At 39.5% G+C, this 72,089-nt stretch overlaps 2 long non-coding RNA genes across 2 annotated transcripts, besides 3 other annotated features; one reads left to right on the top strand and one right to left on the bottom strand.

The window, feature by feature from the left end:
• Positions 26,272-26,771: an enhancer, noted in NCBI's record as "OCT4-NANOG-H3K4me1 hESC enhancer chr3:5751477-5751976 (GRCh37/hg19 assembly coordinates)". NCBI's record gives its function as "activates a minimal SCP1, AML or CMV promoter by ChIP-STARR-seq in primed H9 embryonic stem cells {active_cell/tissue: H9 hESC(primed)}" and the evidence as "EXISTENCE:reporter gene assay evidence [ECO:0000049][PMID:30033119]".
• Positions 28,540-28,599: an enhancer, noted in NCBI's record as "active region_19388". NCBI's record gives its function as "activates an Ori minimal core promoter by ATAC-STARR-seq in GM12878 lymphoblastoid cells {active_cell/tissue: GM12878}" and the evidence as "EXISTENCE:reporter gene assay evidence [ECO:0000049][PMID:35858748]".
• Positions 36,052-52,264, bottom strand: LOC105376939 (uncharacterized). Its single transcript, XR_940571.3, has 3 exons — positions 52,169-52,264; positions 48,380-48,487; positions 36,052-40,183 (listed from the first exon to the last, which is right to left on the bottom strand). It is a non-coding gene; the product is annotated as an uncharacterized LOC105376939 (long non-coding RNA).
• Positions 36,717-37,916: an enhancer, noted in NCBI's record as "CDK7 strongly-dependent group 2 enhancer chr3:5740332-5741531 (GRCh37/hg19 assembly coordinates)". NCBI's record gives its function as "activates an origin of replication core promoter dependent on BRD2, BRD4, P300/CBP, MED14 and CDK7 cofactors, with strong dependence on CDK7, by STARR-seq in HCT116 cells {active_cell/tissue: HCT116}" and the evidence as "EXISTENCE:reporter gene assay evidence [ECO:0000049][PMID:35650434]".
• Positions 37,196-45,507, top strand: LOC105376938 (uncharacterized). The gene is made up of 2 exons (XR_940570.3): positions 37,196-37,571; positions 42,748-45,507. It is a non-coding gene; the product is annotated as an uncharacterized LOC105376938 (long non-coding RNA).
• Positions 52,265-72,089: the final 19,825 nt, after the last annotated feature.

The following is a 72,089-nucleotide window of genomic DNA, read 5'->3' as shown; positions in this document are numbered from 1 at the left end:
TTGAATGAAATAATTAAAGAAATAAAAATACTAACTAGGACATCACATCATAAAGGAAAGAAGAGAAAAGAAAAATTGTTTAAGATATCAACAAAAGCAAAATCAAAAGAAACCAATTAAAATAAGCCCTCAATTTTCACCATCATCTGTACTTTGCAAACTAATCCCCCTGATTCATATTTGTCTAAAACCTTATGTATTCACAATTCACCAGGAAACAGAAAAGGAATTCCATTCAGCTTAGGAATATGGTCACTTCAATAACTTAAAGAAAAACAGTATCAGGTTAAAAAATATATACCTGCCATTTGCATGAATATATTAGTCCCACTTGGTCTCCCAGTTGCTTTTTCCAAGTTTCTAAAATATTAATTTTATAAATATCCTCTTCATCGGGATGGAATTTTTGTTTTTGAGCATATAACATCACCACTAAAATCTCCTGGGGAACTAAGCAATGTATTTGCCAGGAAAACCATCATTTTAATAACCCAACATGAGGGACGTTCTGCAAAAAATACACACCCGGCAGGCGTAGGAACTTGACAAGTGTCTTCTATTTCCTAGATGGAATCGAATCAAATAATATTCTTAAATTCACCCATGATTGGAGGGGAGGGGTACAGAGGCAGGGCAACGGAAGTATTATCTTGTAAACAAGTGATAACTAGTAACATTGAATTGGCCTTGGTTTACTGTAAACACTTTAATTCGAGTTGTCTCTGCCAAGTAACCACACTCTCATAACCACTGGAGGAATAATCAACCTTCAGATTAACACTCCTGTTTAGAAATGAACGAGTAAAACTCATACAGAAATGGGAACACAACTGGAATGACCTCCCAAAGGGTAGCAGAGTTTAGCCAAGCCTCCTAATGTTGCTTGTCTATAGCACCATGCTGTCTGACAAAAACACAGGGACGGGGTCGGTCTCCGTGAAAGTTGTGCAAATGGATTCCTGGGCCCTCCTTCCCCTGCCTTGCCCACCCACCCAGGCTGACCTCATATTGTCCTCTACAAACCCGTTCAGTGCAGTCTCTGGGCCTTTGTTCATAGTGGTCCCTCCTCAAAAATGTCATTCATTGCTCCTAGGCTTATCCCTGAGCAGTTTCCCTTCCCCAGGAAACTTTTCTCAGTGAGACTAGGCCAGTGCTTCTTAGTCTATGGTGATTAACCAGTTATTTGTTTCTTTATTATTTTAATCTTCAATTCATCACAGATCAATAATTTTGTGAAACTCAATTAAGATTAACTACTAGAAAAATTATATTTAAGAAGGCACATAAATACGTGTCCAATTTTTTAAATTGTATCAACAGACATAAATTACTCTGTTCAATGGTTATAAATGTTTCTCCATGCTTCCTATCCACTTTTGTGCAGATTAGCATGACACAGTTTATAGACCAATACAAGCTCATCAACCACATTTTGAGTGGCTCTGTTCTAGGTAATGCTGATATTGTCTTCCTCTCTCCTCTATTAACTATAAACATTTTGGCAACTTCTCACTCAGTTATTAGATCTCCTGAATATGTCATATAATACTAGGTAGGGTGAAACTCTTAAACAAAGACTGTCTCACTAAAGTTTTAGTCAAAGGATTTGTTATCTGGCCTAACTTCAGTAATCCAAAACAAAATAAAACAAAACATTTTCTTCCCCCAGTGTATTAACCAGACACAGAAATATATAATTCCAGTCCAGATAAAGGGTAATTATTTACCCTCTGATTCAGTGAATGTTCTCTCTACTACTACCCAAGGCAAGTTCTGAAAACACAAGTTCCACAAGAGGCTGAACTAAAAGAAGGCTTATGAATATTTGATGATATCTTTGTCACACCAGATATCAGTATATTAAGTATCCTGAGAATGCATACAATAAGACAGTTTAACTTATATAGGTCTGGGGATTTTTACACATTTTTTGAAAACAGCTTTTTAGCATTGATAAGTTATATTTTAAGCATAGTACAAATAGCATCCTTTGGGATGTGACAGTCTCATGAAATGCCAGTTTTCTGAGCAGTCACTGTTTGCAGAGTACTAGGTACTAGGAACATGCAAAGATGAGTGAAACATATTCTCTGTGTTCAAGGAGATAATGATATCTATCTTAGGGTTCTCCATAGAAACAGAACCAACAGGTTGTGTAGATAAACAGACAGATTTGTTTTAAGAACCTGGCTCACGTGATCATGCAGCCTTGCACGTTTCAGTCTGCAGGAACGGCTAGCAGGCTGGAGAGCTGAGAAAAGCCAACGTTGCAGCTCAAGTCTGAGTATCATCTGCTGCAACATTCCATCCTACTTAGGGAATTTCAGTCTTCTGTTCTATTCAGGCCTTCAACTGATTAGATGAGGCCCACCCACATTACAGAAGGCAATCTGCTTTACTCCATCAATTTAAATGTTAGTCTCATCTAAAAACAGCCTCATAGAAACATTCAGAATAATGTTTGGTCAAATATCTGGGCACTATATCTTAGCCAAGCTGACAAATAAAACTAGTCATCATAATATCCTAATTAGAGCCACAAACCATGTATACAAAAGACAATAATGCAAAGGAGAAAGGATTAAGAGCCAAAGAATGGAATGAAGTTCCTCACAGCTTCCTCCCATTGCTTTTAGGGTATAGACCAAATTCTTGACATGACCTTCAAGGCTTTGCATAATTTTGGGCCCAGTTCCCTGTCTAGCCATGTCTAGCTTCACTCTATCTCTGGCTTTCTGAATTACAGCCACCTGTCTTTCTTCCAATGCCTCAATCATTCCATATCCTCTCCAGTCACTAAGCTTAAATCGGGCCCCCTCTATCTGGAACACTTCCTCATGCCCCACCACCTCTCTATAGCCTTTTAACTTTGACCTGCTACTTATCCTATGCTCTCAGCTGAAACTTTACCTCCTCAGGGAATCCTCTCTGACCTTGAGCCCAAGACCCTAGTCAGTCCCAGGGTCCTTTACTTTCTCATTAAACTGTGATCCTTTTCTTCATTGCACTAATACCGCTGTATAATGATAGACTCCTGACTGTGATTAGTTGATAATCGCCCGTCTCCCTCCACTAGATTGCAAGTCCCGGAAGAACTAAGACTCTCAGGTTTTGCCCACCATGGCAACCTCTGTGCCTCACTCACCGTTTTGTTCCCAGAACAGCAGGCACCTAATAAATACGTGTTGATTGACTGACTGACTGAATGAATGAATGAACTTCAGAAACAAAACATAAAACGTCCCATAGATTTGCACAGTTGTTCAGGATGAAAGAAAGGGAAGAGAGAAAGCTAGAATAAAATGGGATTTATATATTAAAATTATAAGTGGCAGTTCTTTCTCATTTATCAGTAACCATTTACCACTAAAGGAAGACACAGAAGAGTTCTAAAGGTAAATTAGCTGTGTGCCTATACAGTCGTAGAATAAATCTCCTAGAACAACTTCCTTCCCAGCCCTCTCCCCTTTCCCAAACCAGTATTAGGTCATAAAGTCCTTCAAAATCCTTTGGCTTGGGTTTACTTATATTTTTAATTACTTCTTTGGCATTTTGCTAGCACTTTAAAAAATACGAATGCTAGTTAATTTTTGAGATTAAATATATAAATCTGAGAGGTAACTGTGTAATAACACATCAACCAAATAAAATACATAATACGATTTAATAATATTAATAGCACACTAAAAATATCAGCTATTGCGCATGTATGTCAAAAGAAGACAAGGATAATAACACTCAGAAGTACTGTACAATAATAACATACCCAGAGGAACAGCAAATGAGGCATCTTTAAATAAACTACTTTGAGAACAAGGGCCTGTTGTTGCAAATTACAGTATCAAGAATGCAGTGAAAGGAACTGAATGCTCTAAAGGTTTGTAAATTGAAGCAAAAATGAGAACTTTAAGTATCGCTCATTATCCTGGTTTAACAGAGATTTGGAAAGTCAGTCACAATTACCAAGCTAAGTTGCAAAAAAAATTCAGTAGAATAAGCTTCCAAAAGAAAGGTATTGCTGATGGGGAAAAAAATTCATCAAAGGCATCCAGAAATTTTTTTAAGCCTAGATGATGGCAGGATTACAGAAAATTTTATCTTCCCTTCCGGGTCTTTCTACATTATAATTTTTCTAAATTTAAAAAAATGTGGAAAAGCAATAAAGAAGCAATTTAAGTAAAGAGAAAATACAACATATCTTTAAAGTTGTGGGGTTTCTAAGTAAATAGACAGAAAACATTTTTCTATTCACTTTCATTTCTTGATTTGCTTACTTGACACTTTTTGAGGGTCTACCACTCTCTGGACATTGTCCTAGGTCTTATAAATACAAAGATGCCAGAGTTTCCGCCTGTTATCTTTCCTCCCAGGCAGATTATAGATACTGACAATAAATAAGGGAATAAGCCCTGTGATTTTATCCTCATGTCATTGCCCAGAAATTTAACCAGTCACAACCTTTACTAAACAAACACTGTACATATTTAGTAAGTATTTATTTGCTGAGTATTAACTCTGTGTCAAGCATTGTACTAGACATCTGGAATACAGCAATGACCAAGATAGGGACAGTCCTTTTTTAGGAAATCATTTGACATGAGCTACAGATTAAATATAGAAACCAATCACATTTTTTAAAGTTGCATTCATTTCTCAAAGCAATACTTTTATGACTCTGTTGAATGTTTCTTGATGACCCTGACTAGACCTAGTTCAATCTCCGAACGAGAGTATCAGTGAGGATTCCATTTGCCTGGATGCAACAAAAAGCCTAATGACTGTGGCTTATCCATTTGCAGCTTATTTTTCTCACAGAAAAAGGAATCAAGAAGCAGTGCATTCAGAACTGGTAAAATAGCTCCTTGGTGACACCAGAGACTCAGGCTCCTTCTTCCCCATTTTGCCATGCACTTGGTATCTTCCATAATGGTACTTCTGTAAGAGGAGATGGTGTCCAACAATATATTTTATTAACAAAGTTAGAAATAGGAGTCACATACTAGTTAATGTTAACCTATAAGAAACAAAAAAAATCTGAAGGCTTAAATAATACAGATGCCAAAAAATGAAAACATGACTTTAGCCAAGGTTTGAGGAAAATTAGCAAGATAGTCCACATGATTTAAGTGGTGTCTAAAGAAACCAAAATGGATGAATGAGCTGTTCATGTGTCAGTAGGTGCCACAGGCACAAATAACCAATAAGGACAATTTAGACCAAATATTACAAAGCAGTAATAATGATGAACATGACTGGGTACACCCACTAGATGACAGCACTGAGCCAAGTACATTATCTGCATTCTCTCCATGTATTCTCACCACAGTTTTAGCCGTGAGGGCCCCAGCATCAATTGAGGGTACTGTCAAATGGGCCTTCACAAAGCACTATTTACAAAAGTGGCAGCGAGGTTAAAGGGAATGAACAAGGAATAGTGTGTTTCAGTAAATTAACCACAGACAACCATCACTATCCCTAAGCAGAAGGCACCAAGGGCTGAGTAGAATTTCAAGAAGACAGAGACAGGAGGTCTGGCTGTAAGACAGCACTAACCAGCAGTAGGCTTTCTGAGAGGGACACAGCCAACTGTAGTGACCCCACAGAGGATGAGCAGGAAACACCTAACTCCTTATTTCATTCTCCTTTCACACTTTGAGCTCCTGCTGGGATTCCTTCTGGGGTGAACCCCACCGGAAAGCAAAGGACAAAAGGCATTGCAAAATGGCCAAGGGAAGAAAATGCTACTGGAGACAAACCAAAGATCTCCCACACAAACCCTAAGAGGGAGGCATTTTTGTTGTTCTTGGTTTATAGATGTAGAAAATCAAAGAAACTCAAAGAAGCTCAAAGATGTTAGCTAACTCACCAAAAGACCACATTTGAAACCAGTTCTGACTCCCAAGGCCCATCACTCAACTATCAAACCATACCATTTCTCAAGATAGACTTTAATCTCCAAACTGGGTAATATGACTATATTTCTATCCCTATTCTCTGATGTTTAAGAGGAAAGATAGATGGATGGTCTACTTTTATATTCTTAATCACAGGATTATAGTCTGCATTGGAAAACTGCCCCTAAAATCATCCTATCCCTTAAACTATAGACCAGTGATCCTGAAGTCTGGTACCCAGACCAGTAGCATCAGCTGCACTATGCACAGACTCATCCTCACTCCCAAACCTACTGAATCAGAAACTCTAGGCCAAGGGCCCAGCCTACTTATATTAACAAGCCCCAAGCCAAGGGCTTGTTTCTACTGATTCACAAACTCTGGGTCTGAGGCCGAGGATCCTCCACGTGATTCTGATGCATGCACCAGTTTAAGAACCACTGCAATATATATTTTCTGTATAAAAGAAAAAGTCGTAAACACCTTGAGAATCACTTCTCTCAACCTTTACAGCATTAGCAGCTGCTTCCAGTAGGGCTGCTCATCTTAACACATCCCAGTGTGGTGCATTCACTGGCAGATGGAGAGGACGTTGTGATAGGCATCCAAGCCAGTGGAGGGCGCATGCTCCTGAAGGCTTGCTACTGTCCTGTTTCTCAGTTAACCTGAAGCAGCCCGAGTCATGAGAGAATCAGTTGATGAAGAGAGAAAAAGTAGGGAGTGTGTCCTAAGCAGCAGTAATCTCCCTCCCATTGAGTTTTGTGTTTTGTCATAGTCTGTAGCAATTGCCCCCTACTCCTCTAAGGATGGACTGGACTATACCACTTCGCACGCATATCGTCCAGAGTGGAGTCATCATTTTTAGGTTCCATCTGCCGTGTAGCTGTAATCTCACTGATGGACTTCTGTGGGTTGAATAATCACTTCAGCACTATGCTGCTTCTGCTGTTCTCCATGAACGGTGAAGGTGGTTAAAATGCAAGTCCCCAAACCTCACCTTCAAAACTAATTTTGTATGCCACTAGTAGAGCTCAGTGATCTGTATATTTAACAAGCTCCCTAATTGATTCTAGTGCCTCTGTTCTAAAGACCATACTGGATAATACTGAGTGGTTACAGATACACGTTCTGGCCAAGTACAGTGGCATGTGCCTGTAACCCCAACTACTCAGAAGGCTGAGGTGGGAAGATCACTTGAGCACAGTTCAGGACCAGCACAGGTAACATAGTGAGAACCTGTCTTAAAAAAAAAAAAAATGTAGGCTCTGGGGTTGAACAAAGCTATTCCAACCTCACCTCTTACAACATCTGTCCCTTGAGTAAGTTACTCACCTCTATGCACTTCTGACTCTTTCTTTGTAAACTAAGGATAATTTAAAGTACCTAGATCATAGATTTGTTGATAAAATTTAAAGACAATAATCCATGCAAAGCACTTACGAGTGCCAAGCACATAGTAATCACTCATGAAGTGCCAAGTCTTAGCCACTCTTACTTCTGTGATGAGAATGACAACCATCATTGTCATCTAAATCAACTACATTTATTGAAAAAGAAGAAAGAAGACAAGTCTGGCTTCTTTCTTCTGATCATATCCTTCTGATGTGTCTGAATTTTCACTTAGGCTGGCTCTTTGTAATATGTTTCTTAGAAAATGAAAATTGAATTTAAACAGGTAGCTGCCCCCCCCCCCCCATTACAAAGGCGGGGGAGATAATGAAATGGCTTACTAGGGGACTTCAGGGGAAATTAGACAATCAGCCTAAGTTTCAGTTCACTGCCAAATCGAGGTGCGGGTAGCAACGATGGAGGTGGAAAGAGAATAGGCACAGCCAATCCTCCAGGGTGTCTGTGGAGCTGTGGAGAGTGATAATGGCAGCGAACAAGCTTTATCAAAGTGTGAAGGACAAAGTAAATGTAAGAGATTACTCTCAAACTCCTTACATTTGAAAGAAACTCTTCAGAAAATAAAAGGTTTCAACATTTTGAATGACACACCACATCCCTCAATTATCTACCCCTTCCCAAAAACTAAAGTGAAGAATATAGAAGGAATTTTATTTCAAAAGGGATGGTGTTGAGAAGAGATGTATGGATGTATGGGATAATTTTTTGAGATCTTTAAGTATTTTAACTCATTTCTTTATATGCTATTAAACCAAAAGACCATTCTTCTTTCTTCCAGCAGACCAAAGTGTACATCTACCACCTCCTCCTCACCAAAAGCTCAAGTAATATTTTCTAAAATATAGTTAATAGCACAAGAGGACAATCACAGTGTAAATCTCGCACCTCGGAGAGAAAGCAGTGCCATATACATCTGCTGCTAGCACACATGTGACTCCCTTCTGAAACTGCCTTTGCGAAATTATAACTGAGGAAATCATGACAGAGAAAAAAATCAGACCTAACCGACTCCATCTTGCTTCTAACCTTTAAGCCGTCCTTGTCCATTCCTGGGCATAGGCCGAACTAACTTTGGGAAGGAATTCAGTTCATGTTTTGACTCTGAAACAAATTTGATAACAGCCCTTTCCCGAACAGACCCCCTTCTTGCATGGGGACCAGTCTGCCTTTGCAGGACTAACAAATCAGCTACAAGATTAGAAATTACAGTTGAGGGGTATGCAGCCTCAGGCTCCAAGAGTCTGAACCTCCCCAGATTGCTTCTGGGGATAACATCACTACCGTAAAACCTAAGATCAGGGCTTAAGATATTTTCCAGACCCTGCACTGGATGGATCAGCTGGCCCCACCCAGAAATGGCGCAACCAGTTCTGCCATCCCATCCAGGAACAGAAGACAGCAAAACAACCTCACTTCAACCCCTATGATTCCATCTCCAACCTGACTAATCAGCACTCCCCACTTCCCAAGCCCCTACCCGCCAAATTATCTTTAAAAACTCTCATCTCCAAATGCTCGGGGAGACTGATTTGAGTAGTAATAAAACTCCAGTCTCCCACACAGCCAGCTCTGCTCTCTGCTTAAATTATTCTTTCTCCATTGCACTTCCCCTGTCTTGATAAATCAGTTCTGTCTGGGCAACAGGTAAGGTGAACCCACTGGGTGGTTACACTTTGACTTTATTTCCTTGTTTGTGAGGAAGAGAAAATTTCTCTTCCTGTGTCAGCTGATTACTGGAGTTCCCTTTGTCTCTGATTCCACATAAATATCTGAGACTATTTCCCAAAAAATCGGTCCCGATAAATTCAAACCCTTGTGCTGCAAAGTCATTTGGTGGTCACCACTGATCTCACCGTTAATGAGACACTCTATGCACAGAGCCAAAGAGGCAAGTTTTTAACGTTTATTTCAGCACTGTGGCTTCCTTTAACAGGGAAGAACGGAGGGATAAAAACTGGATATTACAGACTCAGCTCAAGCATCTGCCCGACCTCCCTGATGGAAAGCCATCAGCAGCTTTAGGTATCAATAATCCCATCTGCATGGAACATCTCTGAAATAGGAGGACTTGGTTTCTCTAGAACTCCTCCTCTCTGAAGAATCCTTCACGCCCTTATAATCTCTCTTATTCTATTGTCATTTTTTCTTTTTGTTTATCCTTTCATGGCCCTCCCATCTGAACTGTGAGAAGCATGAGTGCAGGAAGCATATAAAACACCTTATCATTAGCCATAGTGCTTTGGACCTTGCTATGTGTATAACAGACCCGTAAATAAGTTGAACTGTGTGAAACAGTTGACGCTCAATGATTTTTGACCTTTAAAAGTAGCAATTACGTATGGTTCAACCTAACACACGCTGTTTCCTCTGCCTGGAAGGCTCTAATCCATGATTCTTTGCCAATTAACTCCCACTCTTGCTTCAGAAGTCAGTTTAATTCACCATTTCCGAGACCAGCTTTCCCTGATGAGGTCAACTCCCTCTATGACAGGCTCATATGGTACCAACCACTGCTCCTTCACAGCTGTGATCATAGTTGTAATTTCCTCTTTTTATGTATACTTATTTTAATATTTCTTCTTCTCACAAGATGAGAAACTCCCTGTAATCAGAGACTGTGCTTTTTGCACTGCTCATCTAGCACAATGTCTGGCACTTAGTAGGTATCAGTAAATACATCTGGAATAATAAAATGGGTTTCACTAACTCACACGCACCTGGTATAACCAGAGTATTTTCTTGCTATGGTAGAGAAAAAGCTATTCAATATTCCACCTTTTCTCCGTATTTAGGCAGCTTACTGGAAGTGAGAATCCCATAAAAGTTTAAACAGACCCATTGACTCACTTAATGATCTATGTGATATTTTGATCTCATATTTGCAATTATTTAGCTTCCATTAATAAGTTCTGTTTCTATTTTCAGCACTGGGATTCACTTCCTTCTGAGCTTGGGCAGATTTAAGAAGTTTTTAACTTCAAATGGCTTTGAACATTCATGAATAAGATATAGTGTATAAGATTTTCCCCTTTGAATTTTTTTTTTTTTTTTTTTTTTTTTTTTTTTTTTTTTTTTGCTGAACTTCTGATTCACCCATAGGTCTGGTAAGTTGCCATGATTCTTTTAGCTAAATCTTGCCAGATGTTTTGGTCCTAACGTCTAGATCCCTGTGTTATAGCCCTGTATCCCTCATCTTTTTTTCTTCTTATCTATAGCAAGATAAGAAGTGGGTGCCTGTTTTTCAACTGAACCCCGGTTTGCATACCAGCACATCCTACCAGAACCCTCTGTCCAAAGTTAAAGATAAGATGCCACATGGAGTCATTCAATATATTTAGTAACATTTAAAAGAAATGAAAGATGGAAACTCACAAATATTGAATTGTAGATCTTAGCACAGTTAGCTGGATTCAGAGAGAATGAACTTAAAGGCTAACATGTACCTTTTTAAACCTTTGGTAGTTCTTCAGGCTTTCAGATAATAATATACTTATGTCATTAAGCAGTTGGGAAGACTACATAAGAAACTGTGTGTGTAGCACAATACTTGGAAATATAATAAACACAGACTAGATAGTAACTATTGTTACTCCTATTAATAAAAAGAGACTGTGACTATATAAATTATGCTTTCTTCTCAAATAGCAGAACAAAAAGTAGACTGTTTTCTCTCCAAAGCTTTTACTTTATTGTCTCTTTCATGGCATACAGTTTAATGCACGTGACTAGACTTGGTCAATTACAAAGCAAGTGGTCATTAAAAACACTGGTAGCTAAAATTTTTACTGTTCACCAAAATCAAATAACTATTTTGTTTCTAATTGCCTTCCTGTATTTTTCCTTTTAATCGCATCCTAATTCTCAGCTGTGAGTAACCTGTAGACTGAGGCTTTTGGCAAGCATCATCACCATTAGCAAGCACACCCCTAAGCTCTGGGATCTCCAACTTACCTTTACATCTACTGCTTGGCGCCCATTTGTGTACGGGCTGATGCTTCTTTCCAAGCAGTCACCAAAACTACTCCTTGATATAAAAACTGGTCCACTGCATATGAGAATCACTGACCAATATATTAGCTTTGGCACCATTAATTCTTAAACCATGCAGCAGTTGCTCCCTAAGTATTTGTCCAGGCAGTAATCCTCCTGATCATATACCCCTTCTGCAAAGGGCTCATACCATCTTTATTTGTTATGAGTTTAATTTATTGGTTTTTTTCTGTATCATATGCACATTACTGCACTTTGTATCATATAAAACTTCTTTTTGAGAGAGTTACTAAGTTTAAAGTGACTTAATTTCCTTTTCATTTCTCTGCAGTATTTTTTATGCCTTTTCTTTTTCTATGTGTATAGGTTTCTCCCCTTTGATTTTTTTTTTAAAGAGGCCATCCATTCAACAAGGCTTAAACATCAAAGTGTACAAAAGGTATGCAATGAAGAATCTCCCTCTCAATCCAGGTAATCACTGTTGTTTATGTCTTGTCATTCCAGAGATTTTTATTCATAAACTGACCAGCACAAATATGCATTCTTTCCATTTTTACACAAATAGTAGCAACTATACCTGCTGTCCTGCACGTTGCTTTTTTTTCCACTTAAATAAATTTTAATATCTTTTCACATCAACGTATACTGAGCTTGCTTCTATGTGTGTGTGGGTGTGTGGATTTTTGCTTTTTAACAATTGGATATTCTTTTATGGTAGAAATATACCATAATTCATTTAGTCAATGCCCTGTGATAGATATCCAGGCTAAACCTAATCCTTTACTATTACAATGATGCAATTATTTTACATAGGCCATATCATGTGTATTCGAGTGTAATCATAGGATAAATTTTTAGAGGTAGACTTGCTGGGTCAAAGGGTACACATACACATTTCAAATTTTGACATATACTACAAGCCCTTCACAGGGTTGTACAAGTGAGTGCTTCTTTCTCAGTAACTCACAACAAAATATATGTACCTTTTGGATTTCGTCAATATGATAGGTGAAGAATTAGATCTCAGCATGGTTTTATTCACACTGTTCTTATTGCAAGCGAGGTTTAACATCTTTTCAAAGGTTTAAGAGCAATTTTTATTTCCTTTTCTGTCATTTGTATATTTATACATTTTGGCCATTTAAAAAAATTGATATGTAACTCTTTCCATTATTAATTTCTAAGCCCTCTTTATATATTGGTAACATTGGCTCTGTGTCTATGATATGTGTTGAAAATATTCTAAATATGTTTTTCATTATTTTGCTTATTTTCTTCTGGGAATAGTGGGGCAAACAGAAGTTTATTTTTATCTCTTTATTTTTCATTTCACTTATTTTGTCGCTTTTTTATGACTTCTGAATTTTGAGTTCACATTAGGAAGGCCATCCTCATCCTGAGGTTTAAACACATTCTCCCACGTTTTTTATAGAAATTTGACAGTTTCCATTTTCATTCGTTTTACCACTTAAAACTTTTATCCATTGGAATTTTTCATAGTGTATGAAGTATGGACCCACATTTATTTTTTTTCTAGATGTCAACTCAGTTGTCCTAAGATCACTTATTAAATGGTCAGACTGGGCCGTGTATGGTGGCTTATGCCTGTAATCCCAGCACTTTGGGAGGCCCAGGCGGGCAGATCACCTGAGGTCAGGAGTTCAAGATCAGCCTGACCAACATGGTGAAACCTCGTCTCTACTAAAAATACAAAATTAGCCAGACGTGGTGGCACGTGCCTGTAATCCCAGCTACTAGGGAGGCTGAGGCAGGAGAATCGCTTGAACCCGGGAGGCAGAGGTTGCGGTGAGCCAAGATCATGCCATTGCACTCCAGCCTGGGCAAGAAGAGTAAAACTCCATCTCTAAATAAATAAATAGTCAGGCTTCCCCCCGTGGTTTGAAAAGCCACTTTTCTCAAACACTAATTTTGTGTTTAAATGCTTCTGTTCTTCGACTTTAAACTCTAGTCCATTGATATGTCAGCTCATGTGCCAGTATCACACTCTTAACGAAACTTTGTTGTACACTCTGATGTATAATAACACTTTTTATTTTGTAATATAAACTTTACAATACCTTGTCCAATTCAGAAAGAGAGAAACTCACCTATTGGTATTTTAACTGAAATCATGCCTAATTTAGTAGTCACTGAGAGAAGTTTGAGATCATTACCACATTCTTTCTACTCAAGGGTATAGTATGTATTCAATTTGTTCATGCTTTCTTCGAAAAGATCTTGTGTATTTCTTGTTAATTCCTTTGTATTTTATCTTCTGTGTTGCAATTAAGGAGAGTCTTCTTTGCAATATATTTTCTAACTGGCTTGTGTGAATATATGACAATTATTGATTTATATATACACTTTTTAATCCCAACAACTTGTTGAATTATTCTTAGAGTTGACTCTCTTGTATTTTCCAGGGATACAATTATTTCATCTGAAAATAAAGATATTTTATATGCTCCTAACACATTTTTTATATCTCTAACCTTGTTCTTGACCGGATTACATTAGCTAGCACTTCTAATGCAACATGAAGTACAGCACTGCAGTGATGGTACCTAATGCTGCCTGTTCCTGACTTCATGTGGGAAACCTTTCAGTGTTTCTCCAGTAGGGACCATGCTGGTTTATAATGTTTTATCAACTTAAAGAAGAATTCATATATGTTTATTGATTGTATTTATTCTGAATGAAAGTTGGATTTTATCAAATGCCTTTTCAGCATGCATGAAGAAAGTAATGATTTTTCTCTTTAGGTCATGACCAATGTGGTTAATATTAGGAAATCTTTTAATAGTGACTATTTATAAATATTGATTATTTACAAGGAGGTATTATTGCATTTGGTGAGCTATGGTATCATTTTTCTCTCTCTTCAACAATCTATGTCAGATTTCAGGAATAGTTTTGTATTCTGTCTTTTAAAACAAGTAAAATTTTCTGTTAATCTTTTCCTTGTGTTCTGAACCATATTCAACAGCATTGTAATTTTTCTTTCTTTTTTTTTTTTTTTTTTTTGAGACAGTCTTGCTCTGTCACTGAAGTGCAGTGACATGATCTTGGCTCAATGCAACCTCCGCCTCCCCAGTTCAAGTCATTCTCCTCCCTCAGCCTCCTGAGTAGCTGGGCTTACAGGCACATGCCACCACGCTGGCTAATTTTTGTATTTTTAGTAGAGATTGGGTTTTGCCATGTTGCCCAGGCTGATCTCTAACTCCTGGCCTCAAGTGATCCACCCACCTCAGCCTCCCAAAGTGCTGGGATTACAGGCATGAGCCACTGCGCCTGGCCAATTTTTCTATTCTTTAATAGTTTGGTAGCACTACTCTGTGAAACTATCCTGCTGCTTTTTTGTGAACATTTCCATCACATTTTTTACTACTTTTTATATGGAAATCACTCTGCCCTTATTACATATTTTTCCTGTGGACACTTTTAGCAAATATTTTTTTCTATCAAAAAGCCCATTTTAATTGTGTTCAGTTGTTACAAAAAAAAAAAAAAACTTTAAAAAATCCAGAAATATAGATGTTTCGTATGATTCTTCATGGAGACCCACTCTCATTGTTTCCTGAACCATCCTGGATCCAGATAGTTCTGCTGTCACCTAGTTCATCTATTTCCACAGTGAGTATTGAAAAAATGAGTATTAGTTTTTGCCTTTCACCATCAAGAAATATATCTTTTGATAGTTTCTGAGCTCTGTCAAAACGGAGCTCTTTCTCTTCTGCTTTTCTCTAGTTCTTTCCAGATGGTCTCTGCAGGAATGCAGTTGTTCTTGAAAGTCTTATCAATATTTTGGAGCTCTTTCCAGATCTGACCAAACAATGGAGTTTGTATCTTTGTTTCATATTTTTTCCTGAAGTTTTTGGATGATTTGGGGGATTGATTTTTTTCATTCTGTCTATGCATTTTTGTAGTGTTGAAATCATTGTGGGTTCTTTTTAAACTTGAAATAATTAGAATTTGTTTTAGAAAAATTTAAAGTATCTAGGAAAGAGTCTAAGACCATAAGACACAAACTCCATTTTAAAACAGAACAAGTCTAATAAAATGCCTCCTACCTACCTCCTCAAGTCCAGTATTTCTAGATTTACAGTGAATGGGTGGCAGGGCTTTAAACTGGACATTAAGAGAATAAGGAAAGGGAGTGGGACAGTTCCCACTATGTAATTATAAAGAAATTATAGGCTGTTTGAACACAATCTTCAGGTCTTAATAAAAATAACCTTTTTGGTACTCTGCTCGTACCCGCTCCCAGTCCCCAAGAGAAGAAAATCGTTGCCTCCCTGACGCTAATCAGTCTCCCAGCAGAGTAAGGCAATTACCCGCTTCTGCTATTCCCTAGGTACAGCTCCCAAGTAGCAGAAAATCTGCGATTCAATCTCTGGTCATGGAATGTGGGCTGTGCTTGCAGAGGTAAAATGGAATCACTCAGAAGTCAGGAAATGGGGAAGTATTAGTACATTTTATAAGGTGCCAGCAAGACATAAAAATTTCTTCACCCATAAAAGAGATTAGAAGCCACTTGGTGGGAACAAATGCATTAATCAGGTTTTCACAAAGGCCTATCAATCTCTGTGCACCCTATGCATTTCCTGCATAGCATGAACTAGCTGATTAATGGACCAGACTTTCATGGTTCCTCCCATCTCTTCTGCAGACAAAGGGAGGCCCAATACTTTCCAACAAATCAATAGATTCAGAATGTCCTGAGCTTTGACAGTTAGTCTTAAAAATTATAAACATGGGTTGCTAGATCTTCCAGAGATCACTAGGTTATCTTTTTGAAAAGGACACTCAACCCATTACTCAATATTTGTTGCATCGACTGGGGTAAGGACCCGGCAGGCAAAAGCAGATGTAAAGGTTGATATTTGTTGCTGCTAATGCTGCTGTTATCTTAACCTAACAAAGTAAAACTGCCAAGTTATGAATGAGGGAAGTTGGAGGTAATAAGCATACACTAAATCAGGAAAAGATTTTTTTCTTTTATGATTCACAGCAGGAATTCTTCTAAAGATCCTGCTTTTCTAATGCACTGAATTTTTATTTCAAAAAATCAAATATTTTTCAGAACCTCTCTATTTTTTATTATACTTTAAGTTCTGGGGTACATGTACAGAACATGCAAGTTTGTTACATAGGTATACACATGCCATGGTGGTTTGCTGCACCCATCAACTCATCATCTACATTAGGTATTTCTTCTAATGCTATCCCTCCACTAGCCCCCCATCTCCCAACAGGCCCTGGTGTGTGATGTTCCCCTCCCTATGTCCATGTGTTCTCATTGTTCAACTCCCACTTATGAGTAAGAGCATGAGGTGTTTGGTTTTCTGTTCCTGTGTTAGTTTGCTGAGAATGATGGTTTTCAGCTTCATCCATGTCCCTGCAAAGGACATGAACTCATCCTTTTTTATGGCTGCATAGTATTCCATGGTGTATATGTGCCACATTTTCTTTATCCAGTCTATCTTTGATGGGCATTTGGGTTGGTTCAGAACCTCTCTCTAACATGCATGTGAAATTCTAATTGTAGTATAAATTACCACTGGTTGGAAAAAACTATTTCTTTAAGTGTTGGAATCCAATCTGATTTTGGAACCATTAAAATCAATTCTGAATTCTGTACATGTTTCATCTTTACCAAAAACTTTTTTCTCTACTGTTTCTGTCTTTCTTAATGACAATGACATATTCCCAATTTTTCACACAGAAAACTACAGTCATCTTCTATGTGCCCATGTTTCCCAATTTGTTGTCAATTCCTAATGATTTTTTCCTCATATCACCAGTTTATTGCTGTTGCCATAAACCACATAATGTTTTGGGGTTTTTTTTTTGAGACAGAGTCTTGCTCTGTCATGGAGGCTGGAGTGCAGTGGCACAATCTCAGCTCACTACAATCTCCACCTCCCTGGTTCAGGCTATTCTTCTGACCCAGCCTCCCGAGTAGCTGCAGCTACAGGTGTGTGCCACCACACCTGGCTAATTTTTGTATTTTTATTAGAGATGGGGTTTCACCATGTTGGCCCAGCTGGTCTCAAACTCCTGACCTCAGGTGATCCACCTGCCTTGGCTTCCCAAACTGCTAGAATTACAGGCATGAGCCACACTGCCCAACCCATAAACCATGTAATGTTCCATTAGCATTCACTTTCATAGACCCTTTCTCACTGGCTTTTAGGCTTTCAGCATGGTCTAAATGTTGCCTATTTCAATTCCCCATCCAGGCTTCTGCGGCAGTTCCTATTTTCTGTTGTCCAAAGCCTCGGTGCCTAGACTTGACCTTCAAGTTCTCTAGGACTCATCCCCACTTCTTTCCAGCATCCTTCACTACTTTGTCTTACCTCTGCCATGCTATGCACTTACAGGCAGTATATGGTTTTCACTAAGGCTTCCCCATTAGAGGAAATTTTATAAAAGTTACGGTAATACTTGTTTTGCCATGAACCATGCAAATGCTTCTTACATACTTACCTGCGCCTAGGATGATTACAAGAAAGTGGGAAAGGAAAGGCAACACAATTTGCATTTAAATATTTCCTATGTTGCAGGTACTGAGACAGGATTAATATGTTTAATAAGTATATTCGGATTTCTGCACATATGTATAAAAATGGATACAATTTTAAAGTAAATAAGGCATCAGTATTTCCATTTATAGATAAGAAAACAAAGGCCCAAGGAGGTTGATTAATCCATGGTCGCACAACAAGATAGATTTGAGTGTATAGGTGCCTGTCTTATGCTAAATTTTGTCTCATTTTTATATCACCACACAGTCAGCCTATAGATGCGAGTTTCCCTTCCTTCTGCTCACTGGAAGTGACTTGTTCACGTTATCTACCTAACAATAAAATAATCATAACAGATCTTAAACTAATAGAAAGGGTTAAATGGCTTGCCAAGTAGTAGCCAATGAGAATCAAGTGCCCGACTTTCAGCTGAGGCCTCTCTTTCCCCAGTTGGATGCTACCTTGAAGTTTTGTGAATCCAGTGAAAATCAATCACAACATCTGTAATGTTTTGTCAAGTTAGGGAGGAATAAAAGATGTCAATCTGAAATCTATGAGCACCCTGACTCTGTTACAACCTTGGGCTGCATTTCGGAGAAAAATATACTACAGACCAGAGACTCCATCAAAAGATACATTCATCAATTGGGTATAACACTACTTACTGTCATCACACAATTTTGTTATTTGTTTTGGCTTACATTATTAAGGCAATTCTACTTACCTCCCTCCTCCCTTTGCCTGTGTAGACACCCAAGGAAAGAGTTAGGAAGAGTGTTCAGTAAATGGATTGCCACGGATAATTTAAATGATGCAACAAAAATTGACACTTACAAGTGTGAGCCCTTAACTTCATTAAATGTAGCTTTTCAATTGTCCAGGGAAAAGTGTGGTTTCAAAAAGTAAAAAGATTGAGTGACTGGAGTGTGGTGCTGATTCAATTACCAACGCAACGCAATGTAAACGATATTAAACATTTAAGGTCTAAGCCACTCCAAGCGATATCAAATACTGCCTGAGAATGTAAGTAAGCAAGCTCCCTAGTTATTACAAAATCATCCTTAAATGAAAAAGCAGGAATTCAGTAGAGTGAAAAATTATGTAATCACCCAACATATAGTCATTAAACTTTTATTTCTAGTAAGTAATTTTGGAGAGGAAAGGGGATAAAGTATATGAATTAGGAGTCTGAATCACTTGGCTCCCTGTATTAACTATAATGAAGAGAATAATTTGTTCTTTGTCAATAAATGTAATGGGCTATGACTTCAAATCCCTTGTGGGGAATAACTCTGTTTTATTGTTTATCTGCAGTGCGAAGACTCCCTCTGAAGACTTTATACAATATGTCATTCAAGCAGATGTAAAATGCACTCTGTAGAAGTGCTACCTGCACCTTCTTTGTAAAGAATAGCTTTCAGCAAAAGAAAACTATACAAATATTTGTCATACATTTAGTCCTAAGTAGCACTGACTGTGTGAGCAAATTATGAGCTAAACATGGACTCCCCTCAATACAGATGGAAATATGGGAAAAATCATCTGTAAGAAATGTCATTGCCTAAAATAAAACTTTTGAGATTCTATGTGAATTTATCCAAAAAAATTAAGTGATTTTAGCATTCAAATGGGGACATAGTAGCTTATCATGGCTTTGAAGAGATGCTCCTGGCCAGATGTTCTGGAAAAGGAAGAATGTTAGGATCTGAGATTGAAAGTAGCATGGCGGTAATAAGGTCATTGTTTAAAGGGGGTAGATCTAATGAATCACACCAGGAATCTAGGGATGCATTATCGAACAATAGAGAGAATGTTCTATCTCTGTCTACAAGTTACTCTTTTAATTATCCAAATGAATTGATTTGATGGAATCAACCTAAATACCCATCAATGATAGACTGGATAAAGAAAATGCGGTACATACATACCATGAAAAACTATGCAGCCATAAAAAGGAACGAGATCATGTCCTTTGCAGGGACATGGATGGAATTGGAAGCCAATAGTCTCAGCAAACTAACATAGGAACAGAAAACCAAACACTGCATGTTCTCAGTTATAAGTGGGAGCTGAATGATGAGAACACATGAACATATGGGGAGGAACAACACACACCGGGGCCTGTCAGTGGGGTAGGAGAAGGGAGAGTATCAGAAGGAATAGCTAATGGATGCTGGACTTAAGACCTATGGATGGGATGATCTGTGCAGCAAACCACTATGGCACGTGTTTACCTATGTAACAAAGCTGCACATCCTGCACATGTATCCCAGAACTTAAGAGTTGAAGAAAAAAAAAATTGGTCTGAAGCACACTCAGATATACAGAAGTCCAGAATCGTGGGTATGCTAGTCCACGTGCATTGCTATAAAGAATACCTGAAGCTGGGTAATTTAATTTATACAGAAAAGGGGTTTATTTCAGCTCATAGTTCTGCAGGCTATACAGGCAGCATGACAATACCATCTGCTCCTGGTGAGGGCCTTGGGAAGCTTGCAATCATGGTGAAAGACAAAGGGGGAGCAGGAATGTCACATGGTGAAAAATGGATGAGAGAGGGAAGGACGTTCTAGGCTCTTTTAAACAAGATCTCATAAGAAGTCACTCATTACCATGAGGATGGGCCAAGTAATTAATGAAGGATCCACCTCCATGATCCAAACACCCCTCACCAGGTTCCAACTCCAACACTGGGGACTACATTTTAACATGAGGTTTTGAGGGGATAAATTTCCAAACTATATAATTCTGTCCTGGCCTCCCAAATCTCATGTCTTATCACATCGAAAATATAATCATCCCCTCTTAATAGTTCCCCAAAGTCTTAACTGGTTCCAGCATCAAACCAAAAGTCCTATGTCCAAAGTCCAAAGTCTCATCTGAGACTCATCTTCCTTTCACCTATGAGCCTGTAAAATCAAAACCAAGTCATTTGCTTCCAAGATACAATGGGAGTATAGGCATTGGGTAAGCTTTCCCATTCCAAAAGGGACAAATCATCCAAAAGAAGGGGGCAGTAGGCCCCACATAATTCAGAAACCCAGCATGACAGACATTAAACCTGAAAGCTCCAAAACAATCCTTGACTTTATCTCCTGCATCCATGGCTCACTGGTGCAAAGGGTGAACTCCCAAGGTTTTGGGCACGTCTGCCCCTATGGCTTTGCAGGGTATGGCCCCTGTGGCTGCTCTCATGGGCTGAAGTTAAGTGCCTGTGGCTTTCCCAGGCACAGGGTGCAAGCTGCTTGTGGCTCTACCATTCTCAGGTTTAGAGGGCAGAATCCTCCTTCCCACAGCTAGACTAAGCATGTCCTCCCTGGTGGGACACTGTGGGGGTATTACAACCTCACATTTCCCCTTGGCAATGCCTTAATAGAGTCTCTCTGAGGGCTCTGCCCCTGCAGCATGCTCTGCCTAGGCACCCAGGGTTTCCAATACATCTTCTGAAATCTAGGTGGAAGCTGCTAAGCCTTCTTCACTCTTGCTTCTGCACACCGGCAGAGTTAACACCATATAGAAGCCACCAAGTCTTATGGCTTACACTCCAAGCTGTACTTGGGGCTCTTTGAACTTCAACTAGAGCTGGAGCAGCATGTATGTTGGGAGTAGTGTTCTGAGGCTGTGCTAGACAGTGGGGTCCCAGGCCTGGCCCCTGAAACCATTCTTTCTTCTGAAGCCTCTGGGCCTGGGATGGGAGGGACTATCCTGAAGACTTTTGGAATGCCTTTGAGGCCTTTTAAACTCTTATTTCCTCCTGAGTCATGCTAATCTCTCTAGCAAGTGGTTGCTCCACAGTCCTCTTGAATTTCTCTCCTGAAAATGCTGTTTCCTTCTCTTAATACAAGGCCAGGCTGTAAATTCCCCAAACTTTAATATTTTGCTTCCCTTTAAACTATATATTCCAACTTTAAGTCATGTGTTTGTTCCCTGTATCTGATCACAGGCTATTAGAAGCAGCCAGGCAACATCTTGAATGCTTTGCTACTGAGAAATTTCTTCTATCAGATACCCTAAATCATCACTTTCACAAAGCCCTAGGACATGGGCACAATACAGCCAAATTCTTTGCTGTGGCATAGCAAGGGTTACCTTTGCTCTAATTCCCAGTAAATTTCTCATTCCATCTGAGACCTCCTCAACCTGGCCTTCACTGTCCATATTTCTAACAGTATTTTGGTCATAACCATTTAAAAAGTCTCTAAAAAGTTCCAAACTTTCTCTCAACTTCCTTTTTCTGAGCCCTCTAAACTCTTCCAACCTCTGCCCATTACACAGTTCCAAAGACATCTCCACATAATCAGGTATCTTCATTGCAATGCCCGACTCCTTGTACCAATTTTCCATGTTAGTACATTTGCATTACTAAAAGGAATACCTGAGGCTATGTAATTCTTAAAGAAAATTGGTTTACTTGGCTCACAGAACTGTAGGCTGTACAGAAATCATGGCTCCAGTGTTCGCTCCTGGTGAGGGCCTCAGGAAACTTCCAATCATGGCAGAAGGCAAAGGGGGAGCAGGCATCTCACATGGCAAGAAAGGGAGCAAGAGAGAGAGGAGGAATTTCCAGGCTTTTAAAACAACCAGATCTCATGTGAACTCATAGAGTGAGAACTCACTCATTACCATAAGGATGGCACCAAGCCACTCATGAGAAATCCACCCCCATCATGAAAACATCTCCCACCAGGCCCCACCTCCAATACTGGGGATTACATTTCAACATGAGATTTGGAGGGGACAAGCATCCAAACCATATAGTGAAGTAAGCTATCTGATTCTTCAAGCCAGAAATTTGCATCACAAGGGGGGTTCTGTAATAATGAGAAGCTACCTCACCATAGGGAGCTGCCAAACTTGAAGTATAAACAACAGATAATTCTGGAATGATAAGGCCTGGGGAAAAATAGAGGAATCAGCAACATCTGTCTAGTAAATGTTATTATGAAATTGCTTTTTCAGGCAAGAAATGTCTACATTTAAATCACAAAATAACTAGGACTGTATATATTTTATCTCCTCAAAATTGATCATGAACATGATATACAGTAACTCAAGTACCAAGTATTCTCAATTAACCAAAATAATGAATCTTCATTAATTCATTCATTCATGAACTCAGCCAGTATTTATTGAGTACCTTCTATTAACTTAGCACTTGGATGGTAACGAAAAAGATAAAAACCTTTACTCTCTTGGCGTCACATGCTATCACCTTACTCATCCTAGAGAAACCAGTTACTGCAACTAGACTTAAATCAATATGTTTTTTTCTTAAGAACTGTCTATTAACAATACCTGACTGATTGCTGAAGATTTCGTAATTCCCAAGTTCTAAGAACATTCATTCAGAAACAGCAACTGATTACTAACCCTTCTAATGCATTCAGAGCTCATTCATATTTTACAAAGCTAGCTAACAAAAACATTTCCTCCTCAGACCCAGAAGTCTTCTACCTATAAACACAGGAACCAGGGTGATCAGAAAAAAATAGAACAGATATAACAATAAAGTCTCTCAACTCAGCACCAAAAGCTTTATCTTTTAGGCTAATAGATAATTTTCTTTCTAAATAATCGTAATGAAAAGTCTCAGCAACAGCTTATTAAAAGCTTTCTAAAGGAAGAGAGAAAGAGAGAGAAAAACAATGGAACAAGAGACATAGAGACAGAAACAGGAAAAGAGAGACACATAGAGAGGCCAACAAAGATAAAGACAGAACAAACCAAGCCCATCCCACGTACAGCTATAAGAGAATTGGATATAGTTTTAGACCAGTAGGTATTACGGGAGAGGGGGTATCAGACTCTTCAACTGCAAATTAAAAGTAGTCTACCCACACATGCTGAAGTAAAAATGGGTATTTATCTGTTAACATAATAATAATGTCAGGAATATTGTTGGTTTCAGATACAGCTGTTCTCAAACCCTAAATAATGTAATCTTGATTCAGTTTCTCTCATCCTTTCAGTTCAGCCTTCCAGGTTGTTGGCTTCATCCTCAAAGAAGTTCCACCACTGTGGCTCAAGGCCACAACAGCAGCTCCAGACCTTATCTCCTCTTTATTCAAAGTACAGCAAACCATGAGAGTCTGTTGGCCAGGATTCCTAGGAAGAGGGTCCACTCTATCTTCTTAACTCTGATCAGACCAGGTTCCTCTATGGTCGGAGAGGCACAATGCTCTGACTTAGTTCTATGTCATACATGTTCCTACCCCTGCCCAAAACCGTTTCAGAATTCTTGGGCTGAGCATGCGGGAGGCAGTGACTGTCCATAGAGAAATCAGAGAACAGTTACGAAAAGAGGAAGAAATGGATGCTGAAAGGTCAAAAAAATAATTAACATCCTCTAGAGATAGAATTTATCTGCACGTAGATAGGAAAACTAAATTAAGCTTCCTTTAAATTTAGGCTCCTTGGAAGGTAAGAAACAATGAAGACAGAGAGATGACTGGATGGAAAAAGAAAGAGATTAAGTTAAAACTATGATATGGGGAGTCAGGCCTGCAGCTTGCACAACTATGCCTGTGTGAATTATAAAAAGGTAGCTGCTCTGGGTGGACAAATTCAAACCTCACCCAGTCTGAGCAGATGAATTACCAAAAGGCATTCCTTCCTATGGCCTTTCTCCACAGCCAGCCAAGTGGAGGAAGCACTGGCAGGGTTACATCACCTCCTTTGACCAAGCACCTTCTTGCAGTACATAAACTGACAATCAGTGAGGTGGCCCTGCCAGGAATCTCTCTCCAGAGGAAAATTAATTGTTATTAAATTGGGAGGAAGTTTTATGTTTCATACTTTCAGGACACGAAGTTTTGAAGAAATAAAAGCATTGCATGAGACCTGATATTTGGGCATCTGGGGACCTGCTAGGCTATTACAGAGGTATGCATCATGTTCTGCCAAATCCAAGACACCACTGACAGTAAGAGGTACCATTCATTACCTTGTATAGCACTGAGAAAGAAAACAAAGCTGGCAATTAGACTGTGGCTTAGTACTTATTGTAAGATGCAACAAATTATCACAGATATTAAAAAAGAAAAAGTACTGATATGGTTTGGCTCTGTGTCCCCACCCAAATCTCATCTCAAATGTAATCTCCACTTGTCAAGGGAGGGCCCTGGTGGAAGGTGACTGGATCATGGGGGCTGTTTACCCCATGCTGTTCTCATGATAGTGAGTGAATTCTTATGAGATCTGATGGTTTTATAAATGGCAGTTTCCCCTGCTCTCCCCCTCCTGCCACCTTATAAAGAAAGTGCTTCCCCTTCAACTTCTGCCATGATTATAAGTTTCCTGAGGGCTCTCCAGCCATGTGAAACTGTGACTCAACTAAACCTCCTTTCTTTATAAATTATGCAGTCTCAGATATTCTTTAGAGGAGTGTGAAAGCAGACTAATACAGGAAATTGGTACTGGTAGAGTGGGGTACTGTTTTAAAGATAACCTGAAAATGTGGAAGTGACTCAGGAATTGGATAACAGGTGAGGACTAAACTCTGATTTTTCTTATCTGGCCTAAATTCCTATCTAAGGAGTCTGGGGACTCATACCCTACAAATCATAAATTCTCATCAGATGGGTTTCATTTAACCCTGTATATTGTGACTAACTTTCCCATCTGACTCTGGCATAACAAGGAAGAAAATCAAAATGTTTTACCCCAAAATGTATTTCCTTGCTATACCCTGAAATTGCCCTGTGAAGTCTCTTACGGGAAAAATCCACATTCTATAGCGAATCCCCTTTCCCTTTTTTTTTTCTTTCCTTCCTTTCCAGATCCAACAGATAATCAGCTAAGAGCCAGGCACCCTTTTAAGGCAGATAAGAAATATTTTACAACGTGTTCTCTCTGAAGTCTGCTATCTGAGAGCTTCTTCTGCACAATAAAACTTGGTCTGCACAATCTTTTATCTTAACCTGAACACTTCATTTCTATTGATCCCAGGTCTTCAGATACACTCAACCAATTGTCAACCAGAAAATCTTTAAATTTACATATAGCCTGGAAGCCCATGCTTTGAGTTGTCCCACCTTTCTGAACCACACCATGTATTTCGTAAATGTATTTGATTGATGTCTCATGCCTTCCTAAAATATGTAAAATCAAGCTGTACCCTGAGCACCTTGAGCACATGTTCTCCGGACCTCCTGGGGGCTGTGTCACGAGCCATGGTCACTCATATTTGGCTCAGAATAAATCTCTTAAAATACTTTACAGAGTTTGACTCTTTTCATCAACACAGGCAGAGGCTGGAACAGTTTGGAGGGCTGAGAAGAAGACAAAAGACAGAGATATGGGAAAGTTTGGAACTTCCTGGAGACCTGTTGAATGGCTTTGACCAAAATGCTGATAGTGATATCGACAATGAAGTCCAGGCTGAGGTGGTCTCAGATGGAAATGAGGAACTTGTTGGGAACTGGAGTAAAATTGACTCTTGCTTTGCTTTAGCAAAGAGACTGTAGACATTTTTTCCCTGCCCCAGAGATCTGTGGAACTTTGAACTTGAGAGAGATGATTCAGGGTATCTGATAGAAAAAATTCCTAAGCCACAAAGCATTCAAGGAGTGACCTGGATTATTCTGAAAGCATTCAGCTTTATGCATTCACAAAGCCATGGTTTGAAATTGGAACTTGTGTTTAAAAGGGAGGCAGAGCATAAAGATTTGGAAAATTTGTAGCCTCACCATGTGGTAGAAAAGAAAAAACCATTTTCTGGGGAGGAATTCAAGCCTGCTGCAGAAATTTGCATAAGTAAGGAGAAGTCAAATGTTAATAGTGGAGACAATGGGGGAAAATGTCTCCAGGGCATGTCAAACATCTTCCTGACAGCCCCTCCCATCACAAGCCCAGAGGCCTAAGAGGGGAAAACGGCTTCATGGGCAGGGCCCAGGGCCCCCACTGCTCTGTGCAGCCTCAGGATTTGGTGCCCTGTGTCCCAGCCACTCTGGCTTCAGCCATGGCTAAGGGGTCAAGGTACAGCTTGGGCGGTTGCTTCAAAGGGTGCAAGTCCCAAGCTTTGGTGGCTTCCACATGGTGTTGGGCCTGCAAGTATGCAAAAGACAAGAGTGGAACAGTTACAGTAGTATGAAAATGGACTAATACAAGTATGGATATTAGCACTAATAAAATATGATTTAAAAAAGAAGGCAAGAAGACCACCATCAATGAAAATAAAGCATCTTCTAAATTAGGCAGGCAAAAGTTGCAAATAAGTACGGGGTATGATTCTGGTCTTCAAGAAATGTTAAATAATTAATCAGAACTATCAAACTAGGGGGCAATGAAAGGCCTAAAATGAAATTCAAACTCCTGTGTGTTCGATAAATGTGAATTCTTCCAAGGAGAAGTGTAACAACTTTCATCAGACAAATTCTCATTAGAACAATTTCTTTGTGACTCTAAGAAGTTGAAAAATCACGCCTATAAATAGTCAGTGCAAATTATTTTGAAAACATAACCATTTAAATCACAGGTAAACCAGATGTTTAACACCAAAGGCAAAAGAGGAGGAATTAGAATCCTTCTGTAACAATGACAACATCAACAATGATGGCTGATATTTATTGCATGCTTATTGTATGCCTCACCACTATTTTATGGCTTCTCTGTATATTATCTCATCAATATGTTTAGATTACAGTAGAAATTATATTCCCAAATGGAAATTATAGGAAGGCTTGACTAAGTTACAACCATGGTAGTTTTCTTTCAGACCCTGGAACTCTTCATGCTCACTTTCTACCTTGGGGCCACTGTAAACATGTTAGATATGAGTTCTAAATTTCTTTTCAAAGAATCAATATGTCAGTATGTTCAATTCTTTGCCTTCTACTTTTAAACTGAACTTCCTCCTAAAGCAACCTTTTTTGATTATCTGCTCCATCCTGACTCATTCCGAATACCTGCTACCTGCTCCACCCTAACTTATTCTTCACCCTGCATAACCATTTTTCCCACCAAGACACTCATCCCATCACTTTCTTTAAATTAGCCAATCAGAATTAGTTTAGCCTGGTACAGTCTAACCTAGCCAATAGGGGAACGACACAGCAGCACCGGCCCACGTGCATCAGGGATAAGAACCCATTCCCCTCCCTTGTCCAAGTCTGTGCTCACCATTGCTCCATCTGTAAGGGCACACCCTTCTATAGAAGTAACTTCCCTTGCTGAGAATTACAAAGAAAATTTTGTATTTGAGTGTTATTTCTTTTGCAGCACCAAAGCTTTATTGATAACAATTTGGGGGCTCTCCCACGATTACATTCCCCTCTGGGGGCGATCTCTTTTCTTGTTCTCTCTTGTGAGGAGGTGCACCCCACCCCCTTGCAGCGGCCTCAGGGGTGAGAAATCAAGACCCACCCAGTGCAAGGAATAACCCAAGCTCTCAGCAATGCAAAAATAAATAAATAAATAAAATAAAATAAAAATGGCCAGCAGCCTAGCTTAAAGGATCCTCACATACTGCGGTGACAACTCTGTGCCCAGACCAAGGAAGGAGAAGCCACAGGAGCCAGTAAAGTACTTCCTTGGTGGTCAGGACTAAGGAAAAAGCCATGGGGCAGTAAAGCATTCCTTGGTTAGGACATACCAAGGAAAGACAAATTGCAGGGGTGGTAAAGCATTCTTTAGTTGGGACTAGGGAAAGAAAGCCATGGGGGGGTGGTGAACTATTCCTTAGTTGGGATGTCTTGGAGGTTAAAAAGAGGTGAGAAATCCCCATGGTGGGGGGTTGAACCACAGAAAGAGGTGAGAAATCCCCACGACAGGGGGGTTGAACCTCACAAAGAGGTGAGAAATCCCCAGGAGGGAGGGTTGAACCTCAGAAGGAGGTGAGAAATCCCCATGAATGGGGGTTGAACCTCACACTAACCTCCGGTAGTAAGAAAAATATTCAGAACTCCCCTTTCCTTTCCTTTAAGGGAAGAAAGAGTAGCTCCAATCCCACCAGTCCCTCAAGGGGAAGGGGAAGGAGAGGGGAGAACAGCAGCATTAACAGCTGGCAGAGACAGGGAAAGAACAGCAGAGAAGAAGGGGGGGGAGGGAAGACAAGGAGAGGGGAAAGAGAGAGAGGCAGAGAGAGAAACAGAAGCAAAGAGAGGAAGAGACAAAGAGGGAGTCAAAGAGAGAGAGAGAGACAAGGAGAAGCAGAGAGAGAGAGGAAGAGACAGAGAGATGAAGAGGGAGTCAAAGAGACAGAGACAGAAAGTCAAGAGAGAAAGAGAAAAAGAGAGATATAATAGTAAAGAGAAAACACTGTACCCTATTCCTTTAAAAGCCAGGGTAAACTTAAAACCTATAATTGACAACTGAAGATCTTCTCCTTGACCCTGTAACACTTCAATACCACCTTGTTGTCAGTATAAACAAGGGTGTAGCCCAAAAGCACTAAGGCCACTGACAACCCGTAGCCTTCCTATCAAAAATCCTTAACCCAGTAACCCATGGATGGCCCAAATGCATTCAATCTGTAGTGGCAACTGCTTTGCTAGCAGAAGAAAGTAGAAAAATAACTTTTAGAGGAGACCTCATTATGAGCACACCTTACCAGTTCAGAACGATCCTAAGTCAAAAAAAAAAAAAAAAAAAAAAAAGCAAAAGGTAGCTTACTAACTCAAAAATCTTAAAATGTGGGGCTATTCTGTTAGAAAAAGATGATTTAACATTAACCACTAGTAATTCCCTTAACTCACCAGGCTTCCTAACAGGGGATGTAAATCTTAATTAATTACCATACAAAGGTCCAACCTGACCTAGGAGGAACTCCCTTCAGGACTGGAGGATAGATGGTTCTTCCTGGGCGATTGAGGGAAAAAGACACAATGGGTATTCCGTAATTAATAGGGAAACTTTTGTAAAAGCAGAGTTGGGAAAATTGCCTAATTCTTGGTCGGCCCAAAGGTGGGAGCTGTTTGCACTCAGCCAAGCCTTAAAGTACCTACAGAACCAGGAAGGAACCATCTATACCAATTCTAAGTTAATTTGGACTAAACAAGGTCTTATTAATAGCAAAGGATCATTGAAATCCCAAACTTACAAGGTTTTCAACAAAACAAAAGATTGCTAAAAGTTAACAGTGTAACATGTATTATCCTAACTTCTAATCTGGTGGCCTTAGGCAGTCTAGTCCACAGATATGAAGGAAGTTCACTTTGGAAAAGAATGGTTATCATCTTTGGGAAAAAAAAAAATGGGGTTGGGGGAGAATTTATGTAAAAAGAATGTTATATGGTAAATTCTTGTCCTAAAATAAATTAACCGGTTGTTTGAAGAAAGAGATGTTAGAAAAGGCCTTCGACAAAATTCAGCAGCCCTTCATGCTAAAAACTCTCAATAAACTAAGTATTGATGGGATGTATCTCAAAGTCATAGGAGCTATTTATGACAAACCCACAGCCAATGTCATACTGAATGGGCAAAAACTGGAAGCATTCGCTTTGAAAACTGGCACAAGACAGGGATGTCCTCTCTCACCACTCCTATTCAACATGGTGTTGGAAGTTCTGGCCAGGGGAATCAGGCAGGAGAAACAAATAAAGGTTATTTAATTAGGAAAAGAGGAAGTCAAATTGTCCCTGTTTGCAGATGACATGATTGAATATTTAGAAAACCCCATCATCACAGCCCAAAAGCTCCTTAAGGTGATAAGCAACTTCAGCAAAGTCTCAGGATACAAAATCAATGCGCAAAAATCATAAGCATTCCTATACACCAATAACAGACAAACAGAGAGCCAAATCATGAGTGAACTCCCATTCACAATTGCTTCAAAGAGAATCAAATACCTAGGAATCCAACTTACAAGGGATGTGAAGGACCTCTTCAAGGAGAACTACAAACCACTGCTCAACGATATAAGAGGACACAAATAAATGGAAGAACATTCCATACTCATGGATAGGAAGAATCAATATCATGAAAATGGCCATACTGCCCAAGGTAATTTATAGAGTCAATGCCATCCCCATCAAGCTACCAATGACTTTCTTCACAGAATTGGAAAAAACTACTTTAAAGTTCATACGGAACCAAAAAAGACCCTGCATTGCCAAGACAATCCTAAGCCAAAAGAACAAAGCTGGAGGTATCACACTGCCTGACTTCAAACTATACTACAAGGCTACAGTAACCAAAACAGCATGGTACTGGTACCAAAACAGAGATATAGACCAATGGAACAGAACAGAGCCTTCAGAAATAATACCACACATCTACAACCATATGATCTTTGACAAACCTGACAAGAACAAGAAATGGGGAAAGGATTCCCTATTTAATAAATGGTGCTGGGTAAACTGGCTAGCCATATGTCAAAAGCTGAAACTGGATCCCTTCCTTACATCTTACACAAAAATTAATTCAAGATGGATTAAAGACTTAAATATTAGACCTAAAACCATAAAAACCCTAGAAGAAAACCTAGCCAATACCATTCAGGACATTGGCATGGGCAAGGACTTCATGACTAAAACACCAAAAGCAATGGCAGCAAAAGCCAAAATTGACAAATGGGATCTAATTAAACTAAAGAGCTTCTGCACAGCAAAACAAACTACCATCAGAGTGAACAGGCAACCTACAGAATGGGAGAACATTTTTACAATCTACCCATCTGACAAAGGGCTAATATCCAGAATCTACAAAGAACTTAAACAAATTTACAAAAAAAAAATCAAACACCCCATCAAAAAGTGGGTGAAGGATATGAACAGACACTTCTCAAAAGAAGACATTTATGCAGCCAACAGACACATGAAAAAATGCTCATCATCACTGGCCATCAGAGAAATGCAAAGCAAAACCACAATGAGATATCATCTCACACCACTTAGAACGACGATCATTAAAAAGTCAGGAAACAAACAGGTGCTGGAGAGGATGTGGAGAAATAGGAACACTTTTACACTGTTGGTGGGACTGTAAACTAGTTCAACCATTGTGGAAGACAGTGTGGTGATTCCTCAGGGATCTAGAACTAGAAATACCATTTGACCCAGCCATCCCATTACTGGGTATATACCCAAAGGATTATAAATCATGCTGCTATAAAGACACATGCAGACGTATGTTTATTGCAGCACTATTCACAATAGCAAAGGCTTGGAACCAACCTAAATGTCCATCAATGATAGACTGGATTAAGAAAATGTGGCACATATACACCATGGAATACTATGTAGCCATAAAAAAGGATGAGTTCATGTCCTTTGTAGGGACATGGATGAAGCTGGAAACCATCATTCTGAGCAAACTATTGCAAGTACAGAAAACCAAACACCACGTGTTCTCACTCATAGGTGGGAATTGACCAATGAGAACACCTGGACACAGGATGGGGAACATCACACACCGGGCCTGTTGTGGGGTGGGGGGATGGGGGAGGGACAGCATTAGGAGATATACCTAATGTAAATGACGAGTTAATGGATGCAGCACACCAACATGACACATGTATACATATGTAACAAACCTGCACGTTGTGCACATGTACCCTGGAACTTAAAGTATAATTTTAAAAATAATAATAAAAAAAAAAAAATAAAGGGATGTTAGCAACAAGTCAAAAAGTTGAGGCATGTGAAAGAATTGTCCATGAAAGTTGTGAAAAAAAAATGTGTGTTATAAAAAGGAATTTATGCAAGTAATGTTGTATAATTTTAAAGTAATTAGGCCTCCTGAGTGTAAAACTATTGAAGAAACAGTTTATGTGCAAGATGTATAAGGAAAGTAAAATAAACTTTTGGTAAAAGGATTATAAGGAGGCATAAGAATGTGGATTTTTACCTACAATAAAAGGTTAAAAAAATTTGTTTGGAAGGGTTAAGCAAGTTTTAAAACATTAATTGTAAAGGAAATTCTGTGTGTAAACATACTGGCTAAAGTTAAAAGGGTATCATCCAGTTTTACTGTCAACTGGACATTAAAATAAAAGCACAACGGGTTTTTCTTAAAGTGCTAACCTGCTCTTTAACAAAAATTAGAAAAGGTTAAAAAGAGTCTATAAAAATCTTACCTTAAGGTCAGACGTTAAAATTGGATAAATATGTCTACAAGGTTTTATTAAAATTGAGTTTAACATTGATAGCACACTAATGTAAGGGTGAAATTCAGCTTAACTGGTATAAAAATCATACAGGAAGCATTGTCAAATATAAAATGGTGTTTGGCTTTCTGTGGTCTAAAAACTAATAAAAATAGGTGCTAAAGGAAATTTCTCAGTAAGAACACACCAAGGACTATGAAGTCCACTGCTGATGTCCCCAAATTTTTTTAAAAAAGATCAATTTCTTAGAAATGTTATACTTGGTTTATCTTCCACTTTCCTTTCTCTCAAGACTAAAAGTCTTTTAGCACAGGTACCACCCCTAGAATTTCCAGTAAACCAGCACCATCCTGAGGATGACATTCTCATCAAAGGGGAGAAAGAAAGAAAACTAAAGCCAGCCTGGGAAGGATCCTACCTTGTGCTGCTAACCACTGAGACTGCTGTTCATACAGCAGAAAGGGGATGGACTCACCACACCCAAGTCAAGAAAGCGCCACCCACTCTCGAGTCATAGGCCATGGTCCCAGGGGAAAACCCTACCAAACTAAAGCTAAGAAAAATTTAACTCTCTTTCATCTATTTTATTCCTCTTTCTTCTTTCCTCACTCTATTGCTGACCATCTAGTTGTAACACAACCAAGTCAATTTCGCCTCAAACTACCGCATTGAATGCTTGCCTTGTTATACCCTGTGGGGACTCGCCAAGTCAAAGACTGCTCTCTACTTCAGAAAAGTACCTCTGTCCCTTGTGACTCTCCTCAGACTGGACCTTAGTAAATTGGGACCATTTAATCCGGGGAGATTTCGATAAAGACCTCAGTGTCAATGAGGAGTCTTGCCCCCTAATGTAGAGCTTTTATGCTGTCATTGGACCAACATTCTGTGGACCACTAAAGAGCAAGGATGGACTGCCCCAACTGGTTTTTGTAATTTCCTAAAACCATACGTTCATTTTACTAGAGGATTGTAGAAGTTAAAGACTTAAAACAAACTTTGGCAATTAAGACAGCATACCAAGATGCAAATGCCTGGTTGGAATGGCTCAAATATTCCATCTGCACGTTAAACAAAAGCAATTGTTATGCTTGTGTGCATGGCAGGCCTGAGGCCCAAATTGTCCCCTTTCCACTAATCTGGTCCTCCAGTTGACCAGGTGTGGGCTGCATGGTAGCTCTTTTCCAGGATTGTACAGCCTAGAGCAACAAGTCATGCCAACCTCTCTCTCTGCTATATCCCGAAGTCCAGCACCCTGTGGGTCAGCCCCCGAAGGCCATCCAGCTTCCATCTCCCAACACTAAGTTCACTTCCTATCTCTCATGGCAGAGAGGAAACAGCATTCCTTGGGGACCTGAAGGGATGCAGTGAGCTTAAGAATTTTCAAGAGCTTATCAATCAGTCAGCCCTTGTTCATCCCTGAGCGGATATGTGGTGGTATTGTGGTGGACCTTTACTGGACACTCTGCCAAATAACTGGAATGGCACTTGTGCTTTAGTCCAATTGGATATCTCTTTCATGCTGGCATTTCATCAACCAGAGGAAGGAAAAAATAAGACATCATAAAGTGGGAGAAGCCCCTTATGGGTCTTTTTACTATTTAGACACAGTTTTATTTGACATCTATTTAGACACAATTACAGTCCCAAGGGTAATACCAGATCAATTTAAAGCCCAAAATCAAATAGCTGCAGGATTTGAGTCAATATTTTCATGAGTGACAAATTAATAAAAATGTAGATTGGATAAACTACATCTACTACAACAGCAATTTATTAACTACACTACAGATGCTGTTAAAAGAATAGCTGAGCAATTAGGGGCTACTAGCCAGATGGCTTGAGAAAATAGGATAGTCTTAGACATGATATAGCAGAAAGAGGAGGAGTTTGCATCATGATTAAAACTCAGTGTTGTACCTTCATCCCAAACAACACTGTCCCTGATGGAAGTATAACAAAGGCATTGCAGGGTCTGACTGCTCTGTCCAATGAGTTAGCCAACAACTCAGGGGTAAGTGACCCCTTTACGGGATGGCTAGAAAAGTGGTTCGGTAAATAGAAAGGAATAATAGCCTCAATTCTTACTTCCCTCGCAGCCGTAATGGGTGTACTTATTCTTGTCGGGTGCTGTGTCATACCATGCATCCAGGTGTTGGTGCAGAAGCTCATAGAAACAGCACTTACTAAAACCTCCCTTAACTATCCTCCACCTTAACCGGAGAAGCTTTTTCTTTTGGAAAATCAAACAAAACAACTGAGCCAAGACATGTTCAAAAATGTTTGAAAGAAAGAGCTGTAAGAAAATGCAAGAGGAGGGCTTGTTAGATGTGAGTTCTAAATCTCTTTTCAAAGAATCAATATGTCAGTATGTTCACTTCTTTGCCTTCTACTTTTAAACTTAACTTCCTCCTAAAGCAACCTTTTTTGATTACCTGCTCCATCCTGACTCATTTCAATCACCTGCTCCACTCTGACTCATTCTGATTACCTGCTCCACCCTGACTCATTCTGATTACCTGCTACCTGCTCCACCCTAACTTATTCTCCACCCTGCATAACCAACCATTTTTCCTGCCAAAGCACTCACCCCGTCATTCTCTTTAAATTAGCCAATCGGAATTAGTTGAGCCTGTGCATCTAACCCTAGCCAATAGGGCAATGACACAGCAACAGGGGCCACATGTATGAGGGATAAGAACCCCTTCCCCTCCCTTGTCCAAGTGTGTGCTCACCATTGTTCCATCTGTAAGGGCACACCCTTCTATAGAAGTCACTTGCCTTGCTGAGAATTAAAAAGAAAATTTTATATTCGAGTGCTATTTCTTTTGTGGCACCAAAACTTTGTAACACACACTATTCCCTTTGGCTAGAATGTTCTTCCAAACTCTACTTGCAGACTTTCCATTTTTCAAATCTCAGCCCTTTCTCAAGGTAGTATTGCTAAATTACTTAAAGCAGGTCTCTCCTTTTCATTTTCTCATGGACACCTTTTCCTTTCCTTCATAACAATTGTCCCAACCCAAACATATATTTATTTGTATGTTTGCTTAAAATGACAAGCATTAGCATTTATTTCCATTTACAGTGTGAGGACAATATTCCAAGTGCTTGGAGTCTAGCATCTCATTTTAGCCTCACAACACAAAATGAGATATATAACCATTTTATATGCATGGAATCAGAGGCACTAGATTATGCAGTTTTAAGAAGGTGATTCAGCTAGTAAGTGGAGATGCTGGGATCTGAACAGCCTGACTCCACAGGTGTAACAACTTGATTAGTGTCTACATCATTAGATGTAGAGATCTCATGAGAGCAGAAGATGTCTTGTTTTTGTATAGTAATATTTTAGGCCCTTAACACAAAACCTGGCACATGTTCATAGTAGACTTATCAAACACATTTGTTTAATAAATGAGCATAAAGATGAATTAATAATAAAGGGTAATGTTGCAGGAATTAAATAATTCAGAAAAGTTTAAAGGAAAGAGCTTGACATTGAGAGTACGTATCCATTTTTTCCCTATAAATTAAAACTGTCACTGTTCACTTGTAATGATGGGCACTTTGGTTTAACTCATAGAACACCAGTTTTCTTTGCCAGTGTAGAGGCACCGGACTAGATGAAATGTGAAATCCTTAGGGTGTGTGAATCTGATATGCCTGCCTATAAATGCCTCACCCAGCCCAGCCCAGGCACATAGATCCTTGTTGGACTGGCTGCATGAGGAAGAAAGTTGCAATGTGCTCTTTAAATATTTATCCCATAGAGTTTAGCACCACAAGAGGCCTCAGGAACCCTGAGCAAAATTTTCCATGGGATCCCCTAAGATGCTTCTCTACTAATAAGATGGCAATGGGGTGCAAAGCAGTTATTTAGGCTACTGGTGACAAATTCCTGTAAGACGTAATAAATTCCTCTTCAAAGGTTTTAGCCTGTAAATTGTTAAGTATAATGAGTTCTGAGATCCTCTCCAAGAAATCAATGTATCAGTATGTTCAGCTCCTCTGTTCTTTGTTCTTCATTTTAAAGTTTGACTTCCTCGTTCTTTACGTCTCCTTGCCCCCAGTTTCAGTGAACAACCCCCTCCTAGCCTCTATCACCTGCTCTGATCTTAGTCACCCTTGGTCACCTACTCTGTTCTTAGTCATCCTGAATCACCTGCTCTGTAACCATCCTTCCTGCCAAACTACTCACCCTGCCACTCTGGCTCATACTCCCGCTTTCTTTAAAATAGCCAATCGGAATTAGCTTAGACTGTGTGGTCCAAACCTAGCCAATAGGGAAACAACACAGCAGTAGGGGCTACCTGTGTCAGGGATAAGAACCCCTTCCCCTCCCCCTTGTTTAGGTGTGCTCTCGCCATTGCTCCATCTGTGAGACGCACCCTTCTTTAGAAGTAAAATTTCTTTGCTGAGAAAATTCATATTAGAGTGCTATTTCTTTTGCAGCACTGAAAATTTATTTCCAACAAATTTGGGGGTTCATCTAGGATTCCCATTCTCCTCTGGGAAAGGGTCTTCTGCCTCTCCCATGAGAAGGCGTGCCCCACTGCCTTGTTGTGGCGGCCTCAGGGGTAAGGAATCAAGACCCACCTGGTGTGATGAATAAACCTGGACTCTCAGCGATGCAGGAAGAAACAGGCTGGCAGCTTGGGGAAAGGATTCTTACATACCACGGCGACCAGGTAACTCTGTGCACAGACCCAGGTAAGAAACATCGCAAAAGCGGCAAAGTATTTTCTTGGTGGTCAGGGCCAAGGTAAGAAAAGCCGCAGAGGCAGTGAAGTATTCCTTGGTCGGGACATACCAAGGCAGGAAAAGTTGCAGGGGTGGTGAAGTACTCCTTGCTCAGGGTGTCCTGGAGGTTAAAAAGAAGTGAGGAATCTCCACTGGGGGGATTGAGCCTCACCCCAAAAGGGGAGAAATTTCCAGTAGGAGAAATTGAGCCTCACCCCAAAAGGCAAGAAATTTCCAGTAAGGGAAATTGAGCCTCACCCCAAAACCATCAAGGTGTGAAATACCCCAAGTAAGGTAAGAGATAAAAAGGATAAAGCTAGCAACAATAATACTCCCCCTAATAATCCCCTAGGCCTAATATTAAAATATTAGAAGGATAAAACCAAAAACAAGAAAAAGCAACTGCTGTTTCAGAACATTCTCCTATCCCTGTTGTCCCCCTCCTTATAACCCTGCCTCTTGGGAATCATCCCAAAGGCCCACTTACTACCAGCTTGAGTTCCCATTCCTAAAAGGACTTCAATGTGAGACAGAGCAATGTAAAAAGGATGGTCAGAGCTTTCCTTTCCCCTCTTCTTGGGAGAAGAAAGAGGCATAATCCATAGAGCTGCAATGGGAGGTCAGGTATGTGAATACCCTCCCAGCCAAAATATTCCTACAGCAGATCAAAAATTTCCCACCCAAGAGCCCCGGTGGGACAATAACAATGCAGCCAACCAAGAAAATATGCAAGACCTTAGGGAATTGATAATAAAGGGCATTAAAGAATCAGTACCCCGAACCCAGAATCTTACCCAAACATTTGACGTACAGCAAGGGGAAGATGAAGGGCCTATAGAATTTTTAGACAAATTAAAGGAACAAATGAGAAAATATGCTGGTCTAGGTCTTGAGGATCCTCTTGGGCAGGGAATGTTAAGACTTCATTTTGTCACTAACAGTTGGCCAGACATTAACAAGAAATTACAAAAGATAGAGAACTAGAAAGATAAACCTATAGAAGAGCTTCTAAGAGAAGCCCAAAAAGTATATGTAAGAAAAGATAAAGAAAAATGAAAGCAGAAGGCAAAAATTCTGCTTTCAACCGTATAACAAAGTATCCAGGGGGCCAGAACCTATAAAGAACCTAGACCTCCATCCTCCAGGCAACATAAAGGGTACAAGAGAGTAAAGCCAGGAGACTCAAAGGTGGAAAAAAAAAATCTTAGAGAGAAAAGGACTGACAGAGGGAACAGAGGGAGTCAGGGAGAGAGAGAGACAGTAAGAGAGAGAGAAAGAGAGACAGAGAGGCAGAGAGAGAGAGGAGGAGAAAAAAGAGGCAAAGAGAGAGGGAGGAGCAAAGGGAGAGAAAGAAGACAAAACAAATGTTTCAAATTAAAAATAGGTCACTTCAAAAGAGAATGTCCCAAATGGGAAAAAGAACAAAAGTCATATATAAAAGCAAATCAGCTAATATTAGATGCCTGTTAATTCTGGAAGCAGAGAAAAATCTTTTAGGAAGAGATTTAATGCTAGAATTAGGCTTAGGCCTACAAATCAATCATGGAAAATTCCTCCCCTCCCTAAACTTGCTCACCACCGCAGACGAAGAACACATTTATCCCAAGGTATGGTCAATAGATGGGAATCAAGGAAAGTTACAGATTCCTCTGATTCATGTTAAATTAAAAACCCCTGGGGAAGTAGTAAAGCGAAAGCAGTGTACCCTATTCCTTTAAAAGCCAGGGTAAATTTAAAACATATAATTGATAATTGAAGGTCTTCTCTGTGATGGGCTTCTGAAACCCTGTATGTCTCCCTATAACACTCCAATACTGCCTGTAAAGAAGCCAGATGGGTCATACTGGTCAGTACAAGACCTTACAGCTATTAATCAAATAATCCAAACTACACACCCTGTTGTTCCCAATCCTTATACTATTATCAGTAGGATCCCAAGCTGTCACCACTGGTTTACAGTAATAAATTTAAAAGATGCCTTCTGGGCTTGTCCATTAGCAGAGGACAGCCGGGACCTATTTGCCTTTCAGTGAGAAGACCCTCACTCTGGTCAAAAATAGCAATACTGATAGACAGTCTTATCCCAAGGGTTTATGGAGTCTCCAAATTTATTTAGTCAAATATTTGAACAAGTCATTTAATTAACAAAGGCAAATGGAAAACTGAGTTTGAATGGATTGAAGGCATCATATCCTTGCCTCTGCCGGAGACTAAACAAGAACTTAGAAAATGTTAGAATGAGTCAGTTACTGTCATCTATGGATAGACTCTTATGCCTTAAAAACAAAACGCTTATACAAAAAGCTCATGAAAGACGGGCTAAACCGCCTCATTGGGCAATTACCAGAAATCCAATAGGTGGGAAGATTAAAACATCTATTAGTAACTGCCCCCGTCCTAGCTTTACCCTCCTTAAGCAGCCTTTCCATCTTTTTGCCACTGTAAACAAGGGCGTAGCCCTAGAAGTACTTACCCAAAAGCATGGAGGCCACTGACAACCCGTAGTCTTCCTATCAAAAATCCTTAAGCCAGTAACCCACGGATGGCCCAGATGCATTCAATCTGTAGCAGCAACTGCTTTGCTAACAGAAGAAAGTAGAAAAATAAGTTTTGGAGGAAACCTCATTGTGAACACACCTCACCAGGTCAGAACTATCCTAAGTCAGAAAGCAGAAAGGTGGCTTACTGACTCCAGAATCTTAAAGTATGAGGCTATTCTCTTAGAAAAAGATGATTTAACATTAACCACTGATAATTCACTTAACCCAGCAGGTTTCCTAACAGGGGATCTATATCAAAAGAGAGAGCACACATGTTTAGTTTTAATTAATTACCATACAAAGGTCCGACCAGACCTAGGAGAAACTCCCTTCAGGACGGGACAACACTTTATAGATGGTTCCTCCCAGGTGATAGAGGGAAAAAGATACAATGGGTATTCAGTAATTGATAGAGAAACTCTTGTAGAAATAGAGTTAGGAAAATTGCCTAATAATTGGTCTGCTCAAACATGTGAGCTGTTTGCACTCAGCCAAGCCTTAAAGGACTTACAGAACCAGGAAGGAACCATCTATACAGATTCTAAGTACGCCTTTGGAGTGGCTCATACATTTGGAAAAATTTGGACTGAACGAGGTCTTATTAATAGCAAATGCCAAGACTTGGTCCATAAGGAATTAATCACCCAAGTATTAACTAACCTTCAGCTGCCAAAAGAAACAGCTATTGACCATGTCCCCGGACACCAAAAAAGCCTTTCTTTTTAAAGTCAAGGAAATAACCTAGAAGATCAGATAGCCAGACAGACTACCATTTCTTAGCTGTACAACTGGCCTGCTTTGCAGCTAGGTAAAACCTAGGACACATGGAGTTAAATTTTAGAATAAGCCAGACCTTGTCTGCACTTCTCTCTAGATCTTAGGCTGTACACCTATCACATAATTAAAATCCCAAACTTAAAAGGTTATCAACAAAAGTAAAATTTGCTAAAAGTTAACAGTGTAACGTGTATTATCCTAATTTCTAATCATGTAGACTTAGGCACTCTAGTCCACAGACATAAAGGAAGTTTGCTTCGGAAAAGAACGGTTATCATCTTTGACATTAAAAAAGGATAATTTATGTAAAAGGAATCTTATATGGTAAATTCTTGTCCTAAAGTAAATTAACTGGTTGTTGGGAAGAGATGTTTACAACAAGTCAGAAGGTTAAGGCATGTCAAAGATTGTCTGTGAAAGTCATCAACAATGTTATAAAAGGAAATTTGTTCAAGAAATGTATAATTTAAAAGTAATTAGGCCTCCTGAATGTAAAACTATTGAAGAAACAGTTTATGTGCAAGGTGTGTAAGGAAAGTAAAATATACTTTTGGTAAAAGGATTATAAGGAGGCAAAAGAATATGGATTTTTACCTACATTAAAAGGTTAAAAAATTATTTTAAAGGTTTAAGCAAGTTTTGAAACATTAACTGTAATGGAAATTCTGTGTGTAAACATATTGGCTAAAGTTAAAGGGGTATCATCCAGTTTTTCTGTCAACTGGACATTAAAATAAAAGCACAACAGGTTTTTCTTAAAGCACTAACCTGCTCTTTAACAAAAATTATAAAGGGTTAAAAAGAGTCTATAAAAATCTTACCTTATCGTCAGGCATTAAAATTGGATAAATATGTCTACAAGGTTTTATTAAAATTGAGTTTAACATTAATAACACACTAATATAAAGGTGAAATTTAGCTTATCTGGTATAAAATCATACAGGAAGTATTGTCAAATATAAAATGGTGTTTGGCTTTCTTTGATCTAAAAACAAAAATAGGTGCTGAAGAGAATTCACAAGGAAAATGGATATTGCCAGACCACAGAGAAATGTTATCCAAACCCTTATGAGAAAAATCTTGTTCCAGCTGCATCAAGGGACCCATTGGGAGCTCCAAGCCATGTGTGATTCATTCCTCAGAGTTTATGGGTGCATAGGAATTTATACCCTGGCCAGTTACAGACAGTTGCTTAGTATGTAAGAAAATGAATAAACAAACTATAAATAGATTGCCCCTTGGGGGAAGGAGTCCAGGCTTAAGGCCATTCCAAAGTATCCACATTGATTACACAGACATGCCTCCAATTGGTCGTCTAAAGTATTTATTAGTAATAGTAGCTCACCTTACTCATTGGGTAGAAGCTATTTCCTTTTCAAGTACAACTGCTAATAATGTAGTTAAGGCATTATTTGAAAATATTATACCCAAGTTTAGATTAATAGAAAACATTGATTCAGATAATACAACTCATTTCACTGCACATGTCATTAAGAAATTAGCCCAGGTACTGGATATAACATGGAAATATCATATTCCCTGGCACCTACCTTCATCAGGAAGAGTGGAAAGAATGAACCAAACTATAAAAAAAGCCACCTAACCAAATTAGTCTTAGAGACTCGGTTGCCATGGACTAGATGCCTTCCCATTGCCCTGTTGAGAATCTGAACAAGCTCCTTGGAGAGATGTTGGCTTATCCCCTTATGAAGTGTTGTACAGGTTGCCCTGTTTGCATTCCACTGATTACATTCCCACATTAAAAAAAAAAATGATCAGTTTCTCAGAAATTATATACTTGGTCTTTCTTCCACTTTCTCTTCCCTCAGAACTAAAGGTCTTTCAGCACACGCGCCACCCCTAGAGTTTCCAGTACACCAACATCAGCCTGAGGACCACATCCTCGTCAAAAGTTGGAGGGAAGGAAAACTCGAACTGGCTTGGGAAGAACACTTCCTAGTGCTTCTAACCACCGAGACTGCAGTTTGAACAGCAGAAAGAAGATGGACTCATCACACCTGGGTCAAAAGAACACGACCCCCTCCAGAATCATGGGCAGCTATTCCTGGGCCAACTCCAACGAAGCTAAAGCTTGGTTTGATCCTCTTACATTGCATCTCTTTCTTTTCCCCTTCGATTGCTAGACCTCTCATTAGTAATGTAACTAGGTCAAGTTCACCCCAAACTACTACTTTTGATGCTTGCCTTGTGATGCCCTGTGGAGATTTGCCTAACCAGAGGTAACTCTCCACTTCAGAAAAGTATCTTTATCCTTCCTAGCTCTCCTCAGACTGGAAATCTGTTAACTGGGATAGGTTAGTTTGGGATGAGTTTGACGAAGATTCTAGTATGAACTGGGAATCTTGTCCTCCTAGAGCAGAGCTTCTCTGCCGAAGTTGGTCCAATGCTCTGTAAAATACTGAAGAGCAAGGATGGACCACCCCAACTAGTACTTGCAGTTTCTTAAAACCATATATTCATTTTACTACAAGAGTTAACCCTCCCCATTGTCAGCTGAACCAATGTAATCCAGTACAGATTACCATCGCTGCTCCCCAGAGTTCTTCCCCTTCATTAAGCTGTTTCTATGGTATTGGAGCAGAAGTCTCAGGGAAGGACCCCATGGGATCCTTTGCAATGCACTTCGTCGCCTCCTCACCTCCTGCACCCACTTCTCCCTCTCCTTAGTTCTCCGGTAACCAAACCTTCTCTCGTTATATACCCAATGATAAAACCAAAGTAATTGTTGTACAGGTTAAAGATTCAAAACAAACCATAGCAACTGAAACAGGGTATCAGGACGCAAATGCTTGGCTGGAATGGATTAAACATTCTGTTTGCAGGCTAAACAAAAGCGCCTGTTACACTTGTGTGACAGGCAGGCCAGAGACCCAAATTGTTCCCTTTCCACTTGGGTGGTCCTCTCACAGACCGGGCACGAGCTGTGTGGTAGCTCTCTTCCAGAACCCCACAGCCTGGGGTGGTGAGTCATGCAAGACTCTTTCACTGCTGTTCCCTGAGGTCAAGAGCCCTGCGGGTCAGCCCTGAAGACTATCCGGCCTCCAGCCCCTGATGTTAACTTCACCTCATGCCTTTCACGGCAGGGGGAAAAGTTAGCATTCCTTGGAGACTTAACAGGGTGCAGTGAAACCAGGCCTTTTGAAGAGCTTACCAATCAGTCTGCCCTTGTTCATCCCCGAGCAGATGTGTGGTGGTATTGCTGGGGACTACTGCTGGGTACTCTGCCAAGTAATTAGAGCAGCACTCATGCTCTAGTCCAACTGGCCATCCCTTTCACCCTAGCATTCTGTCAATATGATAAAAAAAAAATTGTAAAAGAAGTGCCTCACGTGGGTCCTTTGACCCCCATGTTTATATAAACACTATTGGAGTTCTATGAGGAGAACCAGATGAATTTAAAGCCCGAGATCAAATAGCTGCAGGATTTAAGTCAGCATTTTCATGGGTGACAATAAAAACATAGATTGGATAAATTACATCTATTATGATCACCAGTGGTTTATTAATTATTCCACGGTTGCTGTCAAAGGGATAACAGAACAACTGGGGCTCACCAGCCAGATGGCCTGGAGAAACAAAATGGCCCTGGATATGATATTAGCCACAAAAGGCGGTGTTGGTGTTATGATTAAAACTCAGCGTTGTACCTTTATCCCAAACAACACTGCCCCCACTGGGGGCATAACAAGAGCCTTACAAAGACTTACTGCTTTATCCAATAAACTAGCTAAACTTCTAGAGTCGATAACTCTTTCTCAGAGTGGCTAGAAAGGATGGTTTGGTAAATGGAAAGAAATCACAGCCTCAATTCTTCTCTTGCAGCCTTAGTAGGTGTACTCGTTCTCGTTGGGTGTTGTGTCATACCATGCATCCGTGGGCTAGTATAAAGACTTATAGAAGCAACACTTACTAAAACTTCCCTTAGCTCTCCTCCACCTTATTCAGATCAGTTTTTTCTTTTATAGGATTAAATTGAACAACAAAGCCAAGACCTGTTAGAAAAGTTTGAAGAGAAACTACTATGAAAATTGAAAAGGGGGAAATTGTAGGATAATAATAATAAATTCCTGTCCAAAGGTTTTAGCCTGTAAATTGTTAAGTATAAAGTTCTGAGATCCTCTCCAAAGAACCAATGTATCAGTATGTTCAGCTCCCCTGTTCTTTGTTCTACATTATAAAGTTTAACTTCCTCATTCTTTATGTCTCCTTGCACCTAGTTTCAGTAAACAACCCCCTCCTAGCCTCTATCACCTGCTCTGACCTTAGTCACCCTTCGTCACCTACTCTGTTCTTAGTCATCCTGAGTCACCTGTTCTGTAACCATCATTCCCACCAAACTGCTCACCCTGCCTCTCTGGCTCATACCCTTGCTGTCTTTAAAATAGCCAGTCAGAATTAGCTTAGACTGTGTGGTCCAACCATAGCCAATGGGGGAATGACACAGCAGTAGGGGCTACCTGCATCAGGGATAAGAACCCCTTTCCCTCACTTGTTCAGGTGTGCTCTCACCATTGCTCCATCCAGGAGATGCACCCTTCTATAGAAGTAAAATTGCCTTGCTGAGAAAATTCATGTTTGAGGGCTATTTCTTTTGCGGCACTGAAAATTTATTTCCAACATTCCTAACAGTACAAACACTTGGAATAAGTAGCTCCTTTCTCCCTTCCCCTTTTCCAGCGGCAGCAACACCTCCAATATGAACTTGGAGATTGGCATCTATCATCCTTCCATTTTAACCCATCCAAGGACTCTTTAGAAACCATCAACAAAGGCTATTCTCTAAGACATATGGCATAGGTCAGGGGCTAGGAGATGTTTTCTTTGAAAGATTACATAAACATCTTAGGCTCACAGGCCATATGCTCTCTGTCACACCTATTCAACTCTGCCATTCTAGCATGAAGGCAGCCATAGACATATGTAAGCAAATGGATGTTGCTGTGTCTTAATAAAACTTTATAAAAAGGGCCAGATTTGGCCTATGGAGCTGTAGTTTGCTGACTCCTGGGAATAGACCTTATTTAATTAATAATTGCCTTAGTTAGATTTTCATCTTATTTCAGATAATTTCTATCTCATCTTGGTTGAATTTGCATTCTGTTCCACACTATCTTCTTTGGAAGGTCCCAGGAAACGTATAGATAAAAGAGACTGGGCAGATACAGATAATGAAATAGTATTTGCATGAAAAATGTTACAATTTCTATGGCTGGCTCTTTGCCTGTCAAATAAAACAATGTGCGTGTTGTTTCTTTAACAGACTAACTCAGAATTATCCCCATTACTTTAAATGAAATATGGGATGTTCATTGTTGAATTTCTTTCCTTGCTACATACCTTGATGCACAAAGAAATCAAAGGAATTATTACCAATTCTGTTAAGTCAAACTCTGAATTTACAAAAGATAAATTAGTATTCAGAATCTTTTGATTTACTGTTCTGTAGAAATTCCATTCCATGGATGATAATTAATGGAACTGAGAGGTCATTTTAATTGTGTCATTTTTATAAGGTTTTTTTTTTTTTAGAGTTTTAAGAGGCTGAGAGAAAGAGTCAAAGGATATAATTCTACTTCACCACAGAAACAGTAATCTTGTGGTTCCTTTCCAATTACTGTAGGATGGTGTTAGCTTCTTAGAGGGGTTTTAGGTGATATAATGATGACCTATCTTATTTCCAAATACTTTTTTGGCATTTCTAAAGGATTATCATTCTGTCCTTTTTAAAGCATTTCTGTACCAGGCTCTTAAGACAAGATCCAATATAAGATATCTTTTGAAGACTTTATGGGCTCAACCTAACAGACCTTAGGATAAATGTCAACTGAAACCACCAGGGTTCCTAACATCCAGGGCACACCCACTCTAGGAGTCCTAGGTGTACAGAGTAGGAGTAAAGGAAGCAAACTAACACCCATAGAACTGCATTCTACAAGCATCACGCCCAGAGCTTTAGAAACATACTCTCTCAGTGCATGATTAAGGCAAGTAAGAATAAAATGCGAATTTCAGGTTGCCTCAGATAAGGAACTGGTCTGGGAAATGTGCATTATACTTCTTAGCATCTGTTTTCCAAGAATCTTTTCTTTCATGTCCAATAAATTTGGCAACTAGGATAATTAAGTGGCTTGATGAATATTTGAGAATCTTGATTTTCTAGTGTAAACAGGATTTCTTCAACTTCCATCATGGCCTATGTAATCCTTGGCCAGATGTAAGGCACTCATTTATGGGTCTATTATTTGGCTCTTTAGATACCTCTTCCATTTCAGAACATAGCTATGCATAATAATTGTATTCCAAGGTTAGCTCACAAATGGCATGTTAGGATGAATGTAGAGGAACATTTATAGTCATTGTGTTAGGGAGTATTAACTGGGCGTTACAAAGAATCTGTTCTGCTCCCAACCCTGTGTCAGGTTTTACACTTCTACCTTCCTGACCTTAATATAAGCACACTAACTTTTGCAAAGAGGTGGGATTAATAATACTTATTATGTATTTAGTGCTATGTGCCAGGCATAATGTAAAATACTTCATACAACCCTGTGAGGCAGAAATTGTTATCCCCAGTTTGCAGAAGAAAAACCAGCAGCCCAGAGAGAGGTTGTGATTTGAACAAAGTCAAAACCTAGATAGTGGCTGAGACAGAATTTATACCAGGTCTGTCTCACCCCAAAGCCTGGGCTCTTAACCACAATGCTATGATTCTCTCTTATTTTCTTTCTTTATTTGTTTAAATTGTGGGAAGAATACTTAACGTAGAGATCTATCTTCTTAACAAAAGTTCAAGTGCACAACACAGCACTGTTAGCTGTAGGCACAATGTTGTGCAGCAGATCTCCATCACTTAATCGTCTTGCATAACTGAAACTTTATACCCATTGAACTGCAATGCCCACCTCTCCCTCCCCCCAGTTCCTAACAACCACCAGTCAACTCTCAAAATCTCCCATTTTATAATGATAGCTTTCAACTTGAGAATCCTTCCCAATCAATTTAATCCTCAGCCTCAGTACTCCTAGGAAACCCCCTCCTCCCATCATCTACCTTAAAGAAGGCTCTTTCCTGTGCCCTAGTTGGCTTTCCAATCATTTCCTCCTAATCTTCAAGGGTAAACAAAGCCAAAATGCTAGAATTAGAATCTCCAGTCTGTCAAGTACCAGCTGAGTGGCCTTGGGCAAATTACTTAACTTCTCTGGGCTTTCGTTTTCTTTACCGCAAAATTGGGATCCATGTAGGTAAAATTCCCCAGAAGCAAACTCTGAAACAATGATCCACATGAAAACTTGGATTTGTTAGAAAGTGTTCCCAGGAAAAAACAGAAGAGTGGAGAAGTGGAGCAGTGATGAGAAGGGAATATGATTTCAAGAGGAGTCCCACAGAAGAAAACCTTGGATTGATCTCATCAGGGAGCTTTGGAGATAGTGCAGGTCTTACCTCGAAGCCATCTTCATCAGGCACAAGGGAACGGAAGTGTTTATACTCCTATGCCTCTCAGCCATTGGTTCAGTGCCACACCACAGAGACATAAATTCCCAAACGACTCTTTATAAACACAGACAAAGCAGGTTTCAGCAGACTGGAGGAAGGTCTATGTCTGACATGCAAGTGTTGGTTATTGGGGCTGAAAGTTCATTGGAAATGGTATACATAAAAAGGCTAAAGAGATCTGGGCAGAACAGTGATACCAGCTGCCACAGGAGTACTAACAGTTCCTTCTCTGTTTCTATGAGGGTTTTTATTGGTAAAATGCTTATGAGAATGCCTAGTTCATAGTAGGCACTACTAAATATATGTTACATGAAACAAATAAAAAGGCTACAAGGTGATAATATGGAGAGTCCACAAAACGGTAATAAAAAAAATGAAAAGAAACTCTAGATTCAAAGTCTAATCTTTTCTTCTTTTGGGAATGATCTTGCAAAGTTCTCAGGCAGGTTTTGTAGGTTCATCACCTCCAGGAGAAGGAAAAATGAGAATCCAGGGCATGGTAGCATGGAGCTCTGGAGGCCTAATTCCCACTCCCTGACTCGGCTTAACTCTAACATACTGAGTTAAACTAAATAAATCGATTCAAGAGTTCCAAAATCACAATATAATATTGAGCTCTCTACCAAGGCTGAGGAAATATTGAGCTCTCTACCAAGGCTCTACCAAGGCTGAGTGGCCCTATGGGGACTGAAAGCAGCGTTTTCTCACCACAGCACCACCACAAGAGAAGTCACACAGCTGAAGTCACACAGGGAATCTCACACCTCCCACTGTCCTCCCATATCCTTTTGCCACCCTCCCAGCTTGTTCACATCCTTTGCCCTGAAGCCCAGTTCTAATGCTAACTCTTCTGGCAACTCACCCCTAATTCCTCCACACCCAGCTATGAGATAGCAGCTTCCTCTCCTTGGAATGGCCACTGTACTTTAAAGGAAAAATAAATTATGAAGTGTGTCTCATTTACCTGCAGTTAGAGTGGAATTGTCTCCAACTACTTGCAATGATCTCTGCTTGTAGACAGTTCCTTCTTAAAGAAAAGCACTATGTTTTATTTATTATTCTACACCACCAGGAATCTAGCGTTATAGGAAAATCAAATGATTTTAGTTTCTTAGAAAAATTTGTAATTGGAGAAGAATGTTGAAAGCAAGGTCGTACCGACAGGTGTCAAACAAACTCTACTGTCACGGTTATGGCCTACAGTACCCCCACTAATAGTAGTAATCTTAATACTCATATTCAAACCCTATATTCTAAAACTTCTTGTGAAAGTTATCTTTTCTCACCTAGAAGCAGCTAAACTCCAAATGGTGCTGCAGACAGAATCACGCATGAACATACTCTTCTTCCAAGGATCTTCAGATCAACCTCAAGGAGCAGCCCTAGAGGCTGTCCCCAACACAACACCCCTTTTCAGCAGAAAGTAGCCAGAAAGAGTCATCGTCCAAAACCCCCTAATAGCAGAGTTACCACTCCAGAGGGTTAAATGATAAAGGAGTTAAAAAGAAATTATTTAGGCAGACAATGAGGTTAAGGAAGTCCTTAGGAAGGTTTTCCTTTTAATGAAAAGCAGCCCCCCAAATCATTTCTTTTCTAACAAAAGAAGCCTGTAAAATCGAGCTGCAGACATAAATAAGCAAGCTGCAAGCTTTCATAGGTAAATGCCGGCAGCTGTGCCAATAGGAAAAGACTACCCGAAGGCCAGGCATGTTCAACATGGCGGCTCTATCTTCCCTTTCCTTTGTCAACCACATGTACAGTGAGGAACAGACAACATGACACCAGCCAGGTAGAGAACCCAGCTGCATAATAAAAAATTATGGTGGGATGGCCAGCTTCCTCACGCACTAAGCAAATGTCACACCTTCTCGGAGCAGCCTCTTGAGCGCTATGTAAATCAGATACCACCTCTTCAAGCTCGTCTATAAAACCCCATGCATTTCATCATGAACTGGAAGACCCACTCAGGTGCCCCTCTCTCTCTGCAGGAGAGAGAGTCATTCTCTTTTCTCTTTCTTTTGTCGATTAAACCTCTACTCTTAAATTCACTTCTTGTGTGTCCACGTCCTCGATTCCCTTGGCATGAGACAACAAACCTTGGGTATTTACCTCCAACAACAACACCACTTCATTACTTTGAAAGACACATAAATGACCCTTATATCTATGGTTATTGTCCTGGTCTCAAATCTTACTCAAAATCCAAGAATGGCTGTGTCCAAGGAGTGAATTATTACCCCTGTGAAGTGATTTGAGCAAGGAGACCTCTCTCCTCCAAGGCTGCCAACCAAATTGCTAACATTCCCAAAGAAGTAGGTTAAGGCATTAAAAGAGATCACAGCTGTGATTCAGAATTTATTCATTTCCTAATATGAAGCCATACCCCACTGGTGGTCTTCAAAATGATTTTAGGTAGCTTATACATAGCCATTTTTCAAATTTGAGCAGTAATATACTAATATATCCAAATATAATTGTTATCTATAGGCTACCTAAAATCATTTTAGAGACTAAATGATTTAGTATATTAGAATATACAAATGTATGTGTGTATATATGTATGTGTGTGTGTATGTGTGTATATTTCAAACCTGTAATTTTCAAATCCATTCTTTCAGAGATTATAAGAACAAGTCGATTAGAGTCTACTAGGTATGCACATATAGAGCAAAACTTGTAAAGGGGGCATTGGAGATAATTAAAATTTGAGAAATATTGATATAGTGAAAATTACATTCGAGTTATAATAGAAGACCCAGATTCAAATCCTGGGGCAAAAATAAAACCCATATGACTTAGCAAGTCACTTACCTTATCTGAGTTTCAGTGTTCTCTTCAATAAGATAGTTTTTATAGCCTGTGTTTTTAAATATCTGTTAAATGTAAATGTCCTTCTATGGTGGACACACGTATTCCCTTATCACTAATTTCATCTTAGCACAAAAGAGTTTATCATAGCATTTGTTCTGGCATCTAGCTGGGTCCTAGAGAACTCTCACAAAAGCCAGGTGCATTTGTATGTGGAAAGCTAAAAACATGAAAAATTTAGGACCTAACTGGGAGCTGGAGGGAGTCAGTCTAAAATAAGACCAAAGCCTTAGGTAAAGATGAAGGTACAAAGACTGTATAAAAGATGGAGGTGAGGTGAGTAAAGATGACTTTCATCTAATTTACAATTTGACTAAAAGCCGCCAAAACTACAGTGGTGGCTCACACGTGTAATCTCAGTATTTTAGGAGGCCAAGGCAGGTGGATTGCCTGAGCCTAGGAGTTTGAGACCCACGTGGGTAACATAATAAGACCCCATCTTTACAAAAAAATAAACAAAAATTAGCTGGGCATCATAATGCATGCCTGTAGTCCTAGCTACTTAGGAGATTAAAGTGAGAGGATCACTGGCACCCAGCAGGTTGAGGCTGCAGTGAGCTGAGATACCCACTGCACTCCAGCTTGGACAACAGAGTAAGACTGTGTCTCAAAAAAAAATTACATATATATATATATATACACACACACACACACATATATATATCACTTTATATTTCTCTTGATAGCAAATGTGATCCTTTAAGCAAGTAAGACAAAGCTTAGGGGAAAGACAGAGTGACTTAAAAATAAATAAGAAATTATCCTGAGAAGATAAAGTTGTTTCTGAAATTATATTATGTCCAATCTATATTAATAGCTTTTATAAACCTAGATGTGCTCTTGTATAGTCCCACTTTGGAAACTTACTTCTCTGAGCTTAAACTGAACAATGAAGGACTTGACATCTGCCACCCTGAGTCTCAGTGTCCTGTGACTGGTGCACCTAGACTAGCTCTGACCTACTGTAAGGAGGACATATGCTGGAGTCTGTGTTGTGATGTCACAGTGGCTTTAGACTAAACAAGCCATATTCCTCATCCAGAGACCTCCCCCACCTGCCCTCCCACCCCACCTTCAGACCTGCACTAGAACACCCCATGGATTTAGGAGCCACTGGTAAGGTTATGGCTTCCCCCACTGAATGAAATAAATGGACTCAGGAAGGAATAAAACCCAAGGTGTCCTCTTCACCAGCATCATTCAGAACCACCTCACTCCTCAGGGGCCACAGAAGTGCTGAATAAAATGAAAAGGTATCATATGTCTTTAGCAAGAAAATCAGATTCTATTAGAAAGAGAGAGAGAGAGAGAACTCTAAGTGTATTTAGAGCCATGGTCTTGTTACTCCAGAACAGGATTAAATCTACTACATATCAGACATCTTTCGTCATCTGGCAAGTGCTTCAGAGATGCAGTAGGCTTCTTCTGAAAGACATTTAAAATTCACTACCAAAGCTCTACATTAAAGACAACCATTCTGTTCACTTTGTGCAGATTTCTCAAGAAAATGTTGTCTACTTCAAATCACAGAAGAGGATTTATATAATTTCCCCCAAAGAGAGGAGGAGCAGTTATTAATCTTTGCACAAGTATGCTAAGGCTAGAGAATTCCTATTACTTCCTGGATTTACATAGTGGCCCCCTAAATTCTGGGGATTAGGGAAAGAAAAATTAGGTTGGCCAAATAGCAGGGGGAAGTCTTTCCCTGCCAGCATCTCCATTTCAGAGAATTATGATTCACCATGTATCAAACTAATCATGGCAATTTAGGACAGAGTAAACTCATAATTCTGTGTGTAGAAGGCAAGGCTGCACTGTCTTAAACATCTGTATTAAACATCTTCATACCATGGTTACTATGAAAAGACTGGGTCTTTGCCCTTAGCCTGCTAACTCTGATATATAAGACAAACAGTACCCGTGTCCATTAAATACAGGTGAAAGTGACATATTAAGAAACACATGGAAAACCTACAACTTAAAAGCAGATGTTGATGGTTTAGGTAGATTTGAGGTTGCTTTCTTGTGCATTCCTATGAAGACAATAAGACATTTTTGAAGTAACAGAGGGTGAGTTACAGTAAGAAAGGAAAAGCAGCAGAGAAAATAGCAGGAGATAAAGATAGCAAAGAGGTGAAAAGCAGAAAGCAATTTTTTAAAAAGCAGAAAGCAATTTCTTTGTTCTCTTCCAATATATTTTTGTGTTCCAAATTTAATTTGTCTTATTCCATGTATTTATGGGGACCTCTTTTGGTTTCCGAAATATTTTTATCACCTCCACCATGGGAAAAAATATGCATCGTAATACTAGAAATGCAGCTGAAGGAATCACAGGATAAGCTTGTTTACTAGTGGACCCCAACAACCCAAGCTGGTAACCTCTTACCATATCCAGCTTTTGGGTTTTCTCATGGTCCAGGTACTATTTCAAAAATATCTTTATTTGTAGCTTCTAAGTTATTAACTAAATCCACCCTGTAAAACCCCGTTTCTCCAACATTACCATTCCCTTAGAAACAGCGTTGCTAGGTAAAATACAAGATGCCTGGTTACAGTTAAATTTCAGATAAACAACTAAATTTTTAGTATATGGGGCCAAATATTGCATGGGGAAAAGCATCCTGGTTTTTATTTTTTGTACTGTTTTAATTTCATTTGGTTTAGTTCTTGCTAAATCTGAAAACCCTGCTTAGAAGACAAACTTAACTCATCATGATAAAATTACACTGAGTGCTGAGTGGCTTGGGCAAGGATGGAATAGAAGTTTGAAGAGTCAGGGGCCAGATGTAAGAATATGATTGATGTTTACAGTAGGACAAAAACATGTTTTCTACTATTACATATACCCTCAATACTGCACTTCCGACACCAGATGTGAGGGCTAGGGGTTGTTCTATACCAACAATTCTCTGTGGATACCAATCGGGCGCCCTACATTCAACTCAGTTCTGGCAGTAGCAGGAGTTAGCATAGATGCCACAAGCTGAGAGCTCAGTCTCACAAGACTGCCCCCAGTTTCAGGTACCAATCACAAGTTCTAGATTGTTACCTGTGCTTCTGACCAACCAGCTAGAAACTGGAGGTTCCCACAACCTCCTTGAGTTTGATCATTTGCTAAAGCAGCTCACGGAATTCAGGACAATTCTTACTATTACCCACTTGCTATAAAACTACATAACTCAAGAACAGCCAGATGGAAGAGATGCATAAGGCAAGGTATGTGGGGAGTGGTGCAGAGCTTCTGTGCCCTCTCTGGGTGACAAGGTTTAGAAGTTTGATCCCTACAAATCTCATGTTGAAATGTGATCCCCAGTGTTGGAGGTGGGGCCCAGTGGGAGGTGTTGGATCACGGGGGTGGATTCCTCATGAGTTACTTAGTGCCATCCCCTTGGAGATAAGTGACTTCTTGCTCTGTTAGTTCACATGAGGGCTAGTTGTTTAAAAGGAGCCTGTCACTCTCCTCTCTCTCTTGCTCCCTCTCTTGCCATGTGAGAGGGCAGCTCCCTCTTCACTTATCACCATGATTGGAAGCTTCCTGAGGCCTCACCAGGAACAGACACCAGTACCATGCTTCCTGTATAGGCTGCAGAACTATGAACCACAAGAAACCTCTTTCCTTTATAAATTACCCAGTCTTAGGTATTCCTTTATAGTGATGCAGATGAATTAACACACTGGTATTCTACCGTGCACATGTACCACAACCCAGAAGCTCTGTCAACCCAGTCCTTTTGGATTTTTATGAAGTTTCCATTACATAGGCATGATTGATTAAATGAGTGGCCATTGGTGATCAATTCAACTTTTAACCCGTCTCCCTCCCCTAAAATAAGGGGTGAGGCTGAAAGTTCCAATGCTCTAACTACAGGGTTGGTTCCCCAGGCAACCAGCCCTCATTCTGAGGCTCTTCAGGACCCTGAGCTGTCAATCATCTCCTTAGCATACAAAGAGACACTTATCAGTTCAGATGTTCCCAGGGTTTTAGGAGCTGTGTGTCAGGAAACTGGGTCAAGACCAAAATATATTATTTATGATATCCAATATTAGAATTTCTGAATGAGTTGAGAACCAAAATTTACAAACCTCCCAGACAGGGAGGATATCTGCTATTTTTACAACAAACTCTCAATTTTCCACTTTACTTTTTTTTGTTTTCATGACGCAGACTCAGAGAAAGGTGTAAAGAGAGAGAGATCTTGGAGAAGACAGGATGAGGATATAAATCAGACCAGAAAGTGCCAAGGTTTCCTCGGGAAAAAAAAAAAGAGAAAGAATGGATAAAGGATGAAAGAACAGGGGGTAGAAAAGAGTGGTGAGGGCTTGGTTTTCAAACTGTTTATTTTTTTCTTTTGCAATAAGGAGAGAACTTTAAGATGTTTTGATGAGTATACAGATGTATTTTCTTCCTACTCATAGGCTTTGGAAGAGACATCAGTAAAGACTAAATGATTATTTTTTTTTTCCACTTTAAATTCTGGAATACATGTGCAGAACGTTTAGGTTTGTTACATATGTATACATGCGCCATGGTGGTTTGCTGCACTTATCAACCCATCATCTAGGTTTTAAGCCCCACATGTATTAGGTATTTGTCCTAATGCTGTCCCTCCCCTTGTCCCCCACCCCCCAACAGGCCCCAGTGTGTGTTGTGCCCCTTCCTGTGTCCATGAGTTCTCATTGTTCAACTCCCACCTATGAGTGAGAATATGCAGTGTTTGGTTTTCTGTTCCTGTGTTAGTTTGCTGAGAATGATGGCTTCCAGCTTCATCCATATCCCTGCAATGGACATGATCACATTCTTTTTTATAGCTGCATAGTATCCCATGGTGTATATGTACCACATTTTCTTTATCCAGTCTATCATTGATGGGCATTTTGTTTGTTCCAAAGTCTTTGCTATTGTAAATAGTGCTGCAATAAACATACGTGTACATGTGTCTTTACACTAGAATGATTTATAATCCTTTGGGTATATATCCAATAAGACTAAATGATTCTTAACTACTTTTTGCTAAGTATGTTTCTTTGAAAGTGACACCAACATGGAGACTGTGCAATGTAGAATTCCACTTACATATTAGGGTTACACACAGCCTCATACACTGTGGACTGACAGAAAACTGAATGGGATTAGAAAGAGGTCCTTATTCTCCCCTACTCTACAATCCACGTATGTCCTTGTATGTCTCCCCAGGTTTGCAGGTTTATCACGGGTGCAAGACCCCATGAAAATAAGAAATACATTCACACTTCTCCAAGAGAAAAAAAAATTATTTTAAAAAACTCATTCATGACAGAAAGGTAATTCAGAAAATGCCAACAATAAAGCAATGTGCAATTTGAAAGACGCTTTTTCTGATTTCTCCAACCTTCCCTCCTCCCCCATATCAAGAAGGCCAGACTTAGGACAAGGTTTCACCTCACTTATATTCACATGAACTTCAACTTTGCTGTCACCCTAATTAAGCTGGTGTGATGCATGCATAGATAGGACTTTTTAAAATGCACTGCTAGTAAGTGGCTCTTCTTATTCCTTCCCACCTCTCAATTACATACTACCATTTAATTCCATTTATGATTTACATATGTACTCTAACATCAGTATTCAGTTCTAACAGACATGAATAAAATGTCCATAAAGTGATCATAGCTTTATTAGTCCATTTTCACACTGCTATAAAGAACTTCCTGAGACTGGGTAATTTATAAAGGAAACAGGTTTAATTGACTTACAGTTCCACATGGCTGGGGAGCCCTCAGGAAACTTATAATCATGGCAAAAGGGGAAACAGGCACGTCTTACATGGTGGCAGGCAAGAGAGAGAAAGCATGTGTCAGTGCAGGAAAAACTATCATTGATAAAACCATTGGATCTTGTGATAATTCACCATCACGAGGACAGCATAGGGGAAACTGCCCCCATAATCCAATCACTTCCCTCCAGGTCTCTCCCTAAACACCCGGGGACTACAATTCAAGATGAGATTTGAGTGGGTACCTAAAGCCTAACCATATCAGTAGCCCACTATGAACCTCTTCACACTGCACCTCTTTAGCATGCGGCTGTAAGAGATGGAACTAAAGGAGGAGAAAAGGGGGAGGAATTGCCTGGAAGTGTCAGGGGCCTCCCTCTGTGCCTGCTTTGGTATGGAGCCACTTCCCCAGTTTATTTTATTTCTGTATCACAGAGTAAGCATGATAGACCAGGGAACCACAGCAGGATGAAGGGTCAGAGGAAAGGAAAACCCTAGCCGTGCTGTCATACTTCCTCGTTCCGATAACCAAGCCCTCCAAATGACAAAGTTAACTAGAATTAAATGGAAAAAGATTTTTTTTAAGTTGCAGGTCACTTTTCCTTTTAAAAATCAGAACAGATCACACGTGGACTTGAAAAAATACACTAATATTTTTGTAGGTACCGTCAATATCAACCACCATATTGATTTTTTTGTTTTTTTAGCGCATCACATCTGGTAGTTGGACAACAAAAAATCAACTTGACAGCAAGAGAGAGAGAGATGGGAAAATGCAGAAACACTTATACAATTAGCTGATACAATAATTTCTGGTATAATTAGAACCTTGTGAAAATTAACATTGACACAAGCAAGGCTGCAAATATTTCATTAAGACAGCAACAATTCATTCTTTTTAATGTTCATTATTTTCCCTAATTTAACACTATCCAGTTCATGTTGACCTGTTATAGGTGAAGTCCAACTCTACTGCCAGAAATATTTTACATGTCTAATTCTCAGAAGTATAGAAAATGAGAGGAACGGAGAAATGAAAAAGATAGAATTGAGTCACTGAGGGAAAAAAACACAGTCTACAAATGAGCCAGAAAAAGCCAGGAAGGGGCAGGAGGTTAGTCACTGGGTTTTAAAAAATGATCATTATACTCCTGACAAAAATAGCAACAAGAGGAAAGGTTTTGAGATATCAAGTTGAAAGTGAATTATAAATAGCGGAACAATATTATTAAATCCTGATTATCCTTAGGAGAGAGCACAGCTCTTCTGTCCATAAATACAGTGCTGGGAGAGCAGTAGAGAGGCACTCATGGTTAGGAGAGACTTTAGCTACGAGTGTAAACTCTAAAGTCTTTCTGTGTTCAAGCCCTCATTCCTGGCCATTCTCAGGGTACCAGTGTCTTTCCTGAGCATTCTTTGTGTGCTTAGACAGAATTTAAGAAACAGAACCAGGCAATGTGTTCATCGAATTCCAGCCTCACTTGGTGTTAATATTTTTATATGATTAAGGAAAGCTAAGCATCAGATGTCATTGCAGACACACGATCCAGATGGTGACCCTGTAAAGCCACCACCTGCTTGCAAGCCTGTCTCTGTGCTTCTGCTGAGAAACAGAATGCCATTTCCCTTAGTGCCTGTCTTGTAAATAATCACCGCTCCCCAACCAGCCATTCCCCAAATGACAAGAACCATCCTGTGGCCTTCTCCGCTCCCCAGCCTGGCCTGGCCTCATTGTGCCTTGGAACTCTGTCCTCCTGCCTCACTCAAAAGGTACATGATTTGTATCTTACTCCCACAACAGCGTGATCCGATGTCACCACAGGCGGGGACTTTTAATGGGGTAAGTAACCATTACCTGTCCCAGGTTACATTTGCATTCTAAAATGTGTTCATGAGTTCTGGCAATTTCAGTGGTCAGGAGGTGCGCTGGGGAGGTGGCTGTGGAGCATTTGCTGGCATTTCAAAAAAACTACCTCATGGATGAATGCCGATCCAATCTTGTAAGAGATGGCTTGTGTTTAGGGATGTTTCTCAGAGGCCTGGGGAGAAAAACAAGCTCACAAGTGGCTTAGAAAGCAGCAGCTCCACATGGAATTAATATTACCATATAATTGGCCAATTTCATTCCAGGATTTTTTGCAGAAAACCCAGCTGCCTTGAAGTGCTATGCTTTGGGCCACTTCTAGGAGAGATGATACCCTTCCAGTAGGAACAAGATGTGGAGTTTTCTCCATCTCTATCTAAACATTTCTCCCACATGAAGCTGGTTACCGGGATCTCTCTCAAAAGTTATTCTTTTATCATTTCCTCCCTCCTTTCCTCCTTTCTTTCTCCACCCATCCACCAATCCAAGAAAGCTATGATGATAACTGGCAGCCTGTGGGGGCGGGGTCAGCTGTAAGAGGCCTTTCTTGCCTTGCTATAAACAAACACCTGAGGCTGGGTAATTTATAAAGAAAAGAGGTTTAATTGGCTCATGGTTCTACAGGCTTTCCAGGAAGCATGACACCAGCATTTGTTTGGCTTCTGAGGAGGCTGCAGGGAGCTTACAATCATGGCAGAAGGTAAAGGCGGAGCAGGCATCTCACATGGTGACGGCATGAGGAAGAGAGAGAGGGGGAAGATGCCACATACTTTTAAACAAACTATCTTGAACAAACTATCATGATGAGGACAGCACCAAAAGTTTGGTGTTAAACCATTCATAAGAAATCCACCCCCATGAACCAATCACCTCCCACCAGGATCCACCTTCAACATAGGAGATTACAGTTCAACATGAGATTTAGAGGGTGCAACATCCAAACTATATCAGCAGCACTGAACAAGCCAGACAAGGTTGCTGCCCTCACGGAGTTTACATTCTAATCCCAAGGGGAGGGCACAAAAAAATTACAAAGTATGTGGACATAAATAAACAAGGCAATATGATGTGAAAGAAACTGGAAGAAGGGGTGACCATTTTCAAGAGTGTGGTTAGGAAGGGCCTCTTTAAGGAAGTAAGATGTTAGCTGAGACACAAAGGAAGAGAAGCAGTAGATCATAGGGGGAATTGAAGAAAATAACGTTTGAGAAGATATAGCTTGTGACAAGATTTTTGAAGTAGAAATGGTTTGACATGTTCAAGCAACAGAGCAGAACAGTTGCTTGGAGCATGGTGAGACAGAGGTGCATATAAGGTAGAGGGTTTCAATGAAAGGGAACCCATGGGACCCTGTAGAACTGGAAAAGCATGTAGATATTATTCTCAGAGTCATGGGGAGCCACAGGAAGATGTTAAAGTGGGGAATGGCAAAATGGGATTTGCACTTTTAAAAATATCCCTCTATCTAATCTATGGAGGAGAGGCTGGGGAAGGGCAGGGAATCATTAGGTGGAAACGACCTGGAAATGACTGTTCAGGTGTGTGTGGTGGGGGGAGGTGGGGTTGTAGCAGAGGAAACAAAGGCTTGGCTTAAGTGTGCCCTGGAGAGGGACAGAAGATTGAAGGAGAAAAGCATTAAATTAATTTTGGATGTGTTAATTCAGAGATGTCTGTGCAGAACTCAGAAACTGATAAAGAAACTAGTCTGGGCCAGGTACTGTGACACACACCTGCAATCCCAGCATTGTGGGAGGCCTAGACAGTGAATCACCTGAACTTGGGAGTTCAAGACCAGCCTGGGCAACATGATGAAACCCCCATCTCAAAAAAAAAAAAAATTAGCCAGGTGCCATGGCATGCATCTGTAATCCCAGCTACTCGAGAGGCTGAGGCACAAGAATCACTTGAACCTGGGAGGTCGATGCTGCAGTGAGCCAAGATTGTGCCACTGCACTCCAGTCTGGGTGACAGAGCAAGACCCTCTCTCAAAAAAAAAAAAAAAAAAAAAAAGGAGTCTGAAGTGTAGGGAGGGATTGGTACTGGAAGCCTCCTTCTATGTAACCACCAAGATTTCTGGGAACCTGCCAGGATGTCTTAAGCAACCTGCTATGTACCAGATGCTATAGCGATAGAAATGCTGAGAAGCTAAGCAATATGGTTTGGATCTGTCCCCACCCAAGTCTCCTGTCGAATCATAGTCCCCAGTGTTGGAGGTGGGGCCTAGTGGGAGGTGATTACATCATGGGGGCAGATCCATCAAGAATGGTTTAGCACCATTCTCTCAGTGTTGTTCTCACGATAGTGAGTGGGTGAGTTATGAGATCTGGTTGCTTAAAAGTGTATAGCACCTACCCTCTCTCTCTCGGCTCCTGCTCCTGCCATGTAAGATGCCTGGCTCCCCCTTCACCTTCCGCTATGATTGAAAATTCCCTGAGGCCTCCCCAGAAGCAGATGCTGCCATACTTCCTGTATAGCCCAGGCAATTATGAGTCAATTAAACCTCTTTACTTTATAAATTACCCAGTCTCAGGTATTTATTTATAGCAGTGCAAGAACGGACTAATGCACCAAGGATGTAGTAGTAATGTCTCAAATAACATACACATATTTAAAAGTACATAGAATATGTTGAATGCTAAGTGAATTGCACAGAAAACAAAAAACAAAGAAGAGCTGATTGGGAGGCCATAGTGTCACTGTGCAAGGAGCAGCATGCATGAAATTTAGTAAACCTGAGTTTTATTCTTAGCCCCTCGCTGGCTGTGTAAACTTGAGCAATTCTTTTAGGCTTCCTAAGCCTTGATCCCTTCATGCTAAAATGGGCACTCTACCGCCATCCCCAGGTGTTGATATAATGTACAATAGAACATGTTTGGCTGGCATAAGACTGGCATCTACTAGGGAGAGGAGCAATCCAGCAGAGTTCCCAGAAGAGGTTGTATTTAGGATGGGACTTGAAGAACAACCAAAGTTGAGAACAACAAAGAGGAAAAATGAAGGCAATAAGATCCCCCCATAGCAACCCGATTTTTGAAACTCAATGTATTAATCTTTGAAATGGGTCTCAAAAAAATTTAGATAAGTGATTGTATCTTCTTCATACCAGAAGTCACCAAGAAAAGAATTTCAGCCCACTAAGGCATAATATAAAAGTTCATTATAGAATTATATAAAGAATACATATAGTTACACAGAGAGACTATATACAATTACACATATAGGGAGACTATACATACATATACATACATGTATACATACTATACATGTGTAACAATAGTTACACATATAGAACATATACATTATACATATATAGTTATATATGTTTAAAAAATATAAATACATTTAAGGCTCAATACATCACTATATAAGTTCTGATATGGTTTGACTGTGTCCCCACCCAAATCTCATCTTGAATTGTAGCTCCCATAATCCCCACATGTCATGGGAGGGACCCTGTGGGAGGTAATTGAATCACGGGGGTGGTTTTTCCCATGTTGTTCTCCTGCTAGTGTATTAGTCTTATGAGATCTGATGGTTTTATAAAAGGGAGTTCCCCCACACATGCTCTCTTGCCTGCTGCCATGTGAGACATGACTTTGCTCCTCATTTGCCTTCTACCATGACTGTGAGGCCTCCCCAGTCACACGGAACTGTGAGTCCATTAAACATCTTTCCTTTATAAATTACCTGGTCTTGGGTATGTTTTCATTAGCAGCATGAGAACAGACTAATATAACTTCTCAATATAGCCCTAGTATAAATGCAAAGAATAAAAACTCTTTGTATTTCTTGGAAGTCAGAGTGAACTTGGCCGTTTGAATACAGTAAAATGTGAAGGTTATAAGATACAGGTGGGTCTTGTTCAGGATCATCCCTGTAGCATGCAGTTTTAATTTGCCAACCTCCTTTTATAGGTATTTGCACAGTGATTTACAACTTGAGGGCAACTGATCCTCCTGAGAAAGAAACCCCCATCTGGACGTTCTACATTGAGTGACATGAAGGTTGTGTCTGGGACTGTAGAAATGAAAATATCATCATAACACTCTCCCTGGCTCTGCAAGAAAAATATTTTGCTAGGCACAATAATGAAAGCGCTGTTTATTTGAAACCAGTCTATAGAAGACCTGCAGAAGATTTAATTTAGGTTATACCATAGAATGTAAATATTATCAACCTTAGCAACATTAAAATTACAGTATGTCTGTTAGAAACTGGAAGGATGGGAAGATCGTTGGTATAGGGAACTGTTCCATCCATTAGGGCTTCAAAATATTATTTGATTTTTAATCAGAGTTCTTATGACTATATATAATCATGTATATTATTTTAAAATTAAATATAATAGAAAAATTCTTGCTGAAGTGAACATCACCTTTGTATAGTCAGTGGTCATGCTTCCTAACCTACACAATCCTATTTTTCTTCTGTAAGCAGAATACAACTGTATTTTATATATTTGTGGAATGGTCACAACTGTGACCTCTGTTTAGCACTACTGAGGCAGACTATTTGTACCCTCTGGTAGAGTATCTCAAAGTGTGATCCATGGACCACCTGCCACAGAATCACCTGGGGCTTCTGTTTATTAAATAATAATAGCACCACCACCTTCTTAGACACTATTTGAAACTAACAGATTTCTATGGCAGAATCCATACCTTTAACAAACTTCCCCCAAATTATGTTTATAAATGTTACAGAGCTAAGAATCATTGCTCTAGTGTTCCATTTCCATCAAAGTATCCTCCCCTTGGGACCAAAGATACTCAAGTATTTTTCTAAGAAGCTGGAATTAAAAGTGAAATCTCAAACTCTATCCCATAGCTCCCTAAATCAAAGGTTTTGTTTCGTTTTGCTTAATTTCTATCAGTTTTGTTTAAGAATCATACAAATTTTCTGAAGCCTAACAACCACAGTGCTTTGAATTTATCCTTAGAGAGAATTTATATTTAGTTAATTTACCACCAGCATAGACAGGGTACTAATGAATCAGAAAAGACTCAGACCTCAAGCAAATTTTAAAACAACAACCCCAGGAGCAGCGTACTGGAGGCCTTGTGCTGTTCCAGTCTTTACGCTGCTACTGGCTTGACCTGGAAAAGGCCCAGAAGGGAAAACTTGGGGTGCCCAGGGTAGCGGGAGTCACTCAAGGCTGCTTGGGAGGCTGGATAATTACCAGCTAGTGTGGAGTACATTCATATTTAAACAACCAGTGAGGCTGAGCAAGCGCAACTAACACACAGCAGCTGAATATCAGCCTGATCTCTAATGAGTCCAAGGTGGTAGCTCAGAGAGGTGATTTTACCATGAGCTATGAAGGGCATGATTAATCCTTATTGCCTTGGTACATGTTACTTCTCTAACAAGTGAGAAGCGATATGTTTGTGAAGGGTGTGAGGGAAGCGGGGGTGGAGTAGGTGCAAAGATGAGAAAACTAAGGATTTTCCATACCACTTCCACAGTTATTTTCCAAAGGGTAACTGATTATGTTTCATCTGCATAAAGATATTTCAGACTCTTTTGCACCTCCCAGATTATGTTAAAACTTCATAAGAAATCTCCTTTACAACCTGCTTTATGCTTATCTGTCAAATCAAAGCAATGACAAAAACTTAGCACTAGTACCACCCTCTTCACCCCTACAGTCATGACAGACTTCACCACTCAATCAGCCGTGCTCTCCAGTAGAGCACCAAGTGACAGTAGCTTCCTCCTTATCACAACTCCCAGGAAATTCCTGCCATTTAAAATAGTTGGCACAGGAGTCCATACCTTCTTTCCCCTGTTCTAGGTCACACAGAACCAAGATTCCCCAAATCTGCTCCAATCTTTCTCTTGCAATGGCCAACCCAGCTACCTAGACTGCTCACCCTCGACCATTAGGTAAACTTCCACTCATCCTTCAGTAAGTCAGTTCACACATCACCCCCTCTTTGAAACCCTTAACCATGATTCTTTGATCCTAGGATGTTTGATCTTCTATGCCCACATAATATTTTGTAAATATTATAGGAGACCATCTTTATTATGTGCTGTGATTACAAACTGGCGTACCCTTCTCTTGGCTAAAGTTTGAATGCCTTAGACATACATACTTGAACCTTGACAACTCACAGTTTGGAGATAAGCAGTATATTGCTGTAAAATCTCCAACTACTAGAACCAAATCAAGTATGATCAGGATCAATGGCTTCCCACAGATGGCCAGCAACCTTTGTCAGTGACATGTTGGAGACCATATAACAGTAACCACTCTGTCTTTATTCCTATTTGTTAGCGCTGGGTCTCAGATCAAGGCCTGGGTTGTACTCACTAGTTGAGAATTTGGCTGATGTAAATCAAAATACTTGAGACTGGATAATTTATAAGGCATAGAAATGTGTTTCTCACAGTTCTGGAGGCTGGGAAGTTCAAGATCAAGGCACCAGCAGATTTCGTTCCTGGTGAAGTTTTGCTGCTTCCAGGATATAGCCTCTTTGCTGTGTCCTCACAGGGTGGAAGACAAAAGGGCTTAGCTAGCTCCCTGGAGCCCTTTTATTTGGGTATTGATCCTATTCATGAAAGCAAAGCCCTCAAACTTAATCACCTCATAAATGCCCCACCTCTTAACACTATCACATTGGGTCTTAGTTTCCAACATTTGAATCTGGGGTGACACATACATTCAGGTCATGACATATGGCAAAAAGTGGCTTAACACTTAGCCCCTGCCCTGCAAGCAAAAAGATCCAGAATATACATATCTAATTAGTTTTATATAAGATTAATATACAATATAAATTATATGTGATTAATAGTATTGATAAAAATCATATATATTTAATATATTTAACATTTCAAAATTTCATCTTTATCAACGAAAAATGATATAGAAACACTTAAACCAAAAATTAATAAAGGACATCTATCAACAGTTAATTTCCAGAAGAAATTCTAAGTGGTTAACAAATGACAAAGCAAAGTTTTCCAAATAATAATTGTTAGTGATAGTGATGTGATATAATAATACAGTGGCTAACTTTATTGTGTGTTTACTCTGTGCCAGACGTGTTTCATATATTTTACTCATTTATTTTTCCCAAATTAATTAAGGGAGATACATCATTACTCCATTTTCAAATGAGGAAACCAAGTTACAGGGCATACATGAGATACAGACACATTGCAATGGTTAATTTTATGTATCTGCTTTGCTGGGCCACAGTGCCCAAATATTTGGTCAAACATTATTCTGCATGTAAAGATGGTTTTTGGATGAGATTAACGTTTAAATCAGGGAGCTTTAAGTAGAGCACATTATCTGCCATAGCGTGGGTGGGTGTCATCCAACAAACTGAAAGCCTGCATAGAACAAAAACAGACCCCTGAACAAGAATGAGTTCTGTCAGGCGGAAGCCTGCAATTCTTCCCTGGGTTTCTAGCCTTCCAGCCTACTTCACCAAATTTTGGACTCACCAAGCCTCTACTGTCTGTTCTATTGTATAAGCCAATTCCTTAAAACCTCAATCTCAACCTCCCCTTATCCCCTCTCTCCCCACCTTTCTTTGCATGTATCTATATGCATGCACATACACACGTACCTGCACACACACACATATACACACCCTGTTGGTTCTGTTCCTTTGGAGAACTCTAATACACTATACATTTAGCAGGTGATAGATCCAGGTTTCAAACTCAGATTTTCTGACTCTCCACCACTACCAATAGCTTCTCTACCAATGTTTTATTGATATGAAAAATTCATGCAGCCTTTAGGGATAACAGTTTTGCTATATACATCAAGAGCCCTTTAAAAGTTCATACATTCTAGGAGTCTCTTCTAAGTAAATAGTCAAATTCAGATGAAGGTTTATGTACACAGCACTTTCCTTAGAGTAAGAAAACTTGAATTCATTTAAGTGTCCGACAGTGAGAGCATTAAATAAATTATGATGCATATATAAGAGTAAATATTAGGCAGTTATTAAATTATGTTTCTGAAGACCAATGCCATGGAGAATTATTCAGAAGATAATATCAAATCTTTAAAACAAGCTAAGTCATTATATATAGGGTGTGATCTGAATTATGTCAAAAATAAATGTGTATTCATAGATGTATGGAGGAAAGAGAAAATTGTATCAAAATGTTTATAGTTTCATTTCTGAGTGGTGTTATTCAGACTCATTTTCTTCATTCTCATTTTCTTCAGCCAAGGCAACAAAAGGTAGCAGTGTGTTCCACAGACCTTTGTGAGAGAAATATGTGACGGATTAGGAAAAACAAGGTGTCTGGAGCCTGAAGACCTATATTCCCCATCAAGGTTTCTTTACCTAATTAGTATGTGTGAGAACTTCGACAAGTCAGTTGACTTGTCTAAGCTTCAGTCTCCTCAATGGTAAAATTGAGGTACTCTGCATACCTGCCCCATTATTTCACAGCAAATAGGAAGAGACAGAGTTTGGGGACTGAATGGTGCTAATTTATACAAATTGCTTTATAACAAGTATGAAGCACAATTTGTGATGATTTTTCACAGCTCTATTAAGATGTAATTTACATACTATACAGTTAACTCTTTTTAAGTGTACAATCCAGTGGTTTTAGTGGGTTCACATAGTTTAAAACCATCAATAGAATTTTAGGGCATTTTTGTTACCCCGGAAAGACATTCATACTCATTAACAGTCACTCCCCACTCCCTAATCTTCTCAGCCCCTGGAAGCCATTAATCTATTTACTTTCTCTGTAGAGTTGTCTATTGTAGACATTCCATGTAAATGGAATCATACAATATGTGTCCTTTTGTGACTGGCTTCACTTAGCATAATATTTCCAAGGTTCATCCGTGTTGTAACGTGTATTTCATTTATTTTGTTGTCAAAAAATATTCTACAATATTAATATACCACATTTTATTTATTCATTGGTCAGCTGACAGACATTTGAGTCATTTAAACTTTTAAGCTATTATGAATAATGCTTCTACAAACACGTGTATACAGGTTTTTGTGTGAACATATGTTTTATTTATCTTGCATAAATACCTAGGAATGAAATTACTGGGCCACATGGCAACTCCATGTTTAGCACTTGGAAAAATTGCCAAAGTGTTTTTCAAAGTGGCAGTATCATTTTATAATACTACCACCAGTGTATAAGTGTTCAAATTCTATTCAATGATTTTTAATCATATATTTTTTAGTTATTTTCTGTTAACTTTTAAGTTCATGGGTACATGTGCAGGTTTGTTACATAGGTAGATTTGTATCATGCAGGTCTGTTGTACAGATTATCTCATCAATCAGATATTAAGCCCAGTATTCATTATTTTTCCTGATCCTCTCCCTCTTCCCACCCTCCCCTCTCTGATAGACTCCAGTGTGTGTTGCTCCCCTCTATGTGTCCATGTGTTCTCATCATTTAGCTCCCACTTATAAGTGAGAACATCCAGTATTTGGTTTTCTGTTCCTGTGTTAGTTTGCTAAGGATGATGGCCTCCAGCTCCATGCATGTCCCTGCAAAGAACATGATCTCATTATTTTTATGGCCGCATACTATTCCATGGTGTATATGTACCACATTTTCTTTATCCAGTCTATCATTGATGGGAATTTAGGTTGACTCCATGTCTTTGCTACTGTAAATGGTGTTGCAATGAATATATGCATGTGTCTTTGTAACAGAGTGATTTATAATCCTTTGGGTATATACTCAGTAATGGGATTGTTGGATCAAATGGTATTTCTGTCTTTAGGTCTTTGAGGAATCATCACACTGTCTTCCACAATGATTGACCTAATTTACACTCCCACCAACAGTGTACATGCGTTCCTTTTTCTCCAAAACCTCGCCAGCATCTGCTGTTTTTCGATAATAGCCATTGTGAGTGGTGGGACATGGTATCTTACTGTGGTTTTGATTTGCATTTCTCTAATCAGTGATGTTGAGCTTTCTTTCATATGCTTCTTGGCCACATGCATGTCTTCTTTTGAAAAGCATCTGTTCATGTCCTTTGCCCACAGTTTTATGGGGTTGTTTTTTCTTGTAAATTTGTTTAAGTTCCTTATAGATGTTGGATATTAGACCTTTGTCAGATGCATAGTTTGCAAAAGTTGTCTCCCATTCTGTAGATTGTCTGTTTACTCTGTTGATAGTTTCCTTTGCTGTGCAGAAGCTCTTTATTTTCTTAGTGGTTGCTCTAAGACTTTAAAAGAGCATCTTAACTTTCATGCTAACTTAATTTCAGTGATATATACAAACTAACTCTTATACATCTCTATTCCTCCTCTCCCTCTTTTGTTCTATTATTGTTATACATATCACAGATACATATGTTACAAGCCCAACTATATACTGTTGTAATTTTTACCTTGTATAATTTCATGTCTTTTAATGAAGCTAAGAGAAAGAGGACAAGTACATATTTACACAGTTTGTAATACTCACTTTATTATTTGCCATTTCTGGTTCTCTTCATTTCTTCTTGCATATTTTTGTTTTTATCTGATGTCATTTTCTTATTCTAAAATAGCTTAGTTTCTACTCACAAGTTCCATGTTATTATTTGCAAATGTATTACATGTCTACACACTATAGGTGTAAAAATACAATTATATACATATTATTTATGCAACTGCTTCTTAAATCAGTTGAGAAAAGAAAGGTTAAAATTAAGAAATGCAATATTCATTTATACCATCTTTTACAATTACCATGTCATTACCTTTAGCAGCCCTCTTTGCTTCTTTCTGTGCATTTGAATGTAAATGTGGTGTCACCTGCTTTCAGCCTGAAGAAGTTACTTCAGTGTTTTTTCTCACATGGGTCTGACAGCAACAAATTCAGGTTTTGTTCATTTTGGATGTCATTATTTCACCTTCATTTTTGAAAAATAACTTCGATGGATGTAGAGTTGTAGGTTGGCAGTTGTTTTCCTTAACCACCTCGACTATGTCATCCCAGTGCCTTCTGGCCTTCATTGCTTCTTATGAGAAGTTACCTGTTAATCTTATTCAAGTTCCCTCATGCTATGGTTTGAAGGTTCCCTCCAAAACTCATGTTGAAATTTAATTGCCATTGTGATGGTATTAACAGGTAGGACATTGAAGATGTGATTAGATCATAAGGTCTCTGTTCTCACGAATGGATTAATGGATTATCATGGGGGTGGTTTCGTTATCACAGGAGTTTGGTCCCCTTTTTCAGTCTCATGCATTCTTTCACTCTCTTGCCATGTGATGCCTTCCACCACGTTATGACACTGCAAGAAGGCCCTCACAAGATGTGATGCCTTGATCTTGGACTTCCCAGCCTCTGGAATCATCAGTCAAATAAACTTGGATTCCTCATAAATTATCCAGTCTTTGGTACTCTGTTATAGAACACAAAATGGACTAAGATACCTAATACATAATGAGGCTTTTTTCTTGCTTTCAAAATTTTATTTTTGACTTTGACTTTCAACATCTATGATGTAGGTTACTGATGTCTTAGCATTTATCTTATTTAGAATTCTTTAAGCTTCTTGGGTAGGTAGATATATATTTTTTCATCAGATTTGGAATGTTATCAGACATTATTTCTTTAAATATTTTTTTCTGCTCTTTTCTCTGTAATTTCCTTCAGGGGCTCCCATTCTGCATATTTATTGCGCTTAACAGTGTCTCACATTTCTCTGAAGTTCTGTTCACTTTTCCTCATTCTTTTTTTCTCTCTGTTCTCCAGATTGCATAATCCATAATCTCTATTGATCTGTCCTCAAGTTGCTGATTCTTTCTTCTATCAGCTCAAATTCACTGTTGGAACCCTCTAGTTAATTTTTCATTTCAGTTATTGTATTTTTCAATTTCATGACTTCCATTTGGTTTTTTATAATGTTTATATCTTTAATATTTTCTATTTAATAAGACATAACCATTAATATGCAAGCAAATTTTATTTCTTTGAACATATTTATAATCTCTGTTTTGAGGTCTTTGCTAAATCTAGGCTCTCTTCCAGGCAAGTTTCTATTGCCTGATTTTATTCCATGGTGCATGTGACACAATTTCTCATTTCCTTGTATATCTTAATTTTGTAAATAACTGGACTTTTAAAATAATATAGCAACTCTGTATGCTGAACCACCACTATCAGCCTCTTTCTAAGGCATGTTATTTTCTTGAGTTTTTAAATTTGTTTAATGACCTAGTGGACTATTTCCCTGAAGTCTGTTTCCTCCACAGTGTGCAACCTCTACTATCACTACTCAGAGGGTACAGCCTTGGGCATACACAGTCTCCCTGTGAATTTGGACTGGTCTACCCATATTGGTATCCCACCAAGCTTTTAGTCTCTACTAATTGCTATCTGATTCCTTTGTTTTTGATATTGCAAAGACTTATCCAGATAAGGGAGGACCCATTTTCAGAACAAAGTTTTGCCAGTCTTTGAGGGTCCTTCAGACTCAGAAGGGCTCTCCTTAGCTGTCTTTTTTTCTGGTTCTCTCTCCTAAACTTTAAGGAGGTCTACAATTATGCTTGTTGATATGATGAGTGTCATAGAGCTACCAGCCTAAGGGCACCACCACTAATTGGTCAGCACCACGATCAACACCCTCAAGCATAGACTTCCTTACACTTTATTCCAAATAAAGTAAGTCCACTTAGGAAGATCTGTGGAGCTCTCTAGCCTTATAGCCTGCCTATCTTCATGGGCAGAATGTCTATTTTAACACAGTGGAGCTGGGGGTAGGGACAGTGGCCTGCATCTTCCAGAGGGTGATATCCTTGCTCTATGAGCAGGGCTTTGAGCAAGGAGAGTAGCCCCCGATCTCAGGTTGCTTTTCCTGTTATAAAATTCCCACCCTATAAGAAAGATGGGGTGGGTGCTTCAGAGCCCAGTATTCTTGGCCTGTCATTCCTTGATACAGTTTGGATATGTGACCTGTGTAAATTCCATGTTAAAATGTAATCTCCAATGTTGGTGGTAGGGCCAGGTGGGAGGTGTTTGGGTCATGCAGTCGATCCCTCATGACTTGGTGCTCTCTTCACCATAGTGAGTGAATTCTAATGATATCTGGTTGTTTCAAAGCATGGGGCACTTCCCCCTTCTCTTGCTCCTGCTCCCACCACATGATGTGCTAGCTCCCACTTTACCTTATGCCATAAGTAAAAGCTCCCTCAGACCTCCCCAGAAGCAGATG

This window comes from Homo sapiens, chromosome 3 (assembly GCF_000001405.40).
Source record: "Homo sapiens chromosome 3, GRCh38.p14 Primary Assembly".
NCBI lineage: Eukaryota > Metazoa > Chordata > Mammalia > Primates > Hominidae > Homo > Homo sapiens.
The sequence above is the reverse complement of the archived record's forward strand: the minus strand, read 5'-3'. Positions and strand labels throughout refer to the sequence as shown.